Raw genomic sequence first — 72089 nt, forward strand, 5'->3', positions numbered from 1 at the left:
AGATGACATCAAAGCTGTTTTAATTCTGCCTCTAGGACTACTGACCAGTTGTTAGTTGTAAAGTAAGTCTCATTTGTTTAATATGTTTGTTCTGTTTATAATCATAGCTCGGAGTTTTGGGTGCGGGAATAGTTTCGTGTGTTTATAACTTTGTTTATTAGACCAACTTTTTGGCGAAAAAAAAAAATTTTTCAGTGCAAGTTTTTAATTCTGACTGTACTTTTCTCTGTGCTCATCGAGACAATTCTAAAAAACCCAAACACAATTAGGTTGTGTTGTTTTATCACAGAGTTCCTATGGCCATCTTACATATGTATGCAAAATTTCAGCTTCATTGAAAGTTGGGAAGAGGGTCAAATTTAACTTGTAAGATTTGATCCGTACAAACATACATAGGTACATTGCAAGTTAAATAAAAGTTTGTACAAACTATGAATTAATTAAATTAAATGGACCGTAAGCTCCAAATTTGCTTAGAAATATGAAAAATGATTCTGTTTTTACCCTTTTTAGGGTTCCGTACCCAAAAGGTAAAACGGAACCCTATTACTAAGACTCCGCTGTCCGTCCGTCCGACCGTCTGTCCATAGGTCACCTGGCTGTAATTGCATAAATCGTGATATACAGTTGAAATTTTGATGAACAGATGATGTATTTTTGTTGCCGCTATAACAACAAATACTAAAAAAACAGACTAAAATAAATATTTAAGCGGACTCCCATTCAACAGACATGATTTTTTTGGCGGTTTTATATATAATGGTACGGAACCCTTCGTGCGCGAGTTCGACTCGCACTTGACCGGTTTTGGTTTATAATTTTAAATTCCCTTATAATTAGAAATAATTATGAATATATTTTGATTAACTCATACAAAATACATTAGTACCTAGAGAACATTACCTATTTTGTACCTTTTGTCAGATATATTATTGAAATTTACTAGGCTTTTATATGAGTTTTTCGTAAAAGAAACCCATAGATTTATTTCGTATTCCGTCCGCCAGTCGTAGCCAGTCAAGTGAGATTTTTTAAACTAGATTTGCTTCGTTAACTCAAATTAAATTTAAGCATATAATTATGTGCACTCATTAAGAATATGTTATATGAAAGTTTATAATATGACTGTAATTACATCTTTGATGTCACTTTGTACCTAGTACGAGTATAATATTTCATTTTCACAGTCGTGTTTACTATACGTACCGTATTTTTTTATTTCAAATAGTTTAACGCTGGGTAATCCATTTTCACTTCGCCGGCCAACCAAATAACCACGTTTAATGAATTTGAATAGGTTTATTTCAGATTAACCGTTGAAATGGCTAGCAAAACCAAAAATGAATTATCACTGTAGGTTTTGCTTTAATTTCAGATTAATGCCGAGCTAAGAGAGCTATTAATATCGGTAATTAAATGCTTCTCATTAGTTTTATGTCGACAATCGACCATATATCATCCTAAGCTCGTAACTCTATTCGAAATTACTATGAAATCTGATCTTTATTGTGTTCGCGCTAAAATTTATTTTACAATAGCGTCGTCTATGCATGTATGAGGTTATGGAAGTAAACAGTAAGATTAATCTCCGGCAGCAAGAGCGTTGCGAACGCTTAAGGTTGTCTTCAGCCTGTTTATCTTTACTGCCACTGTCATGTTCGAGTGCTTATCATTCAATTCTGAAAGTCATTTAAATTTTTTAAATGTACCTGGTAACGTAATTAGTCAATTCTAGTTTTCACGGAAATAATTTTTTTTACAATTAGGTAATGAAAGCTAGTTTTCACCAAGCCACTTTGCGAAAATTAGTTTTAACTGCAAAATGTTAGTTAAATTTCACCGGGGGCTTACGGAAAACTAGTTTAAACTTCGGAAAACGCGTTTTCACTAAAAGCGGGTTCTCACGGTAGCATCTCTTTCCTCAACTGCGCAATTCATATATTCACAAAGTATTTATATTTTTTGGTGTCAATGGTTGCTTTTTCTTAAATTTTGCAGGAGTACCTAAACAAACAATTAAACGAAAAACAGGATACAAATGGTGGACTTAACGCCTTTAAGCATACTCTACATGTCAACCATTGGGCTAAATAGAAACAGCGAGCTTTTTATAAGCGGTGGGATGCTAACATATTAACTAATCGCTCTTTATTCATCCCTTAAAACATGATGTTTTGCATCATAAAGCCATGCCCTTAGTTATTATAAACAACCCTAGTCACCATTGCACAACATTTACGAGCGCTTCATACAGGCCGTGTAGCGAAATGAAAACAAGTCCAGTACTAGCGAAACTCTCGTAGTATTCCCTGGTAAAAACGTAAAGTGTCCACCCTGTATTCTCACGTACATGTAGTAAAATAACTCCCGAAATTAAATGCATGCGTTGAGTTTTACGACGCCGCCGGGACCGGAAAGTCATTTCGCTTATCCGGCGTTGGCAACCACTTCATTTCAACCACTTCCGTACCTACTCTAGGTGTTTTTTCGGTGCGCTGAATTTTGATACTATCTTGTTGTTGGGTTTCCTTTTTAGCCTATGCAAAGTTGTAGACGGTTATGGGTCGATAGAAACAGGCAACGCAACGGTCGATCGGCGATGCGTTTCTGTAGAACACTTGTTCACACTAATGTCCGCAGCGCGTATTCACATCTCGGTTATACCAGAAGTTTACATATGCAAGGGCCACTGTGAGTGATGTCAATGTGTGTCAAAGTGAAATTCATTTGTTATTTTTTATTTATTTAATGAAGATAATAGGGATCTTATTAATGTTAGTACATTATTAAAAATATTGTTAGTACCGAAAAGCAGAGCAGAGACGCTGCTTTTTTGCGCAAATTTGCTACAAATCCGCTAACATACATTGACATAGAATGTTGCTAGTTCAGTGGTGTCATTAACGTATTCGAGCCAATCGTGCAGTTTATCGCAACTAGTTGCGATCAATCGCGCGCGTGATGCGAACTCATCAAATAATCGCTTTGTTGCGTTAGACTGCACGATTTCGTGTGCGTGACACTACTGTACCTGGTCAAATGCTTAGTGCCCGTAAGGCCCGTCCTTAGATACGTGTCAATGTATGTTCGTGGTGGTCAAAGATGGTGGATACACTGCAGAATTTGGTCAGGCCAATCAGCATCCTAAAGACATTGGTGTACTTTTGGGCTATGTTTGAATGGGCCTCGGATAAAGCAATCATTAATGTAGTATTTCCAACGTCATACTACGAGATGAGGTAAACGTCATACTACTTAGATGACGATACACTAAGTAGTCCAATCAACCCCAAACTAAAATACACTTGGCTGACCTACATAATTATATAGTTTATCTTGAAGAATATTCTTAATCTAAGCAATCATAATACTTATATGAAAGCGAAATACTACTTCGGGAAGTAGGTACTAAGACCTAATTAACTGGACATTGGTAAATCGTAGAAAGCGTCTTAAGATAGATATAGTGCATGTCAAGGATGCACTAATACTCGTAGCCATAGGGACCCGTGTGCTTTCCTGAATAGGGAACATAAATATTGTCTCCCGCAGAGAAAAGTAACCTGCTCTGCATACAAGTAATCAAGAATTCAATATGCATCCTATATTGCCTCCACGTGCTTATTTAATCAACTGTTTGCTTATCAATGAATTGCTAAGAATATTCATACACTAACGCCAATATGGTGGCGGTCACCACTGCGGTGGTGAGCGGAGCATAGTTTTTAGGGTTCCGTACCCCAAATATAAAATGGGACCCTATTACTAAGACTCCGCTGTCCATCTGTCACAGTTGAAATGTTCACAGATGATATATTCCCTGTTGCCGCTATAACAACAAATACTAAAAAGTACGAAACCCTCGACGGGCGAGTCCGACTCGCGCTTGGCGCGGTTTTGTTTATGATATAGGAGGAAAGCCAGCTGGCCAACGCCTGATGGTAACCGATTGCCGCCGGCCATGGACACCTGCCGGCCTAGCCAAGGTGACAATCACTATCGCTTCGACGACAAATCGCGTTGTGTCTCTCTATCGTAGTGTTGGTTAAGACTCGAGTCCTTTGAGTCCTCGGCTTTAAAACTCGACTCAGTTTTTTAGACTCTTATAACTAAGACGAAACTCGAGTTCTTTTCGACTTATTAGAGTCCCGAGTCGTTTGTAGAGACTTGAGTCCTTTTCGGAGAACTTGTATTTTTTTTACAAATAACTTCGTAATGCGTTGTTTTTTAGTAAAATTCATGGATGTACATAACTTAAATCATACAATAACGCCTATTTCCTTTACTGTAGTTTAGGTAAAATCTCTAAAATTGTTGACTGAGTCTTTATACGGAAACTCGAGTCCTTTTGAGTTGCGCTTAAAAAAGACTCAATAAAGGACTCGACTCGGGACTTAAAAGACTCAGAAGTTTTTTAAGCTCTGAGTCTCGTAAAAACGAGTCGAGTTCTTCAATTTAGACTCAAAAGACTTGAGTTCCTACCAACACTACTCTATAGTGATAGACTACACTATTTTCTCGATATTGGTACTCTCAATGTTGTCAATTCGATCACTAGGAAGCGTGAGCGATTTGCACTTTGGCTAGGCGGACTGCGGCAGCAGAGAATATTATAAATAAATAAATATTATAGGACATTTTTACACAAATTGACTAGGCCCCACAGTAAGCTTAAGAAGGTTTTTGTGGTGGGTACTCAGACAACGATATAAATATACTTAAGTACAAAGAAAACACCCAAGACCCAGGAACACATATGCGTGCTCATCACACATATAAATGCACCAGGATTTGAACCCGGGACCATCGGCTTCATAAGCAGGGTCACTACACTAGGCCAGACCGGTCGTCATTGTAAGTGCGTTGAGATAGTAATATATCTGCTTGTGTTTCGCATCACATCATCAATGTGTTAACATACATGCATAAAAATGCTGATACACCTACCTACTGGTATATATTTTGTCAACTCTGTCGCATGAAATTTAGTTTACACGTTACACGTGTCCCGTAGCTAATCAAGAATCTTAGAATTTATGCTTTATTTGCAGCTAGTTTTCAAAGCTGTATTATCGTACTGCAGTTGGTAACTCATTAATATTGATTGATGTTATTGCTAATCAAAACCGTATTATTAGTCTGTCTCAAGCTCAAAGCTGATGGATAATGCACTTAGACTAGACCCCGATATCGTCTTAATATTCTGATCGTGTTATTATTGATAGATTGCATAAAGTAGATCCAGTTTACTGACGTGTCTGTGTTGTGACCAAACCCCGTATCAAGATTGCAATTCATTGAAAATCTGGATTGGCAAAAATATCTACCTATAGCCTATATATAGTGCGCAATTTCCATCAAGAAAAATCTTAAATTATATTTTTACCAAATAATGGATAGGTATCCAATGTATTCACAATAAAAAGAGCTGCGTAAAAATAGTGTATATATTAAAATATTTCTAAAATAATTTATCTTCGCTACCCAACCCAGCTTAGCGTTTTATTGTGACTTATATGTATAGAAGTAAGTAATACTTTTTACAGTACATATGGGGCTACTTTATAGCACTAGTGCGAGAAGTAGCATATTACGTTACTGTGTCGAACATTTAAAAGGCCATATGTACTGTAAAACGTTGTACGATACATGTGCGAATAGGTAATTCGCAACTCGTGTCGATTTAAAACACTCCCTTCGGTCGTGTTTTAATTTATCGCCACTCGTTTCGAATTTCCTATTTTTCGCACTTGTATCGTAATGTACTATTGTTTGTAGTTTTCATCCAACATGGTTAACGCGAAACATTACTTTGATATTAATAAATTAGAATGCACTTAGGCGGGTGATTTGCCCGCTAGGCTCATTACGTTTTCATTAACCACTATTTCATAAAACATAACACGTTCACGAACAAAGCACCATTCTCGAAATTGCCTGCTGTGGCACAGGTAGGTAAATCCCTTACAAGATGTTTTCCCGTCTATAGACGGACTGCCACGTTGCACTATCTATAACAGTTGTGCCACATATTGACAGCTTTGTTTGTAGACATCTTCATACAGTGAAGAGTTTGTAGACATCTTCATACATTTAAAACTAGAGAGCAATAACAAACGAATATCAGTGACATTTTAGAATTGATAAACATTTACCTATGAATTATGTAATAATGTTAACTATTTTCGTTACATTGTGTTATTTTTAAATAACCCTTGCACGGGAACCCTATTTCGGCCGAAATTAGGCTACAAGTCTCGTAAAGCAGTTCTACTTACGCACGCTCGTTCATGTCATACTCAGCTGGTAATACCTTATTTTCCGGTTTTAGTAGTAACGTTATATTACTACTGGTAATAATGTGAATACATATTACGAGTAGTGATCTTACAGCACCAAGATGCCTATCTTTTATAAAAACTTGCTACAGAAACAGCATATGTATCATCTAAATTATACTTACGTTACTTGCTTATGATTTGTAACATATTACGGAAATGAATCATCAAATTCATAATCCATGAATTACGTAAATGTGTTAAGCTAATTGTAGGCGCGCTGTACGTTTCCGTACATTAGGCGACGAAACGAATTATTCCACGATATAATTTTTACAGTACATATGGTGTTATTTCACCTCACTAGTGCGATAATTAGCACATTACGTAACTTTGTCGAAAATTTAAAGAGCCATATGTACTGTAAAACGTTGTACGATATATATCAAATAGGTAATTCGCAACTCATGTCAATTGAAATACACTCCCTTCGGTAGGGTTTTAATTTATCGCCACTCGTTTCGAATTTCTTATTTTACGCACTTGTATCGTCATGTACTATTTCTTCGACTTTCCACGTCTCATCCTTAGTATACTTATTTAGATACCAAGACGTATATATGTTCTTGTGGCCTCAGGAAGCATCTCCAATGCTTCAGCGAACACTTACTTTGATCACCTTCAAATTCAAATAGCGTGTGTTTGCATACACCACAAAGCGCCAAGTAACAACGTTTATTTGAATTGTGAGACAATCGCGACATAGGTTTATTGGAGGCCTTTATTAAGGTCTTTGAGCACGAGATGCTCTTTGGGGAAACGTAGACGACGAATTTTGAGGAAAAGAAAGTATATTAGGTATATCGTGCTCGTTTCACTAACAAATATCTGTTTTTAAATATTGTTTCGTGGTATTTGTGCAATCAAAATTGGGTGGCATGACCCTGTAAGAGACGTTTTTCTTTTTGTAACAAAGCTCAATTTTTGAGGTTGCTTAAATTAAAAAATAAGTAGGTATCTAAGTAGCTATAATATGTTACTATAGCTTCCGCCCGCAACTTTCTCTGCGTTGAATAATGAAAATGATTGATAAAAACTATCCTATGCCCTTCTCCAGGCCTCTATCTCCATTCCAAATTAAATTTAAACCGATTAAGCAATTAACGCGTGAAGGGGTAACATACAGACAGAGTTAAGGGTCCCACTGATTAACAGACCGCCGGACGGTAACGGCCTGTCAGTTGTTCGGAACAGTCAACTTTTTGTTCTCACTGACAGGCCGGTACCGTCCGGCGGACTGTTAATCAGTGGGCTCCTTTTTTATGTAATAGGCAGCAAACGAGCAGACGAGCCGCCAAAGCAGTTATCACCGCCCGTGGACATAAGCAACATCGGAGGAGCCACTTATGCGTTGCCAACCTTTGAGAACCCTAAATACCTGCTTCTTGAAGAACCCCATTTCATAGCGTAAGGGAAACACCTCAGAAGGAAGCTCTTTCCGCAACTTGCACGTTCTGGGCAAAAACAAGCGAGATGCCCGCTTGTTCTTGCGTTGACACGTGTCGAGAAAGTAAGGATGAACTTTGTTTCTTTGGCGGGAGGTGCGGTGATAAAAACGCGACAGTGGTAGCAATTAAAAAAAATCTTCAGATTCCCCATTGTACAGACGGTAGAACAGGCACGGAGAGCCAACGTCTCTCCGAAGACTGAGAGGTTCCAAACCGACTGTGAGATCGGGGTCACCAACAATACAAACTGCTCGACGTTGGAGGGAGTCAAGTGGAAGAAGTTGGTATTTCGGTGCTCCAGACCAGAGGTGAGAATAGTACTCCATATGTGGTCGAACCTGCTCTTTGTATAACGAAAGCCGGTGACCTGGTGTGAAGTAATGTTTCGCTCTATTGAGCACCCCGAGCTTCTTAGAGGCCAGTTTGGCGTAAGTAATAAGTAGGGATTAGTCCTTCAAAGCCGAGCTTCAAATAATTGCGTGACGGTATCGATTTAGTAAACGAGTAATAGTAATCAACATCGACTCACATCACGCAATTCATTAAAACACATCAGTGAGTGGATGAAAGCTCCGACGCCGCCTATTACCGACATTCCTGATACCGAGTTACGGATATATTCCGTGATGTGGATTCTGATTGTTATAATGGGTTATAAATTTGATCTGGATTTGTTCTGTCAGATTTCATCAACCAAAAATGTCACTTTTGGTACTGACAGATGATATCCATAACAAGTCCGGATGAAATGTATGACCCATTATTGAAAACAGATTTGTCAATGTCAAAAAGTGACATGTCGTAAAACAGGAATGACACTTTTGACACTGACAGATCATATCGATAACGAATCCAGATCAAAAAATTTAGAAATACATAAATATTGGAAGAAATCGCAAAGACGCGTTCAGTTTTCCGTGTCGTACAGCTGCGTTCGTGACCCACAAATGGTTTCGCCGGAAGATCAGCGCTGACTTTTGGGTTAGCATTTATGCTGCCATTTCTTCGTAAACTTTTTATTTATTTTATATTTAAATTTCTTTGTTATATTACACTTTTGTATGTTACAGTTTATCACAAATAAATGCAATGGTTTTTGATTTCTGATGATTTCTGGACAAAATGTGTGTTTGTGTGTGTGTTTGTGAAGTCTCGGTAGCTCAGTCGGCAGAGCGATGGGCTAGTGATCTAGAGTCACGAGTTCGAGTGAATTATTCCACTTTCCATTTATTTATGTGTTTTGTGGTATCTTTTGCAGACATTCTTGCTTAAAAATTAAATCCAGATGAAACTCATTCCCTGTTATGACAATGTTATTAGAATACGCCTCCTAGTCTCGGTTTATTGTTATGTTAGCGCATATTACCCTGTGTTCTGATACATTTATCAGCCGCATGTATGGATAATGAAAGGATAACGTAACTAATCCAAGTCTGTTAATACTCTTAGTACGGATTAGCTTATTCACTGTACATGTATGTATGCATTTCGAATTGACGAGGTCTAATAAATTATGTCAGTAGCGTTTCCAAATAAATCAATGAAGATTTTGTTTTTAATTAACTAATTTTAAAAATATTTTTAGAGTCAGACGAAGATAAGTTGGCAGCGATTTTGACAACCCAGTGCAAGTGTTATTTTAAACGTCAAACTTCTATGAAATTATGACGTTTACTTAACACTTGCACAGGCTGGGTTACAAAATCGCTGCGAAATGAGCTAGGTTAGACTCTACTCTCCTTACCTAATATATAAGAGCTTAAAATATTAGTGAAGTAAAAGTGCATATTAGTAAAATAATCCACTCTGGTACTAAAATAGCAGTAGGCAATAAAACACTGATCTCTTTTTATTTTTTGGGTATTACCTATTCAAGCTTTATTTGACGATTATAAGCGCCTTTTAATATGCCTACTTGGAAAATAACTTATCTTATTATATTATATAATTATATATATATTAATTTGTCTCAATGATTTACTTCATAACGTTAATATGGCGTGGACACTATTCTGATACATGTTCTATCCTTTTAATTTATCATAAAGTTGCAGGTGCGTTACTATTGTAACATTACTGCCCGTGTAGCCAACATGCCAATCGTTAACGCTCCGTAGCGAACGAAACGCAACTGTTAATGATAATGTCGCACTAATATGGAAGAGTGATAGAAAGAGATGATTACGCACCGCTTCGGAGCGTTAACCATGGGCATATTGGCTGGGCGGGCTGTTTAGGTCTAGACGCGGGCCCTGTTTCTTTAAAAAATGAGGGACGTTCGTAGCCGCATTACTGTCGGGATTAGAACATTCAATCCGTCACTCAATATAACAAGAAAACTTACAGATACAGTGGCAACATCAACGCCGCAGCAGTAAGTCGGAACAGTATAGGTAATGCCACTGCAGTCGACTTCAGAATGTCACCTTAAATCCAAACGACCGGATGGTTAGTGGGTAATGCCTATGAAGCCGATGGTCCCGGGTTCGAATCCCGGTAAGGACATTTATTTGTAAGTAAGTAAGTAAATATTCTTTATTGCACCAACAATTATACATTTTACATACATGTAAAACTACAAATGAATTTTAAAGGAAAATAGAACCAGGTAACAACAGGCGGTCTTATCGCTAAAAAGCGATCTCTTCCAGACAACCTTTAGATAGCAGGAAATTTAGAACTCATACAAAAGTCAACAGGTAGTGCAAGGAGCTAAATATGGAGACTATTAAATACAAACACACATACTACTGTGTGATATTTGTGTGATAAACACAAATTTGTTCCTGAGTCATGGGTGTTTTCTAAGTATGTACGTATGTATTTATCTATATACGTATGTATGTCGTCGCCTACTACTCATAGAACAAGCTTTAGTTTCCTTAGTTTGGGGCTAGGTCAATCTGTGTAAAATTGTCCCCACATATTTATTTATAATCATTTATTTAATTGATTACTTGTTTATTATGATTACTAACATAAGATACAATTTACGTACTAAAAGAGCACATTAAATTTGTAATTGATGCACAGACAATCACAGCGTGCATTATCAATTAAAACATTGAGTTGACACTCTTTCCTCAGAAAAATGGCCGAGTATAAATTAAAATAATTACAAATTATAATAATTAACAAAACACCTAGTTGATATTAACAATAAAATAATCCACACTACAGTAACTAAGCTTCAAATGCGTCTTCGCTTGACAATAAACACTGCATGGCTTCAAATAGTCCTACGCGAAGGTATCAGTTTCCCAAACTACTAATAATGGTTCTGAACGAGTCTTTGATCAACATTACGAATGTGTAACAAGCCGTCATCGTGTAAATGATCATTAGTGAGCGGATGACGTCGCTATTTACGACGTCACCGATTAATTACATTCCCGGCTGCTGTTGATGGCTCTGTGTCTCGCGTTATTGCAATGTTAGCGCAAATTACCTCATGTTGCGAAGGCGCAGAGTTTCTGCTCACTAGATGGAGCAAAGGGATTGGGGTCTCTCCTCCACATTAAGAGCGGACACACCTTTTGAACGCCAAGAACACCTAAAGTCGTCGTTACGTGTCGTACCCAGAGCGCCAAGGACAACTATAGGTGTTATGGCGGACGCTGTCAAAGTAACCTTCACACTTTCAAGTTTACATTAGCTCTCTTGCGCCCGGGAGCTTGGCGTTTGAGTGATGTTTGTATTTATGACATAAAGCATTTAAAAGTTTAAATCGAACAATTGGCAATACCTAAAAACACCTTTTTGGTACCTATGTAAAATTAGTATGGTGTTATTTACTTAGAAACATAAAATATTATTTATAATTTTTTGCGAATTATTTAAAGCCATATATTATTTATTAATACTAAAAGTAAAAAGATCCACAGTAATACCTACACCCGCAGTAATACCCCCTCTTACCCTAGTTCGGTTTCCGTTCGCTGTTTTCGTCTAGTGAAATAAAAATCGATCGGTAAAATCACATTTTGAAATGTATGTTTAAAAAAACTTACCTTATGTTATATTTCGGTGTTTGAAAATCACAATATTTAAATTTAGACCTGCGCCGCTGTGTACGCACCTCCAACTTTTTCCGCATGTTCCGAAATTGATGCAAGATTTAAGGTTTAAGTGAAAAGTAAGTACCTTTGACACGCTTCAATAGCATAGGATGCTGCTCTGCTGATCAGCGATCCATTATCACTAATTAATTCGTCGAAAATTGTTTGAATTTTAAATCGCAAATCTGCCGCTGGAGGGGTACCTGCGCTCACTAATTGGGAATTGATATTGCTGGCGCCTAGTGAAGTGACGTGTGTAGCCCTATGGGCCAAGACACTGGATATAACTTTTTAATCTCTCGAGTTCTGTTTGCCAGACGATTAAATTAAATACTTATTATGTTAAATCTGTAGAAGAAAATCTATGTCCAAAGCGTAACCTATATTAGCCATATGTATCGCCAGTGAAAGACTAATGTTAATAGCCCGGCACCCTGGCCTGTTGATACTGCTAGTATGTAACTATGTAAAATACATATTAGCTTAGTCAATTTCACTGATAATTATAATAATATTAATAATAAGGTGTAGGGATGTGACGATCCCATCGCCCGCTGGTTTTACCAGTGCAATAAGTCAACGCAGGGCAGCTTGTGGCGAGCTGTTGAGAAGTAGCGACCTCAAGTACCCAAGTGCTTCTGGGGAGTTCTGTTACCCGCAAGGTGGGTGGGTGGGACAGGATCCTCTGCCTCTGGCTTGCCTTAGCCGGGCGGCCAGACTGAAGTTGTTAGAGCTATAAACTTCAGGGGTCGAAGTGAAACATGCATAAGACGTGAGTGGCTGCTAGCAGCCACTGGGTAGAAAAAGAAAGCGGCATACACCTCTCAACACCCCTAAGCCGCCCACATCGGTGTTGCCCTTGAGCCATCCTAGATGTCGCTTTTTGTGGGGCCCATCTTGTGGCGAGTCACCGTCTGCTGGAAATAAAATTGAATACCGTTTTATTAGGCAGGCGTCCGGTTGTTTATCCCATAGCTCATTGTCAGTATTTAGTCCACCGCTTTCACCCAATAGCCCAGTTCATGTATAGATTCCATCAACTCTCAAATAGTCCATATACCCTGGCGGGTGCTGCCTCTGCGTGCGTCCCACGACACGGACAAGGGCAGCATCCCCTGGGTGTACCCCTTACATTTCATTAAAGTGTCAAAAGGGCTCTAGGTGTTGGTTTCGGCTCCGCGCACGCTTCCCAAAGGTCCGGAACCCCATTGTCTCGTGATGGGAAAGAAATACATGAATAATGAAAGTACTTTAGATGAGGTATGTGGTTTATCATAAATTAGGTAAGTTTTTGGTATTAAAAAGCATACTTATTCGATCTCACATTTTAAAACATGGACTCATGATTTAGATAGTAGCTACTTTCTCGATTTAGACCGTCTTACAAACATGATTATTAGTTTATAGTTAGTATTAACTAATTTCTACCACGTTTGGTATTTAATATTGTAACACACTAAGGCGTCCATTTCAAGTTGTAGTTTAACCCCTATTGTAAGTGCAGGGTCCGAGAGCCGGTCTCTGCCATTCACGGGCTTGTTATGATGGATCCGGTTCCCGGTTCGCCGCCATTTAATGGAGGGTCTGGCTCCTGGATCCTGCCACGTAGGTGTATACATTTTTTTTAAATGGCCGCTCCATATCTTCTACCGTTCAACCGGAGGCGCTGACACCTGAAGGGATAAAAAGATCACTCATAACTCAGGAAAATAATACAAATCATTAGCGGGTACCTAATTATTTTCATACCAACACATTTGTCTTATGAGTGTGAAATGAATATACGAAAAAAAAACATTTTTAAAAGTTGGGTTGGAGAACTTTACAGAATTTGGCAAATAAAATGAAAAGCTCCGTTTGTTTTGCGTAGTCCTTTAATAACTTTAATAAAATTAAGGTACAAACGACGATAGACGCCGTGGACATGAAAATTCTCAGAATTTTATAGAATTATGGACGGATGAACTTTGAGGCAGAAATATTCTTGATTGGCGGAACGTAGCTATTAATGCTATTATTATACCAAGAAATTTTTCTAGAAAAAACTTGTGTTTGACAAAATGAAACGTCGATAAACCTGTTACAGAGAAGCAAAACAAGCTAAAGATACATATACAATTATAATGAGTTACCGTGGACTTCCTTTGTCCATAATTTTGTTGAGAACACCCGTTTTTTTGTTTTTGCTCTTTAATGTTATTGAAAGTGTAATATTGATAGCTTATTAATTTATACACTAAACTAATGTGAAATAATGCAGATAACGAAGAATTAATCTTAAAACGCGTTTAACCATTTTGTAATCAACACCCAGCAGTCCACGTGGCTGTACAGTCCAGCTATCGCTGTACTAAGAGGTCATCGCGGAGCACTGGGTCGATCGCCTTACTATTTATTTAGCTACCTGCCCGAGTCTGTGTTTCCGCATGAGTACAATCTGGGTCTCTTCAAGGCAAGAGTAAAAAGGTATCTCGTAGGTAAGCGTGCTCCACCCTCCCTAGACCGCATCATCACTTACCATCAGGTGAGATCGTGGTCAAACGTCTGCCTACTTCATAAAATAAAACCTTTGATACTGGCACATTAGTCCCACTGGACAGAAGCCATACGTTTTATTAAAAAAAAACTGAACTGTAACTCACTGTAATATTACAAGAATATAAACAAAATGTAAATCGACATTCGATATATTATTATACATTTCCGACAAACGACTTTCGTTGCTACCGTTGATACGATTGCTTTTATCTGTAACTCTGTTCTCGTGTAAGTGACTTGCATATCTTTTACAGTACATATGGGGCTACTTTATAGCACTAGTGCGAGAAGTAGCATATTACGTTACTGTGTCGAACATTTAAAGGGCCATATGTACTGTAAAACGTTGTACGATACATGTGCGAATAGGTAATTCGCAACTCGTGTCGATTTAAAACACTCCCTTCGGTCGTGTTTTAATTTATCGCCACTCGTTTCGAATTTCCTATTTTTCGCACTTGTATCGTAATGTACTATTATGAAAATAATATATTTAAACCTAAACCAATTTCCTCTAGAATACAAAAATGAAAACTATTGTAAGTATATATATGTAGTAGTAGGTACCATGAAGTCATAAAAATGGCTAATACTCATAGTTATATAAAATAAGTTACTTACTATTTTGCGGTAGCTATCATCTTTTACAAAGTTACTATTTTACACAAGTACAGTCACGTCTGAAAATATCGATACGAAAAAGGTGCCAAAATTATGTATACACTACCTTAATATATGGACAATAATGTCGTGTATACATATTTTTGGCACTTTTTTGTATCGATATTTTCAGACGTGACCGTACCTAGTTAAGGTACCTACGTATTGATAACAGTTACCTATGTCGATATTTCATTTCGTCAATCTCCCGTATTTGCTAGAAAAGGGGCTCCCATCCCACTGATTACCAGTTCGCCGGACGATATCGGCCTGTCTCGCAAAAACTGACAATTGCGAATAACTGACATCCCGATATCGTACGGTGAACTGGCAATCAGTGGACCCCTTAAGTTATAGCTATTACATTTTTAATCGGTAGCACTGGATTTATATTGATGATGTCATATTATAACATCGTTTATGAAAACATTTTTTTATTGATCTCGCTTGAGAGGATAACTGTACCCAGCAGTGAGACGTATAGGCTGAATTATTATCATTTATTTCTATTACAAATACCCTATTTGATTGCCGTTATCCGTTTCGTCGGCGTATAAGTCAAACTCAAACTTTCAGTTGTTACGGACACGCAATACGTGTCTGCTGCAATATGAGCTAATGTAATTAAACATAAGTTTAAAGTTCAAAGTTCTTTATTTGCATACATGTTGTACAATACAGGTGTTAAATAACAGTTATATGAATCAAAAATGCGCCCTGCAAGGGCATAGCAACCAATATATGTAACTTAATCTTAACTTATACCTAATGCAATTAAAACTTATCTTCAAAAAATTCGTCAAGAGAATAATAACTTAATAACTATCTTGGTATGTATCGGTGTAGGTTAGGTGATTGCTGATAGTTACCTACTTTGGGTAGGTCTTATTAAGGGGTTAACTAGGACAAGATAAATCCTGACAGGTGTTTATACTGCACTTCCCAGGGGCGCGTCAGAGCTCATAATTGTAACAATAAGCCGGGAGTGCGCCAGTGAAATTCGAGCTTCAAACTGTGGGTTATATTGTAATTATACAGCTGCAATAGGAGGCGAGTTCAAACAAGATGTTCCGAACCGATATAACTACGTTTGCAAAGCGCCTTGAACGCACTTCAAACGGAGGAGGAAACCACTACTTTACGTGTACAGTTCTGAGCTTAATAGGGTACAGTATGTAATTGATATTTGTGCAACTCGCCCGAATTTACTTTGTACTTCACAATTCTTTTCTATCTGATGTAATCAATATTTATTTTTCGCGTACAATAATGTGTTTACTTACTTGCTTAATTTATGTATTTATTGCAAGCGAAATGTTATCAAATAACATATCAATGATTAATTAAGACGATGGGCACCTTTGCACCTGGTATAGCTCGTGGAGATCTTTTAGAATAACATATTTTATTTAGGTTTGTTGTTTATGGATTAATTAATTTACATTTAAGTTGTTTTTTTATGATTTATTATTTAATATAAAACATTTGTAACACTTACAAGTAACAAAATAAAACATTTCAAGTATGTTTTTCATTAAAATGAGATATATAAAGATCAAATAGACCTCCAGGGCAAGAAACAGCGTTGGTAATTTAATGACATAATATATACTAGTCTTCTGTGAAGCTGAACATTAAAGAACAATTGTAGGTACCTAGTTGAGCATAGTTAATACTATCACATTAAAATCGAACGAAAAACTACCATACGAGGTTATGGCTAGAATAATCTTTGTCAGAAAGTATATGTCTCGAATTAGGTAGTGCGACGAAACAGAAAATAAGTAAGACGTTCTAACATTATCAAAGTTATAAATAAGTTACTAGTAAGTACCTACTCGAAGTAATCACTTGAGTCTGAAAGGAAAAAATATATTTGGTCGGATGATTGAATTAATAGGAAAAGTTTCGTTTGGAAAAAACGGCAGGGCAGGTAAGTACTTAACAGTTGAAATTATTAGGACGTTTTATTAACCCTTTTCTTTAAAAAAATATAATTACTTGTGCCTAAGCCTCGCTTGTGAGTTGCGTCTGATAAAGGGAAAATTGGGATATAATAAATGTTGTAAGAAAAAATTTCAAAATATGGTGTAATTTATGTATCTTGTAAATATACATTTCGGAGAAACAGGTTAAAGCTTTTTCTTCTTTTGGAGTTTCTCATGATGCCTTAGATAAGGAAGTCACAAAAAATGACGCTCTTGATATCATCAGCAAAGTAGAAAAGTTGATATTTAACAGTACGATACGCAAAATAGCGTAATATTCTAGCGGAGACAATAGTCTTTTGCATACAAATACCAGAGGCCGCGGCGCGGTAGCAGTAAAATTAAATTTTCGTTTAGCATTTTTAAATCGGGCCTTTTACGGCCTGGACGGCTTAGATAGTAACGTAATCAAAGCATGGAATAAATGAACACTTTATTGTTGCTGTAAATGTGTTTTAGAATAGTACATTACGATACAAGTGCGAAAAATATGAAATTCGAAACGAGTGGCGATAAATTAAAACACGACCGAAGGGAGTGTTTTAAATCGACATGAGTTGCGAATTACCTATTCGCACATGTATCGTACAACGTTTTACAGTACATATGACTCTTTAAATTTTCAACATAGTTACATAATGTGCTAATTTACGCACTAGTGCGGAAAAGTAGCACCATATGTACTGTAAACTTATTTTTACACTCGGAGTTAAGATATCTCGGATAAGACAGTAAGTGTGCACACGAATGTGTGTAGTGGAGTACATTCCGATATTCTTATCTGTTTTGTAAGTACCTAGTTGTTTTGATATTATTATACATAAAAAAGTAAATAGGTACCTAATGTATTCGGAGCCCTTCTGGCTATTTGTTATTATCGAGATCAGCACTATGGCTCGAAAGTTCGTAACGAAATATTTCACACTTTTACTACTCTGGTTTCTGATAATCAAACGCAACCGTAGGTAGCTGCTTAAAGTTAAAAACCTCAATGAAAAACACGTATCAATCACAGAAAACAAAGACACAGCAATTGGAGCATATCGTATTGACTGTGTTGCTTCCAAATTGTCATCAATTCCCCAAAATTGCAGGCTATATACAAGTACATCTAAATGCCACTTTTTAATTGCTGCCATCATACTGCATTCAATATTGAACTTTAAATGTAGAGAGCATAGGTAGTGTCTCGCTTGATCTGTACACAATTCTCTCAGGCATTTCCCGGAGGACGGGTCTTGGATTGATTGCGGAGGCAATAATGTAACCAATCTCTCCTAAACACCTATAATCACGTTGTGCTGAGAACAAGATTTGTAAATAGATACAGCAAATTGAGTGATTTTATAATATTATCCTGTGTTTTACTTTCTAAAAATCAGTTATTTCACGAGTGAAAGTTTTCTTGTAGATGGATCAAGATTATTTTCGTTGTCTTGTTTTTTGTCCCCAAAAAATGTGACGGAATGTAGCTTTTTGTATGAGATGAAATTTAGTTTTGAATTTTTCTTTTAAATTTTGAAAATATACGTATTATGGGAGCAAAAACTGTGCAATATATACTCTGACGGTCTATTTTGTAGAAAAAAAATGTGATTCTTAAGAAATAATTATGCGTCTTGATTTGTATGCAAAAACCGCATGTCATAGGCATAATAATACATCGACTCCGCCTCTCCGTGCGAAGGTGCGAATCGCACGACGATTCGTGCTTATGGACGGAGATGCGGTGCGCGCCGCAGGATATGCCACACCAAGCTCCATATTACCGAACTGGATGTTAGTACGCAGACGCGATTCGTTGCAAATCGCAGCTTCGGACGAAGATACGGAGAAATCCGCACCATCGTACCGTCGTCGCCGCACGCGAATTTCAAAACAGAACTGTCTATGAAATAGTTATTAAAATCTGAAAAAAAAACGGAAGACTCAATGTGCATAAGTTAGCAAATTACACTTATTTTTGTGACAGCAATATGGCAATACTATGAAACAAGCAGGCACGAAGACGTCTAAGACCTTATCTCTGGATTGCAAATGCATCTACAGCCATCCGTGTTCGATTAGCGTCACATTTGCTCCCCACGTCGGCTAACAGTGCGCGAGTTTCACGGCCGAACGCGCCAGTGGGCAGACAGGCGTCTAGGCTGCGGCTCAAACCACTCGGAATGATTAATTTCGTCTTGCACATGGTCGCCTCGTCCGGTCTGTGTCTGGGCGTGTCTCAATTGAAACTCTGCAAGTGAGGACCTGTAATTGGCTCTGTAACTTAATTATAATTTATAATAATATGTCACTGTATACCTGTACTTACCTGGTATTAAAACGTTTTTTTCACCTCTTTCTAAAATAAAACTATATTTCCATAGACAATGATTGGCCGGAAAACATTTACTTTCTTTTTAAATTTAATTATTAAAAAATAGATTTTGACTTTGAAAACGTCGGCGTGGGCGAAGGACGATTTACGCTTATTTTATACAACATTTTCATTTCATACAAAGTTAACATTTTTAATAAGTAAATTTTTTAATAAGAAAGTAAATGTTTTCCGGCCAATCATTGTCTATGGAAATATAATTTTAAAAGGCATGTGTGATAGGCCACCTCTATGTTTCATTTTTGTCTATTGCAAAACTCATCTAGTGACCTATGTGTATTAAATAAATCTAATTTCTAAGATTTTTTACGGCATTATGTATATGAGCTCTTTACCCTTCATCTTTTAGAATAAAACTTAATTGATTGGAGGTAAAAATGGGAAACAATCCCGCAGGTAAAATTGGGAAATAATCCCAAACAGTAAGTAATACTTAACTAATATTATCTTCCTTCAGTTTCAACTACGTGGCGAAACATATAAATATCGCAGATATATAAGTAATTTTGAATAATATGGAGGAGGGTGAGGGCATTATTTGTTAAACTGATGCCCGCTGCCGCTGGCTAAGAATTTGGATAGAGATTTGTGATTTATTTGCAACATAGAGTAACGTTGCCGGTACAACACAAAGAAGCAAAAACGCGACGTCTTCTATTGTTCTTTATTTTATTTGCAATTTAGCTTAATACCAGGAGGCGTCTGACTAATCATTTAAGACTTTTAAATGGTCCGATTATAATGCTGTAAGTAAATTGGTTCTTATTGAATGGAAATAGTTTTAAAGACATTATATTAAACTTTTGGTCATTAACGTATTTCAGTTTGCTAGATTGTAAACTGAAAAAAAAAACAAAACTAGCGTTGCATCGCCAACCGCATTACTGCACGAAATGTCGAAAACAATAATTCAACTTACATTTTGAGATTGTGACATCATAATGTGTTGGCGCAATTGAGACAAATGGGCGACTGACATCACTTAGGTAAAATTTATGATGTCAAAATTTAAGTTGGATTTGGCCTCTTTAATTTTTAGTAACTTACATTTCCTGCAGCAATGCAATCTGCAGCAGTAAAAATGCCGCAGTCTGAATCTGAATTTAACTTTAACCCATGAAGACAATGATCGTAATATATATCCTAATAAAAGCGGGCTAGTAAGGAATAGTTAATTGAACTCGGGCAGTGAAACTAAACCATTTCTGGGAACGTCTTTAACTTAGACAATGTCTTAGGCACTTGTATATCTGGAGTAAGTACAATCTAAATGGATGACTAGGGAAAAGTAGAAATTGCAAACCGAATTAATTTGTTGCTAGAATCGATTTCCATTTTGAAAACAAGGAAAACTTTATTAAGTAGTTTTACTGCATAATAATAACATGCACGTCCAGGATCATAGTGTAATCTACGTAAGAAAATTGAGACGTGTTGTGTTTGGCATTTTCTTTCGGCATGTCTAAGATAAGTGACATAGTTGATAATAACGATGTAACTATGTTGATTATGTGAAAATAATTGGCTGAGATAGATAGGAACTTAATTAAAATTCCAATGAGATAAGATAACCATGTAGGTAGATTAATAAGTCGCAAACATTGAGAATCTTGAATTTTAACTGAGACATTGGCTGGGCTGTGCCGCCAACATGGAAGCCTGGAATCCATTCCATCATTCATACACAAAATGCCGGTGTGTTGTGGCAGTGCAGTTCGTTCTGTCTACAAGCGTTGGGTGACCCTGATCCACCACCGTGCCCAGGTGGGCACAACGTTGTAGGTAAAACGACAGCGTAAGACCTCCCCTATCCGGTTATCTCATTGCGCGCCTAGTGCATGACGTGGCGTGCAGCAGTACGCAGCGCGCGGCTATCGTGAACGCTACTCAAGCACTGCTGGTGATGAAAACTAGGTCTCCACTAGGCTCTCCGAAACATGTCGCACGAGTGAATAAAAATACGTAAGTTAAACCTTAAAAAAACAGTTTTTATTACTAAATACGTATAGACCTTTCACGAGTTTATAACTTTATTTATAGGCAATTAAGAGGAATTCCTAGTTGCGATTTTTCCATACAAACGCTCTCGACTGATTCCTCCCTGGATTTTCAACCTAGAGCAGTGATTTTTTCAAATAAGATCAATATCATCAATATCGGTGCCGCTATGTTTTGCTTTTTTGGATTATTTTATTTTAAAGAAAGATACAGCGCCTCGAAAATCGCAAAAACGGCTCAATTGAATTGGCTGTAAAAAAAGGCACAGTATACAAATATGACAAAAAATATCCAAAAAATCAAAACATAGCGGCATAGATTATTTCTTCCTCTTGCAGTTTCCAAAATTTCATAAAGATTGATTGCGTTTTGGAGGAGGAAACAGTCGAGAGCGAAACCTCGATTTTTGAGTTTTTTGCGTGTAAATTTTAGTCCGAGCTGCAGTTGTCCTTATCGCACGAATTAAAGGCGGAGACAGTTTCTAAATATACGTACACAGAAGGAATAGTGATGGGCATAACATGTTTATGGTTAAAATGAGAAAAAATACACCAACAACCAACAGTCGATCGCCGTAATATAACCAAAATACCACGTAGTTCTAAGAAAAGGGTGCCATGTGTTTTCACAATTTAGTATTTTGTTTAATATCTTGTAAACAGAAAAACTATGAAAGTTACAAGAAATCAAACAAAAAAACTAACATGTATACCGCCGAAGTAGACCTAATATTATGTAGTACGAAAGTACCTACACATACGGATGCATATGTAGATGTTAACGCACACATTATAATAGTTAGTTTCGGATACAAAATAGAGATAGCACTTCGAAATTATTTTCCTTAAAATGCTTCAAGAGGGCTCTCTTTTCCTATATATTTTATTCTATTACTTTACTCTTTGCATACGATCCTTACATTTTATCAAAAAAAAAGATTGTATATCAACTATATATATAATTGCAATATTTTACCGTCAAAATCGCAATTGTTAACACATTGTTTACTTATTAAATTGCCTTATGATATAAGTATCAAAGTTTGAGAGCCACAGTTTTACCAAATTTTTGTATCAGGGTTAAGATCGGATACAAAAATACGAAAAAAAGAACATTCGATGACAACTTTTAAATTTGTATTGTTGGCTGCAATTTATATACGTAGGAGAAGGCTAAACACCGGACCTATTCTTTGTGATACCTTATTCTCTTTCCATTTAAACCAACTTTTATTCACCATCCGATGTTATCCCTTGATGGCAAAACACTCGTTACCCTAAAAAAAGTATGTTTCATCGTTACACGTGTACAAAACTAAAACTTTAATATATTGAAGATTACCAAAATTCAGGCTGAATCTACGGTTATTATTTAACGATTTGCTCCTTACTTCAAGAATCTGACACGATCTAGAAAAAAAGAATCGCGAGTTCTCTCAATTGGTCCCAAAATTGTCCGGCATTATCCCAACATACCTTACCCAGATTGTCATTGCGATACGTTCTTCAATAAGACGGCACAAGTTTAGCCCCATCGTACTACTACTACTATTTAGATTGTAGGTTAACCATACTTACTTACAAAATTTCACAACACACCATGATCACACCCAACTTATTGTCACGGATAGGTACGACGACCGAAGCAAGGACATCATTCTTTTTTGTAGTCTTTATCTGAATTAATTAATAGATACAGTATAATATAATAAATAAATAATCACTATAAATAAATATTATAGGACATTATTACTCAAATTGACAAGTACCACAGTAAGCTCAATAAGGCTTGTGTTGAGGGTACTTAGACAACGATATACATAATATATAAATACTTAAATACACACAAAACACCCATGACTCGGGAACAAATATCCATGCTCATCACACGAATATATGCCCTTACCAGGATTTGAACCCGGGACCACCAGCTTCGTAGGCAGGGTCACTACACACTAGGCCAAACTGGTCGTCAAAATAATAATTAAAAACAATATTATGTGATAACATCAAAAACAACTTATGTCGAGCAGCGCAGGATGAATTCCGGCCGGCGAGCCGGCAATGTCAACGGAACGGGGCGCGCAATGAGCGGGTGCTCGCGTCTCGCATCTGTGTGCGCGCACTCACACTTAGATAGCTCCCGCTCCCGCCCACCGCAGCGCGACAGAAACATAGCTTCAAAAATTCGAGATTTGAAAAGTTGCTCAGCTAGGAATTGCTCTTAAGAGGTAGTCTTGGTTGTAGTCGATTCCATAGTCGTTTAGTACGGATATCTTCGCCTGGTGTTGACGCGGTACCTCCCAGATCTGAAAAAAAAATTTAGAGCTTTAGTTTGTTAAGTTCAATAATAAAATACTTGAAATAAAATACATTGAAGGTATGAATTGTACAAAACAAACATCATGTAAAAAGTATCTTCACAAAGAGCCGAGTCTATTAATTACGTAACTTTTTACTAAGTAGTAGTATTTATACTAACCCAGACTTTGTCAAATCTGCGTTGCCCATATTAAGAGATTGTCCCCGGCATGTATTCAAGTTGAGCTGCACAATGTTCGAACACTCCCGACCGGTCAGGTGATCGTAGGAAACACTGGCAGCAAAGTACCGCCAGGCACGGTTGTGGTTGCAGATGTTGGTGAGGCACAATGGCTGAGAAGAACCGCCGTTAGGGAAGAAGTCAGTGTCGGCAATTGCCGACCCGATACCAAGCCCGCCGACGGTGGTGCCTCCGTCGGTATGGATCACCTCGACGTATACTCCATCGTTGGGACCGAGACGGTTGCTGCTGGTATACCACAGAGGTCCAGCGGGGTCTAGACCTAATAACAAAGAATTACTAGATGTTTGGATGTAAATTAATCATAAATGACGAGACAAAATAATCTGCCCGATGAGGCAATAATAATAAAACAGATTGCTTCAACAAAATTAGACAAGGCAGTGTATCAGCCAAGTTTTTAAACCAAAAAAGGCACACCGGCCGTTGGTTATACTTATATTACACGTGATCCATTTCCGACCACTTGAAAAATTAAATTGGAGAACGTTTTGTCTAAGGGGCTTTGAAAGAACTTAATTTCCAGTTAGATCTTAGTTCTTTTCCCTCATAGGAAGGTTGGGTTTGATAATTACAAATTCTTAGCTCAGGAGGCCAATTAGAATTAATCAATTGATGTCGGTTTGATCTCATCGTGGCACTGTGCGTGACATCATAACAACAATACAAATAACAGATATTTAAACATTGATCGCCGCTGAACCTCACGTACCAGTGACTCGAGCGACGGCTCCTCCCAGCTCCCTGCCAGCATTGCCGACCAAATGAGCACCCAAGCTGAATCCGACCAAGTGCATAGAGCTGTACGAAGCTCCAGTAGTCTCATGGAGGAACCGTAGGAACTGTCCCAGCCCGCGACCCACGGCGGGGACTCCTCTAGCGGCGGTGACGTAGTTGCGGATGGCGAGACGGCTCCAGTCAAGGACTATGATATTGTAGTCACCTTTTTCGAGGTAAGCTGCAAATTGAAAGGTATTGTCAAATATTTATGTGAATTATTTTACATTCAGACGTTCTGTATAAAATATTTCCTTATTTCGTACGCAGCAACGGAATAGGGGATATTACGCAAAGCTCTGCATAGAGGGCGCCACTAGCATAATCAGAGTGCCTAGCGCGAAACACGAAAATCGAAATTTAATTATCTGGCTCTCTATCGCATCTCGAATACGCAGTAGTGGTATAAAAATTCAAATTTTCGCTTTTCGTGTAAGGCCCTCTGTAAACAAACCGCCTTGATGCACCAATGACTAGTGAAAACTTGAAGTTAATACATGGTTTACAATTTGTGCTAGCGCTGCACTCTGGCGGCTGAACATTGCAGTAATAACCCCTATTGACTTCGAAAAACCCGACCATATGAATGACACTTATCTGAGACATGTCACTGAAAGTTATCTCCATAAACATAAGCGACTGTTGACATGTCTCTGATACCTATAGACCCTATAGTTGAGTTGCTCGAGGTACAATGAGGGCTAACGCGTTTGATTTCGCCACTAAGACGCTAGCGCCCCAGTGTAGGCAGAGATCTTTCAATATGTCAAATGCATAGTATTTTTGGGGTTTACAAGTTTTTTTTATCGCGAATTTTCACTCCTTATTCATAATTGTGCTAAATATTTTTTTCTATTTGGATTATTCATGGTAAATATTAGATACATTTCAATAAATATTAGTGGTTTAAAAAAAGTGCTAACTAAAATATATGCAAAATTAAACAGGTTTAAGAAACGGCAAATTGGTGAAACTGGTGAGCACAAAAACGGTAGCCCTGATTCTCGTGGCTTTATTTTTGAGCTTTAGTCAGATTTCTCGAGGTACCGTGCGCGCTGGAGGATCTGCCATCTTGTGGCCTGAATCGGAAACATAAACGTACATTGACACTTCACGCCTAAGCGAGTGTTGCCATCTACCGTTCTCACACGTTTTCTTGCGCATTTCATCTTGTGGGCTACATTGGAAGTATAAACTTCACACTTACATTACACCTCGCGCCAAAAATCTGACGTCTCCTGTGCTGCCCCTACAGTTTATGCATGCTCCCTATAGTTATTTCTAATTATAGTTCTTTAATCGAACTATGATCAAGTCAGCTCTCGCGCAAGGCCCAATTATGCGTGTCTACTGAAAATACCTGGTAGTAGCATTAAACCTCCAGGAATTCATGCACTTGTTTGTTTAGCTTTAACCATGTTCTGCAAAAGAAATCGAGTAATCAACTTAAAACCTACCGTCTCTGATAACAGAGTTCAGATTGGTTTCCTGGTTGCTCAGCCATCCGTGAGCGATGACCACAGTGGGGTCTGCCGGGTTGAAGTTGGAGTTGTGAATCGAGTGTGCGTCATTGATGACCAGCGTTTGCGAAGAGTCTGGGTTACGTCTGTAAGAAAAAAATAAATTTAGTTTATTAGATGGTAATTGCAATGCAATTGATAAAGTGAGTGACATACGTACTATTATCTACTACTGACCTACAATATGACCTACATATTTAGTTAGGTAATTTACTTAATAATATTACACCAGAATTTCATAAATAGCTTAATTGAAATTCAATTATTTAAAAAGTTAATTTACAAAACATAATCAGGCGGGTATTTTAAATATTTTTTACTTACGAAAATCGATAAAAAGTCGATATTTTCTTATCTGGTTGTCTGGATATCAACAATTAGAGATTATGATAATTTGTTTGCCAGGGGTTTTGGTATAATTATCAAACAGGTTACGTATTTGATTATAAGATAGTAGTAATTGATATAGTTTACCCGTGTACCTAAAAGGTCAGGTAAGGTCAGAGGAAAACAGTTTACACTGGGAAAGAGAAATACAGGATGAAAAGCTCATATTTACAAGCGAGTTACTAACTAGATTATTTGTATTATTTGTGATGCGTGCGTGTATTTAAGAGCAAGTTCGATATGGCCAGCCACATTAGGGTTCACGCTAGATAACGTCCATTATGTTTATTTAGGGTCGCCGTTAGTGAAAAAGATGAGGAGGTCTATTGTCCTTAATAAGAAAATCAAATCAAATAAATCATCAAATTTTAACTTTTAACTGTCGTGAGTCATCACTAACATTAGGCTAATTTTTCGCGGCGCGCGGCTATCATAAACGCTACATATGCACTAGGGAGTACTCCAGGTAATGCTTTTCTATGTAAATACTGTACGGGAACAAGAAATTCCTGATTAACGCCATACAAACTCAGTACCAGCATTTCCTATCATGCACTAATTGGATAATGATGGCAAATAAAGCGATCTGTTTATTGAATTAAAATTGTTAGGAGATTTGTGAGTCATACTTATATTATGCTTACCTACCTAAATTGCTCTTACATTATTTATACCTTTTTAGTGTAAGTTTTTCCTTTATTATGTTTTTAATTGTGTTCCCTTATTTTACAGATATCAAGAATTAAACGGCTAACATTTGTTTTGTGAAAAATAATGGTTTTAAATGCAGCATACATACTACCATAATGCCGAATTTATATGTAGTGATATGCTTCCAAGTCTAAAATTGTTTCCACCAAGGACAAATTACCTGGTGAAGAGCTGATACTGGTTATTGGCCGGATCCCGTTCGATTTCCGCAAGGATTTGGTAGTCGGGTTCCTCCTCCAGGTCTACAGTATGAGGAACTTCGTTGCCATCGGGGAACTGGATGAACCTTGTGTACCCGGGGACCTGGTCTTCAATCACAGGCCCTGCCGCAGCATAAGCTGGAATTGAAATTTTCACGCTTTATTTCGCCCTCTATACATGTTTTCTACACATGATCGTCTTAAAGTCTTACCAAACTAAATTATAATTATAACCCTGCAACAATCTCCACTTTAAGGTCATCGTAATGCCTGCAACATATCCTTAAAAGACAAAATGACATCGTGACCTATTTGAGCCAAGAACTTCTGTTGTTGTTGCCTAGAGCGGACATCACAGCATTCCCAAACATATTCGTAAGATGTATTTTTTATACTACGTCGATGACAAACAAGCATACCCGCCCGCCTAATCGTGCATTCTCCGTATGTACGACTGCAACTCCAGAGGAGTTACATGTGCGTTGCCAACCCGAACACTCCGCACCCTCGTTGAGCTCTGTCAACGTTACTCACCGGCAGGAACACAACACTATGGCTCTGTTCTAGATCTGGAATGACATCCACTACGCTGTGCCCTACCACACAAAGCGAGATGATATTCACAACGCCCATACCTCTCTTTTGGACGTAGTTTAAGAACATACCCGGGTCCAATTTAACGAGAAACTATCATATAATACCTGCTAAAGCTACGATGAGCACTATCGCTGCCCGCATTTTAATACTAACCAGCTGAAAACGACTGACACCGCCAACTGCTGCTGGTCATTTATACTTACCGATAATCTGATTGATTTTCTGATCTTTATCACTATTGTTACTATTATTATGGGTTTGTTGCTAATTGTACTCGTATTAATTAATTATTAGGGTTCTGTAAATACGCTTTTATACTAGAGCCTTATGAAATCTCACACGTCACGTCAATGTGTCATAGTTATTCCAATCATTGGTCATATATTATGTTGCTTCTTACCCTGGTTGTTATTACAACCGCCACGGATAACATATTCACATGAATAGTGGTACTTATCTGTTTGAATTTTACGGGTGTATAAATCCCGGTATTTTGATAGGCTTGCGTGGCGTGGGGATATAGATCCAGCACGTATAGGTCGCTTGGAGAGTTTTAATGTCATGCTGGAGTCCGTTCACAGGTGTAACAATAGACACATGAACCAGTCGCAGCAGGCATTGGGACTATTATAGAAAAAGTGAACAGTATTGAAGTTTGGGTGGACAATGAGACTGGGTTATTGCAAAGACGTTCGAGCCTGCCAAAACAATGTTTTCACTAGTTATCTAGGCAGGCTATCTACTTATTATTCGTCACATTTGGATGGAATTTGCAGCTGAATCGCTGGTGCGGTATTTAGTATTGCTATGGTTTTGATTCCAGCGCTGTAAATGTCGATTTTCTTAATAAAATGAGTGACGCACGTAGCCGCATTAACGCCGGTATTAGAGTTCTCAACCAGTCACTCATTTTATCAAAGATTTGAGTGATAACACCAGTGATGCAGCTGCATATCTTGGTATAGATAAGAAATTATAACTCTGGCTGCAGTACCATACGTCACTACACTTGTATAACAAAGTCCCCCACCGTGTTTGTCTATCTGTATGTATGTTCGCGATAAACTCAAAAACTACTAACTTACTTACAGACGTTTTGGGAAACGTAAATATAGACATTTCCTCAAACGCATACTAGGTCGATTAGATTCTTGAACACCAAAATTTAAAATTTCTGTAATATTGCTCGTATGTTATCAATTTTGCAATCGCATCTATTTTCGTGACTCTACCATACCTAAATATTATAGTTACTTCGCTTATCTGAAAATATTGCTTATGCAATACTCATACTCATACTAGAGATTAGTCTAGACTTAAAGACTGGGTCGACCGTCCAGTGGCGCCCTCATTAGGGGAATTGTGTTTTCTAATAAACCAATTAATTTCTGTATAAATCAGTATAATGTTGTCCTACTTCCTCCTCCTCAATTATGTAGATTTGGTCCAGGCATTATGATATGATAAGTAAAAGGTTTGTACTTTAAATTCGTTCGTTTAACTGAAACCGTAAAATTTTCCAGCAGCTTGCCTCCACAGAGCACCTACGTGGCGCGAAAACTTCATTTTCCCCAGAAATCCTCAAAAGATCCGACGAGTTATATGTCTTCGTAAGGGTTTTAAATCGGATGTCCAATTCAAGCTAAGCTGGCAGTTCTAGACCTGCGCAAGTTTTCTGGAAATTATGTACGAGACCTAAGATAAGCTGCCCGTGAAAAACGCCGCTAGCGAGCGCGCGCTTCGTTACAGTATACTTTGGAAGAAACAGTAGCAATCCTCAATGTAAATAAAACTGGCTTTTACTTTCCTAAGTAAAACAACTCAACTGGTGGAGTAATTAACTGATGTTATCAAGCTAATTATTAGATGCCTCGTGGCGTCAACTATCTGATAGATAATGAGTTAAAAATACCTATAATCTATAGCCTAAAGTTATAATCGGCTATTAAGTTATAAATTATAGGTATTTTTAACTAGTTTGTCTTAGTAGTTGTTACTAACGTGTGTCCGCGAATTTATCTGAGTAGAATTGGTATTTTCATACTAAATTCCACCTCCATTTTCAACGCCTTAGGGATGATTTCCGAGATAAACTAACCTATGTCCTTCCTGGGACTCAAACTATCTCTATATGAAATTTCATAGAAATCGGTTTAGCGGTTTAAGCATGATGAGGTAACGGTAGCGGTTTAAGGTGAATTTATTTGATTGTGCGTACTTACAAATTCTAATTAAATCCATTTCGGAGATAATCAAGAATTCAGTTTTATCTTATAAGGCCCATACGAGCGTATACACTTGCCTTAGGGCCTGTTTACATATTGATTAGTGTTTAGTACGAGTGTGTACATTTGCTACTAAACGTAAGTACTATATCGGACGATCGATGTTCGAAATGACATTGATATGTCACAGTTTTCAATTGTTTGGTTGATTTAAATGTAATGCCCGTGTTACAACAACGGTATATGCAACATTTAATTACTATATATAAATATTTTTTTTTTGTAAATTAACTATGCCATTTAGTTTCCATAAACGTACTTACCCCGGAGTTAACGGAATTTAATAAAAACACAGTGTATAATACAGTATTATCCTTTAAATTAAAACTTTCAAATAAAACATACGTAGTTATATTTCATATTTAAATTAAATATTCCCCTCGATTGTTTTACTGTCGACTAAGTATACATCTGTGATGAAAATTTGTTAGAAATTTACGATAAAAGGAGCGTCGTCGCCAGGCGTATCATGATCATACGGTACCCTGAAACTGTACGCAACGAAAGTCATGCTAGACGGTCTGGTGAAACCAAGTGATAGAGTCGTTACGTCCCAATATATTTTTTAATGCTCACTATTACTATTACAGGAACATGATTTAAGCAAATAATGACGTATTATGTGCAAAACACGCTCAAATTTGATTGATTCACTGCGAATCCCTCCCCTTTATTACCACCTGCTGTAAAAACATAGATAAGAAGCGATGATATTTTAAGTACATGACTTGATAAAAACAATCAATAATTACCTACTAAAGTAAATTAAATAAAATAATCATTTATTTCAGGTTTAACATAACCTATATACACCTTGGGAAAATGATGAGTTTTGGGCAGATGCTAGGCATTTTGGCCAAATTCGACAAAAAATTTGGCCATTTTTACTAAGACATTTTAGTCTCTAAATGCGGTCGAGAATACACTTTTAAAATCTGTCGGGTCTAATGGCCCACGGTATATGTTATTAACATCCATACCTAATAAAAATAATGCTAAAGCGTACAATTACATGACAAACTAACATACAAATGTTATGAAATATCTAATTTAAGAAACAAGGTAAATAAAGGAAATAATAATTAAGATAAATATCTCGTCATAAAAATAGGACGAGGCCAGGTACATAGGCACATAGTAAAATGCGAAAGCTTCTACTTTTTAACAGACACTTTTTGTAAATATAAATGTCGTTTAAATAAATCGATTTAGCCTTCCACTTAGACATTTAAGCTCGTCTAATAATACTAAAATATCTTGTTATACGAACAACCTTTCAATCTTCAGATCATTATGAACCGAAAAAAACAATAGCACACCCGTAATGAGACCAAATACTAAATGTGTTTGGTTATTGGAACAAATGAAGTCATAAACCAAATTTCACAGAACCCTGCACACGCACTCAGAAAGCCAATAATGTAATTTATTGAAGACAGAGATAAGAAAGACGAAGACGCAGATGATTTCATTTCCAAATTCTTCGGTTTGTTAATCTGGAGCAGCGAATTGGTGTGATATTCGTCTTGTTTTTTGGTACTATACGTTGATACAGGACGTTGGACGTTGATACAGGAGACCGATTGAATATGTACCTACTTAGGCAAACTCACGGCTACCGGTATGTTGGTAGAAGTTAGCCATAGGCAGACAGACATATCGGTTTAAAGATTCTTTATTCTCATAAGAATTTGTACAATTCACTTAAAATGAGAACTTAAATATATTTATTTTATTTACATATTCCATGTCACAAAAGGAGCGACAGACATTGATTACAATTAGAATAAGCATTTGTTATTATTTTGCCGGTAAGTATGTTTAAGTATTTGTATTAGGGGGGCTCATTCGGGGAGCATTGGGGTCTGCTCCGACACTAGTTTTTGAGAGTTACGTGCGTAATGGGTAAATCGGGACTCTATTACTAAGACTCCGCTTTCTGTTCGTCTGTCACCAGGCTGTATCTCATGAACCGTGTTATTGACCGAGTTGAAATTTTCACAGATGAGGCATTTTTGTTGCCGCTATAACAACAAATACTAAAAAATACGGAACCCACGGTGGGCATGTCCGACTCGCACTTGCCCGGTTTTTTTTTTACGAAAGCTAATGCCATGTTACGACATCCTAGAGGGCAAACTAGGCCTTATTACGGCTAGTCCTTCACCAATAAGCAAATGATTATTATCAAATGCTATTTTTTACATATGTCCCGAGAAATTCAATGGTAGGTAAATATCAAATAAGGTTATATGTGACGTTATCAATGAAAAGGGACCTTATTGTCGATGGCGCTTCCGCCGTTATAAACGATGCTCCGGTACAAATACAACGCTGCGCGACGCAGTGCGGCGTAAGCGCCATTGACAATAAGGTCACTTTTCATAGATAATGCCACATATTACCATCATATAATAGTCCTCCTCATCGTTTTCGATGACGGCGACCCCAAATAAACACATTATGGACGTTGTCTAGCATGAGTCCTAATGTGGCTGGCCAGGCCGAACTTGCTCTTAAATACTCTATTGCACGCGTGACAATAAAGTTGGCCAGCTGCGTTGAACGTGTACACGTAGGAGGGCTTAGGTCTCTCTTTCCGTAACTGGCGTTTTATGTCTAGGCTAGTGAGGCGGTTATCTTCGAATGTTTTGACACCGTTATGGATGGTAGAACGCCAAGAAGACCTCCTTCCTGCAAGCTCCTCCCAACGCTCAGGACCAAAAGTAAATCGAAATTTCTTTATCTAACCTATCCTTACCGATAGGCCCCTTGCAAATCGCCATGATCTTTCAATTTCATATTTTATTATCTCTGAAAACTTGACAAAAAACAAGGCACAGTATGTATAAGTTACTCTGTGGTTTACTAAGGTGCTAATGCTGCGCTCTGCGGCAGAACATTGCAGTATACCCTATTAATTAGGAATATAATAGTATTGTCCACTCGTTTTAAATTCTATTACTATAATTTAATTGCCTTGTAGTGGATCTCCATGACTATTCTATATTAAAGGGAGACCACTAAATCGAGCGATCGAAATACAAATATCGGCCCCCTGTATTTTTTTCGTAAATAAGTTCCTCTTTCAAAGTCGTTTAATTAGAAGCCTATATCACCCACGTGACCTACGCCCCATAGAAACGACGCGATTGACGCACAGGTTCAAGCATATTTTTGCGCTGCATCTAAAATAAGTGAATTCATTAATAGTTACTATGATTATCACAGCTCACCTTTTTATATTTAGTAAAAAAAAAACAGTTTCAAGTCTAATTGCGATGTGGGTGTCGCAAAGTTGACGCAGACGATGTTATTTGTATTTACATTGCCTTGATATCGTTGCCATATTATTGTTGTTGTTGTATTTATTACAAGATTGCATTTGACATCGCCCTCGCAAGGCTGCAGTGTCACCATCCGGATTCTTTTACACGCACATGTTTTTTTTAATACTTTACACTCGTCATGTGGTTTGATAACTCACACACACGTCATAATTAATAAATCATATTTAATCCCATCACAATACTAATCAGGGTTAATTACATTTATTTTGCTTGCGATATGACCTAAGATAACCATCAGACAGGTCCTTTTCAGACAAACAATATTATAATAACCTGTTTTAATCACAATCACGGCAAAATGGATAAGATATTATTAGTGTCATATTAGTTAGGTATAGATCGTTCTAGAAAATGTTTTTTACCCCAACGGTAGCAAACAAGCATGCCAGGGGGGTCTAGTTGACAATCGTTTATCGAGCATTGAAAACTAAAAGGGTCATTCTTACTCAACTCAACTTAGCTCAACTCCGTCAATCTTATCATATGTTTAGTATGGTTTGACGGAGTTTAAACGCAGGCACAAATCTGGAGAGACCCAAAAATGTATCGGAATGACGATGATGCGACCAATAGTTATGGCAACATTTCCATCAATCATTTAAGTTTCGATTGATATGTTCTATATTTGGCTAGGCCCATTGATGGTAAACGGATACTACAGACTAATTGCAACTCCTAAGATGTCAATAAAGATATGTGTCTAAAGATTCAACGAATGCTGTCTTTTATATTAAACGATTATTTAATTTAATTTTAATTTAATTTTAATTTTTTATACGCTAGGGCCAACACACTTACCCACCACGATACGATACGACGTCGTACCCACGATACGAGACGTCGCATCGTAGATATTATGTGTCTTGGCCCTCATACCACACGCCGTCAAGTTAAAGCACGGTGCACTGCTAAACGTGGTGTTGCGGAATCCTGACCGTATTACACAATACTACAGTTACTACAAGAACTATTGTGTAACAGAAAAGTAATGAACAGTGAATATTTTTCACCTTACGCTCATATGACGATAGCGAAACGGTCAACCCACATATTTTCACTAAGGTGTAGAGTTTCTGTTCTGAAGCTTGTAGAGTTAGGGCGTGTAAAATTAGAAGCTAAGCTCTACATTAAATCTGATAACTTTTTGACAGTGCGAGCCATATAGTCTCGTCTTGGCAATATTTTACATGAGGATGATTTTAGTGGGATTTCACTTCTTTGTGTAACTTGCTTATGACAAAAATGCTTTTTTTTCGTCTAATTTAAGCGGTGAATAAGCTTTGAGTTGCAAACTATTACCAGATAATGAGAATGACTTACTTTTTTTCTCTAAAAGTAAAAGAGCCCCCTGGAACTCTTTTACTTTTTTTCTCTAAAGGCATGAAACGGACAAACATAAAGTTTTGCATAAATATTACCGTAATAAACTGTTTAAAAATTGTTTGAATATTATCAGCTCTCTAAATACTTTTTTCTGGAATAAAAATAAATAACAAAACTTTCTGTATTTACAATTTAGGCTGGTAGTACTAACTCCATTTTTTTTTAATATGAACTAACAACTTATCTACATAACATGCAAGTTTATCATTTAACTGATCACCAGATATATTAAAATGTTACGTAAAAAAATCATTTTTACTACCAAAAACAGTAAATGATGACTAAAATTAAAACTCCATTTTAATGTGAAATGATAAACATTTTTTATTTTTTATTTTTCTATCCTATTAAAGCAAATACCACCAAACAAGTCATTGTTAACCCAAAAATAGTTAATGATCGCCAAAATTAAAATTCCATTTTAATGTGAAATTATTACCAAAATGTGTAAGTCTTAGCATCCTATTGAACCAAATAACTCCAAACTAATCATTTTAACCCAAAAACAGTCAATGACTATCTAAATTTTAACCCCATTTTAATTAAAAAGTCATGTAAATATTTAACATCTCGATAGTATTCAATGAATTAATACCCTTTGTCATTTTTTCTACTAGCATTACATTTCTGTAAGGGTCGCAGTTCTAACCTAAACTAACCCACTTTTCTGGTAGCAGTTCGGTTCTGTGAGGATCGCAATTCAAACCTAGGGTAACCCACTTTTCTAGTAGCATTTCGTTTCTGTAAGGGTCGCAGGTCTAACCTAATCTAACCCAATTTTCTAGTAGCATTATGTTTCTGTAAGGGTCGCAGTTCTAACCTAACCTAACCCAATTTTCTGATAGCAGTTCGTTTCTGTGAGGATCGCAGTTAAAAACCTAACCTCACCCACTTAACGGCGTGTGCGGTGCGGTATACGGGGGGTTGAGTGGGAGGGGCTAGTAAGTTTGGCATCATTATACTTTATATGGTAATGTGCATAAATTTAAAGTTTCGGTGGGTTGGGATAATGTTGAATCTTTTTTCTCAGCTTATGGATAGAGTACGGACGTGATAAAAATGTATAATTAATAATCATTAATTTTTCTATATATTTTAATTTTCTCATCTTTCTAAACTGAGTGAGCGTGTAATGAGTGTTTAAATGTAGGAAATAAAATAAATTGACAGCATAATTTTATTACCTGACGGTGTAAGAACGGACGAGCCTATAAGTTCGGCCCTATCGCCGGTACCATAGAGTTGATTATTGCAAAATAACTGATTTTAACCCCTGATTAATATACAGAAGAATTTGCCTAGCAGGAATACGGGCTATCATATCCGACACGATTTTTTATTTTTTATTTTTTTCTGTTTGATCTTACACCATGCATTCAATTTTCAAGAAATTATGATTGTCAAACTTTTAGGTGTGGGTTCAGACACCATAAGCACGGTAGGTTGAAACGTGATAAAAGAGGACAAAGCATAAAATAATATGAAAGTGGAGGAATTAGTACGACCATTTATAATCAGTCCGCGTTTTTATTATTAATAAAGATATAATAAAAAAAATTAAGTAAAAGTGAACGATTAAGTATGTTGCAGCGTTACTTGGTTCGCAAACACAAAATGGCGCATTGCACCATCTTGCCAGCATTAAAAAATTAACCCGCAATAGGCGGATATTTCATTCATACGATCTTATCCGGTGTCCGATCTAAGTCGAACTCAACTTACCACAGTATTTTTTGGTGGTTATTATAATTGTAACCTTAGATATTACTGGTATTTACTAATACAAGCGCCCGCCGCGCCGGCTGGGATGCAACCTGTGTTCGATTTTTCAATTTGCGGTGCGGCGGTGTTAAAATAAATATTTATTAAAAGCATTAGTATTTATTCGAGTGAGTGTTTTTGCTAATTTTTAGCTCACATAATATAACTTCCAATTTGTACTCAATGTACTCATGTATAGTAACATATATCCTCTAATCTAATCTTAATAGCTGTTTTCATTAATTACCGTCACTAACTAGATAACCATCAATTATATTTCGTAGAATTACTGCCGATTTTATAATTCTTGATACTTAGACACTAGCTGGAATAAAATCTAACGCTTTTAATTCGTATTTATTGAACACCGCCGCCTTTGCATATTGAAAAATCGAACACGGGTGGCATTCCGGCCGGCGGCGCGCGGCTGGTGTTAGTTTTTACTGATACATACCTACTTAGGAGTATATATGTATGTATGTATTGTATGAATTTTATGAGATCATTTTTTCGGCTCGGGCCCTAATCTGTTCAATAAAAGCATTTGTTCCTTTATACAGAGCGGACAGCTCCGGTCTTTAAGGCACGTGCTAAGACCGGCTACACGTTGAGGGTGTTCCAGCTTCGATCGCGTCACTACGTGCACTTCAACTCTTTTGTGGTACGCGTGCCGCCTTCAGGGGACCATCGAGTGCGCCGACTTCTGGCCGAAGGGTATCGTGTTTCGGAGGTTTCGGGGAAAACTGCCGAATCCGACACAAGATCAGCCGATTCAACAGAGCGACGCCATTTTGTCGCCTAAATAGTGTTTAGTTGTAATTTTATAAAATGTATATTTATGTTAGTCTGTGAGGTATTTGTAAAATGGCCCTTGTTGCCTGAATCGAATTTTAAATAAAATGAATAAATAAATAAGGCAACAATGTCCTTAAAAAGCATCTATCGTAATAATTTCAGTACTACCAGGCTAAATTGTTATACAGGACAGGATGGTTTATCTTTTTTTGTGTGAAGTTTTTTTTTATTCTAAGGGTATCATCTTGTAATAGTTTCGAACTGAAAGCTTTAGGGGCAATTTTTAAAGGCTATCTTGTGACACCCTTTGCGGAAGTTTCATACAAACTTCCATCTCCTACTTATAGTTTAATTGGGTTAGGGGTAAATGTTCCAAGTATTAGATTTTTTTTTGTAGTTTGTGTTCTAGAACTTGCTTGCATAGCAAATTCCAGCTTTCTAGGACTTCATGAAGTGCCCTAAGAATTTTGATGATCATCAGTGAGTGAGTCGGTGACGAATACGGGGTTTTCAGATATCAATAAAATCTAAAGTATAAGAGCTATGCAATTGAAAATTTATATGTTTAATAAATTCACTATGGACATCATATTCCATGAATTTGGTTTATCTAGTATAATCCAAACCCCAGTTATGAGGGCTCAAGAAAACGACGAAGCGCTTCTAGAAAAGATTGGTAGTGCCCTTGTGCTTCACTTGGATCGTCTTGGAGGGAGCACGGTAGCATAGTATATATATATAAATTTATTATAGTCTTTGCTTGCAAAGAATAAAATTTACAAGGGTGTCACAATACTGCGCAGTCTGGCATTCAATCATGAATAATAGAACTGATTAGGTACCAAAGAAAAAATGAGCTACTTATGAGTTTAGTTCCATCTGTATAATGCTGTGCAGTTTGTATGATGCGTCGGAAAAAGATTTAAACAATATTATTTAAATCACCTAATGTGGTAAAATAATAGGTACATAAGAACTATCACAATCTTAAATTAAAACATTGATGAGGTATGCGACGCTGTGGATATTATGGAAGTGAACATTATTATACTTTTCTCTACTTGAGCCGTTTTCGGTATGTCAATGTAAAATATGACTCAAAATATACTTTTTGATATCTCTAAAATAAAACTTTTTTTTTCATTTCTCGAGGTCTGAAATGGCTCATTGTTTACTCATGAAGAGGGTTGAAAGTGACACATTTTGATCATAGAAAAAAATCCATCCTGTCTTTCCATTATAGGTATATTTTGTAACCGTAAAAACCAGTTTTCAGTAAAATGCGTTTTACCTACATAAAACTAGTTTTCCGTATTGCCGCGGTGAAAACGCGTTTTCATTAGTTAAAACTAGTTTTTGCAAAGTGCTTTAGTCAAAACTGGTTTTAAGTTGGACATTTCAGTCAAAACTAGCTATCGCACAGTGATGAAAACTTGGTGACATTAATTTCAGTTAACTAGTTTTGACCAGGGTTAACGCGTTTTTACTTGAAACAGGTTTTACGCAAGCCCTCGGGTTTCGGTGGCTCGGGTTTCGGGTTGGGACCGTCGGGTTTTTACGGTAACAAATATACTAAAATAGGTCAGACGACGTGCGAAGTGAGAAGAAGCGTGTTAGGTTAACCGTCTTTATACATTTTATAATGCTAAATAAGAACATTACGTAACGCACTCAGCGAAAACTTGTTTGACTAAAAAATCCATGTTAAAACTAGTTTTCATCTAGGTCTTGCGGAAAACTAGTTTTGACTAAAACACGCGTTTTCAATGCTGCGATATGGAAAACTAGTGTTAACTAGGGAAAACGCGTTTTCACTCAAAACTAGACAATAAAGAACAAAATGAATTTATAGTAAAATTTCCTTATCTGATGTTTAACTCCTGTTTCCACAAATATATATCTTTTTATCTAAATTGTTCAGTAAAAGTTACAAAAAATACTTCAAGTTTATACTTTTGTTTTATTTTCTCACCTGTTTTCTTATTATCCAGCCAAATTTAATCGAATTATCTGTTTTGTACATGTGATTAAAAGAAAAAATAATACGTACAGGATAAGATAAGGAATCAGAAAATGATCTTGATTACCTACCCGTAAGTATAAAAGATTAGTAGCTGTAGGTGGTAGATTCAGTCGTTCAACTGGTTAGAACTGAAAATGCGTACCGCCATAGTGCTTCTTGCTTTTGCGGGTACGTCGCCATATCAATTTTTCTTATACTTAAGTTAATCTTTTATAAATCGTGCAAAATAAAATTTTTATTACGTTATTCTTTAATGTAAGATTACATAAAGGAATTGTGTACATTTGACAGGCAGATTGTACCGTACGATTTCACATTTCTTGCATCGATTGTACAGTTTATTTTACCCTCACAGTTTCACAATGCACATAATACGAGAACTCCTTTAACTTCACCAGTGCCTTTGTACAAATGTTAAGAGGGGCCTAACGCAACATTTTATACAGCGTGTATTTATAATAAGACCACATACTTCATCAAATGGTAGTTAGTTTAGGCTGTAAGGAACACACTTTCATAGGTTTTATAAAAATTGTCGATTTTTATTTTTCCATATAAAATAATTCAGCAAGCAATGTATCAGTACATTATTTTAACTCAAAACGTCGCACTTGTCTTAATGATGCGACGTCACAACTGTCACTAGTGACCATGATATACGAAATACATTGCCGCTCGAATATTTTTCAAAAAATAATTATTCTCTGGTGGTTAAGACAACATAAAAAAATCATTTTGAATTGTTTTATAGCACTAAAACCTATGTCTAGTTTAAGTTTGTGGTTATATCCAAAAAACACAGTGTATAAGCATTTTAAAACGTTTTAATATTAATGAAGAGTGAATGCCATGAAAAAAAAACACATGAAAACTAGACTTTATTCGCAAGGGCAGATTCTAATCTAACCAAAACCTTAAAAGGTCAAAGTTGGCTGGACAGAAAAAATCAGGAAAACATTTTTAAGTTTCATTTAGTTTTAGTTGTAGGTACATCGTTACCCTGTTAGTGATATACGGATATGTCAGTTTCAAAAATGACGTTTTCATCATCACATTTGACACTGACAACCTTTGTCAGTGCCACCTGAGTCCGATCCCGGACTTTCGGTTTGAGCGCCATATTGATAGTCACGCTTCATGGTAAATTTTTGTTTTTTTGCTCATTAAAATTGTTTAAAGTGTAATATCGATAGCTTATTGTACAGTAAACTAAATGGTAGTGTGTATTGAATGGAGAATCAATCTTGAATCGCGTTTAACCACCATTTTCGGTAACGGCCAGTAGTCCACGTGCTACTTGTAAAATCCAGGTATCGCTTTACAAGAGCTGATAAAATCACCGTACACTGTTTTGTGCTAACCGTACAATTTTAGTCGTATTTAAAGCTCCTAAGACCTTGATACTGGCGAAATAGTCAAACTGGACTGAAGCCATAATTTATAAAAAAAGAAGAAGAAGAAGAAGAGTCTGATCCATATCGTATCTTTAGCAAATTTTTGACTTACCTTAAAATTCAAATCGAGCCGATAGCAGAGGTATCTGACGAGCATAATTTTAAACAGAATTATAATGTATTATCATAGTAATAGAAATCACCCGTGCGACGGCCATATCATCCGTTCACGCGGCGCGCCTTGTCTTTTGTTTCCTTCTGATTTCCTGGCTTTATTCTTAAGTTTTATTATGTTGGTTATTTTGTATTATAAAGTGTTATACTAATAATAATAATAAAATACATGTTCAGCTTTCGCTTCGGCGGTGCCGGTGCCTGAAGAGCAGGCTGACTTCGAGTACCCGAGGTTCATCCAGTTTCCCGATGGCGACGGCGTTCCTCACACGGTGGACCTTCAGGAGGAGGTCGACCACAACCTCCTCGAAGACGTGCTGAGGAATCCGAATAATAATCTATACCTGCTTTATACCAGGTAACTTTTCCTACATATAAAGAGACAGACAGCATACATTCTCAACCGGCCTCCCTGAATTTGGGCCTTCAGGCTATATGGGCGATTGAACAACATGATGCATACAAACATGATGCACGCGTTCGTTATATACAGACTATGGTTATATACAGACTATGTAATTGTGCACTTTTCAGACAAACAATATACTTATATTGTTTGTTTGAAAAGCATACTCTTTGATGCTAATCTCAGGTCTTATCGCAAATCTCTAATATCTTTTCTTTAATATCTTTTGTGGTGAGCGTTCCGACTGACCGTCTAGTAACCTTCACCAAGAAGAAGTTTTGACCGAAGGGTGTCAAGTTCCTACGTTTCCGCAGCCGGCCCCCTTGCACAGTAGGGTTGTGAAATTTGAGTTTGTTGTTGTTGGTTTTTAGTTTTTAACATATAACTCATAGGTACTCGTACTACGTTATGCCAGTTTTGAGGTATTTATCTACGGGCCAACAGGTTCCTAAAAATAAAAAACTTTTCATTTCAAAAAACGTGACCCATATCTACTGGTTTAATGTAAACACTCTTATTTCTGTACCACAGACGGAACCCACTTACCTCGCAGACGTTGGTCATCAACGACAGGAACTCGGTCCTGAACTCCAACTTCAACCCCAGCCACCCCACTGTTGTCATCGCGCACGGATGGCTCAGCAACCAGAACACCGACCTCAACCCCGTTATCAGAAACGGTAGGTTTTAGATTACCTTATAAAATTTTGTTTTTTAAACACAAATATTCATAATAAAATATCTCATAGAAAAACCACTTCAGTAGGTACAATTTGTCTCACCTTGTAAATGTCATATGTAAATAATTTGTACTAATATTGTGTAACATTTTATTTCTCAACTTGGAAATTAAGCAAATGATTAGCAGTGAAAGCTGAAGACGCCGCATACGGTCTCCACAGAAGTGTCCATTTGAGGGCTTCCTCACTTTTTCATTTGAATTCTTGATGTTTATTGCAGTTTATAAATTCTATTTACCTCCTAAAATAAATCATTATTATCACTTGTGAGCATAATAGGGATCTGCCCTATTCGCACGCTACTAATAATTTACTCCAAAATAAATATTAGGGGAGTTAACTCTGGGTGATTCTGGCAGGAAGATGAAAAAACAGAGGCATCAATGTTAACGAAATGTGATTGGTGTCTGCCTAGAAATACACACATTAATTAATGATTATTGATTTCTAGCTTTCCTCAACAAAGACGACGCTAACGTCATCGTCCTGGACTGGCGCCGCCTAGCCATCGGCGGTTACGTGACGGCTGTGAACGGAGTCCCCGCGGTCGGTCGCGGCCTCGGCCAGTTCCTGCGATTCGTACATGAAACCACTGGCGCACCCTACAGCTCCATGCACCTCGTTGGATTCAGCTTGGGCGCTCATCTGGTCGGCAACGCAGGAAGAGAATTGGGAGGAGCTGTTGCCCGTGTTACTGGTAAGTAAAATTAGATCGTCATGTATCAGATCATCGTAAGTCACCGTGGGTGATGAGTATATTAATTTGCACAGATCATTATCTAGGCATTGGTTCAGAATTGAAATGGGTGGGTGGGGGGGGGGGGGAAGTTGGGGCGAATCCAGTGGCTGTAGCACGGTCGCATTTTTATCACTTGTCACTACGCCTGTCACTTTTACACATACTTGTTAGAACGTGACAGGCATAGTGACAAGAGATAAAAATGCGACCGTGCTCTCATCCGCAAGATGACAAAGGTTTATCGACAAATACTATTGAATACGGAGTATGTGTCATGTATATTGGCTCTGACGAGTTTCCGATGTTTCGGTACAGTCGCATTTGTCACCTTTAAACCTCAAACGCCAATTGAAAGCATCAGGAAGACAGACGCGATGAAAAGAAACATCATTGATTTCATACATTATTTCGATTCTAAATATCACTTGGAGAAACCCCAAAAATTATAACTACCTACATAATTATATTGAACAATTTTTTTCCTGTTGGAAAATTTCATTGAATTATCAGTATAAAACTGAACACTTGGTACCAACTATAGATTATGCTTAATAAATTGGCTTTAAATTTTACACTAACAGAAATCACTAAAGCCCAACGCAAGTCTATTAAAGCTTGTTCGTTAGGGACTTAATTTTATTACCCTAACTCTGAGACGCTTTTGTCCATCAGGTCTAGACCCTGCCGGTCCCCTATGGAATTTGAACAGGGACCGTCTGAGTCCCAACGACGGCGTGTACGTTGAGGCGATTCATACAGATGGCGGCTATACCATTGGCGGTCTTGGCATCGGGACGGCGATTGCCAATGCCGACTTTTTCCCCAACGGCGGTATCTCACAGCCTGCGTGCCTCACCAACATCTGCAACCACAACAGAGCTTGGGAGCTGTTTGCTGCAACTGTATCGTACAACCACCTTATCGGAAGAGAGTGCTCATCCAATTTGCAGATCACTTTAAACACCTGCAGAGGACAGTCTCTTCATATGGGCAACGATGATTTGAGAAAGTGGGGGTAAGATAAATTATTTTTTATTTCGATGAATGGTTAATAATATTACCTTTTATTAATCTCTTGCCTTATTATAGTAGTATATCTGAGTTAAAGAGAAGTAAAATGATTTTTATTGAAAAAAATTAACACACACAAGCGGTGGTGGCCTAGTGGATATAACGTCCGACTTTCAATACGGAGGTCGCGGGTTTAAACCCTGGCTTGCACCAAAGAGTTTTTCGGAGCTTACATATGTACGGAACATAATTTGATATTCGGTAAAGGAAAACATCATGAGGAAACCTGCGTACATCCCCGAATAAATTCAACGGTGTATGTGAAGTCCCCAACCCGCATTAGGCCAGTGTGGGGACTATGGCCCAAGCCCTCTCTAACATGAACGAAGGCCTGTGCCCAGCAGTGTAGGTATTCGTGATTTTGCCATCAGATACACCAAAGTGGACAAAAAACTTCTAAATACTCGTATCTGAGCACGATGAAATACCTATATAAGATTACGCACATATTTTAAACACACTGTGTAATGCAAATATTTTAATGGCATATACACACTCATTTTTACACTGATAGGTATTGGTAATGTTTATAGTGGTTATTCTATTTAAGCATTTGTTTTTTTTTTGTCTCCAGGTCTGGCAAATACCGATTGGACACAGCACGAAGATACCCCTTCTAAAACTATTTGTACGGATTTGACAATAAACGAGATCTGATATGTAATACTTGCTAAAATAAAAAATAAAATGAAAAACAAAATTAAGCGTTTGTATTGATATTTTCGCGTTCATCATTCAACGTATAAATTACTTTAAAATAACCCTTTAATACTAATTATTAATTTTAATATTAATCACAGTATGCGAAGAGAGCGCTGGTGGCCTAGCGGTAAGAGCGTGCGACTTGCAATCCAGAGGTCGCGGGTTCAAACCCGGCTCGTACCAATGAGTTTTCGGAACTTACGTACGAAATATCATTTGATATTTACCAGTCGCTTTTCGGTGAAGGAAAACATCGTGAGGAAACCGGACTAATTCCAACCAGGCCTAGTTTACCCTCTAGGTTGGAAGGTCAGATCGCAGTCGCTTTGGTAAAAACTAGTGCCTACGCCAAATCTTGGGATTAGTTGTCAAGCGGACCCCAGGCTCCCATGAGCCGTGGCAAATGCCGGGACAACGCGAGGAAGAAGAAGAAGGAGAATCACAGTAGGTGAAGAGGCATGAAGTAAATAAATAAAAGGAATCACAGTATTCCTTTCTGCCCGTCACATATAAGAATCTCATTACTAAATATTGTATGTATGACAAATAAACTAGACTAGACCTATGCATAACTAAGATTACATTACCGTACGGTATTTTCCATTACAAGTTGTGATAGAACTTCACAAGTTTGTGCCGAGACGGCGCGGCACTGGCATAACATGCACCGAACCATAGAGAAAAAAGTACCTGTGTAAAGTAAAAAAGAAAAATCCGCTACTTGATGCTATTTGTCGACTGCGAAAATAATAAGCGTTTTAGTAAGAAAATCGATAACGTCTGGAGTGAGCTCTCTATGCTTATTTATTTTTCTATGCACCGAACACAGGCTCTGGAATTAACTTTGGAAATATTACTTACTTTATTTACCGTATATTTATTTAGTTGCTTTTAGTTATTAATATGATAAATAATATGAATAAAATAGCAACACATTTTTGTTACAAGACATATTTTAATTATCTTCTTTTCATTTTAAGAGTCCGCAGCAACTGCAGCAAGCTTGGTTGAATTTCACCTTCCCATGCAAACGGACTTTCGTTCTCATTTTTAAACTACCGTGTTGTATTGATTGTAATAAAACTTTGCACAAATGAGGAATGTATATCTATGCCTGTAATTAGTTTATATTATTATACGAGTAGCTCTAGATTTTAAAAAAATCGCTATATTTTTATAACTATGGTATCTGAAGCTACATAACTTAATTACATGCATAGGTATACCTAATCCTATAGTAAGTACAAGGTTTCAGAGCAATCTAGCGAGTCGTTTTAAAATGAGAGCGTAACTACTTTTGTATGGAGAACCGAGCTTGCTGTGAAGTCTCAACTTTTCTATATTTGAAAACTAGAACTGTCATTTTATAAACCACACTAAACGACAAAAACATGTTAATTTGAATAAAAGTAGCATGAGTTAACCTGTAACCTAACCTGTAACCTTACGCTTTCAATGAAATATATTGAATTGCGGAAAAGATCAATAATGGCACCAGTTCTCAACATACGTTTCGAAGAAAGGTCTTGAACCCAGGCTACTCTACCTACCCGGCACGGTGGCCTGGGTATCCGCAAAATTTCTAGTGTCTCGCTGCCAGCCTTCTTGTCCTCGGTGCATAATGCTCAAAACCTAATTGAGAGCATTTTAACCCCTTTTCTCGGGGCCATAGAGGCAGCACATTGCACCGAGGCCAGGAATGTTTGGTCACTAACCTGTGGCAACACAGATCCACCTTCCAATCCCTGCTCGCAGAGGCAGTGGGACGAGCCGCTCTACCGTCTAGTACGGAATAGTCTTGTTGATACGTCAACTGGTACGGCAGATTGAGCTCGTCTTCTTGCCACTGCGGAGTGGGAGTCGGGACTGTGGTTGCAAGCTCTACCTTCACCATCCATAGGCACCCTAATCGACAACTCCACGTTTCGACTGGCAGCTTATTTGCGTTTGCATCGCTGCCGTTGTGGTGCTATGGTGGATAGCTGCTATGGTCACCATGGACTCTCTTGTGGCAGAAGCGCCGGCCGCATACCACGACACGCCAGCATCAACGATTTCATCCAAAGGGCCTTTGTCAGTGTCAAAGTTCTGGCCATACTGGAGCTCGTCGATTTAGCAAGGGACGATGGCAAGAGGCCCGACGGTATAACTCTAGTGCTTTGGAATTTGGGACGGCCTCTAGTTTGGGATGCCACATGCGTCGATACCCTTGCGCCGTCCCACCTTCCGGGTACCAGCAGTGATGCTGGGCGTGCCACGTCCGCGGCCGAAGACCTCAAATGCCGAAAATACGCTACCCTCGGCAGTAGCTACATTTTCGAGGCGTTTGGGGTCGAAACGCTGGGGCCGTGAGGGCCAAGCGCGCGTCGGCTCTACAAGGACCTAGCGTCGCGCATTATAAATGCCACAGGTGATCAGATGCAGGCCAGTATTTTGCTCAAAGGATAAGCATTGCCATCCAACGTGGCAATGCGGCAGCGACTTGGGAGACGTTTTTTATTAACTTTAAGTTTATTTGTAGTCTTTATTATTTGTTTGTCTTTCCCATCACGGAACAATGGTGTCCCGGACCTTTGGGAGGAGTGCGCGGAGCCGAAGCCAACACGTAGAGGCCCTTTTGACACTTTAATGAAATGTTAAGGATACACCTAGCGGATGTTGCCCTTGCCCGCCTCATGGGACGCACGCAGAGGCAGCACCCGCCAGGGTGTAATTACTATTTGAGAGTTGATGGAATCTAAAATGAACTGGGCTATTGGGTGAAAGCGATAGACTAAATACTATGGGCTATGGGATAAAAAACCGGACGCCTGCCTAATAAAACGGTATTCACTTTTATTTCCGGTAGACGGTGACTCGTCCCCACAAGATGGGCCTCCACAAAAAGCGACATCTAGGATGGCTCAGAGCAACGCCGGTGTCAGCGGCTCAGGGGTGTCGAGAGGTGTACGCCGCTTTCTACCCAGTGGCTGCGAGCAGCCACTGTGCCAACTCGCGTCTTATGCAATTTTTCACTTCTACCCCTGGAGCTTATAGCTCTAACGCCTCCACTCTGGCCGGCCGGCTAAGGCAAGCCAGAGGCAGAGAATCCTGTCCCACCCACTCTCCTTGCGGGTAACAGAACTCCCCAGGAGCACTCGGGTACGTGAGGTCGCTACTCCCCAACAGCTCGCCACAAGTTGCCCTGCGTTGACTGATTGCACTGGTAAAACCAGCGGGCGATGGGGTCGTCATATCCCTACGTCTGTCTTTATTATTATTATTAAGATTATTTATAGTTTATGGTTAAAATTCTGTAAATATATCAATTTAGTTTAATAAAAAGTCTTTTTATTATGTTTTTCTAATTTCCGTTTCAATCATCCCCAATATTATGACTATTTTGCGTATTAAAATGCGTATTGATTAATATATTAGTATGAACTTTTAAACGCGACAGTACCAAGTGGGCTGAGAAACGATGATCTTCTTTAATTACCATTCTATTTTAGCTTAGGAAAAGTGTCGTGGACGAAAAAGTATTCAGTTATTTACGTCCCCTCACCTGTCTCGAATCCCGCGGGCGTATTCTAATTTTAATAACAAGATATGAATTAGATCTGGATTAACTATGCATCTAATTCAATTACTGTTATTAAAATTAGAATTCGCCTGCCGGTATATCTCATGTATCCGTCGTTTACCGAACGCTGTTATGTTTTTGTGTGACACAAACCTGCATATTTAGACCTCGAAGTTCGTTTCAATAAAAAGAAATCTACGGGCGTATAATCACCTTGCGTGAGATTAACTTACCTATGACCGAGAACCGATCTGAATGCCTCTGCTTGGTGCGGACCAAATTCCATTTTATATCCCTCGTAACTTAGGCTACTCCGATAACCAATAACGTACCTCAGCCGTCAACATCTTCGTGACATAGGTGTTAACATTAATATTAAATCAAATCGTAACTTGGAACGTTTGGGTATGATATTTGGCGAAGTTTTTAACGCAAAAGAACGTTGCAACTTATTAAAATGTTTTTTTTTTCGAACAAACTTCCTTGCCAAGCAACTAAATAAGTATATGTAATTCTTATAGCTAGATATTACTGAGTGAGCAAAATTCGAAAACGGCCTTAATGATTTCGAGTTCCCGTTTTTCATGCACTCGCAGAGACAGAAATTATAAAATTAATAATAATTTTCACAGGTTAGAGCAACTTTGACCGAGCAAGACCGACTCGAGATCCTCGGTTAGTCAGATTTGGCACGTTCCTAATGAGTAGGGTACAGGGAGCGGAGATCACCTATTCGACAGTGTTAAAAATTTATCTTGAACGTGTTAAATTTTTTTTTTGAGGCGGATAGTTTTTATGACAAGCTATCGAAAAATATTACCGAGCTTGCAGACTCTAAATAAAAATAAAATGTTACTAAGCAAAAACTTATTTCGCGAGCTCGACAACTACAAAATAAGCGATTATATTTATCATATCATAAGGATGTTTGGCAATGATAACATATAGTGCATCATCTATAAAGAAAAGTACGTAATTTATGTTATATTATGAATTCTGTAGTAATTTAAATTGTATTTTGTAATTTAATGTATGTTCATAATAAGATGTAATGTCTTGAAAAATGTATCCCGCCGAGTATCTTCCCAGTCCCATATTGGGATACCTTTCTACGATTTAGAAATGCATTTTAAATCTTCACGCGCGTATGTTAATTCCCGTGTAGCTTTATTTGATGTTCATAAGCGCATTGTATATATAAGTACTTGAAACATACACTATCTTTATCTTTAGAAGTTACGAGGGAACATGCATACACACACACATACACATACATACCGGTCAAAAATAGTCGGGTAAAAATCAATTTCAGTTAAAACTAGTTTTGACTAGGGCAAACGCATTTTCACTAGCTAAAACTAGTTTTCACAGTATTTTGAAAGAGTCTAAAAATAGGTGCGATAACGAGTAAAGTGAGAAGGAGCGTGTTAGTTCATTTCGTGACATGTTCGTGACTGAACAGCGCGCGAAACCGAGCGAGCAAAGCGAACATGCCGTGGTAGCGACCGCGGTGTAATATGTTTAATAAAAAGAAATAAGTAGTAGATTGTTAACCAAGGGATGAAAGGGACCCATTTCTGTGTTAATTTTGTTCTCGAAATGTAGTGAGAGCGCCAATGGTCCGAGACTGAAATGGTGGCATTCATGTCATACATTCTAGTTAAACACTCTACTTTTAATTTCAAATACGAGGAAAGAAAAAAACATCTGCATTTTAAAAAAAAACGGCTATTTATAATAAAACTTAGTAGTACTAGGGTACTTTCTATTAAAACATTTGGTAAAAATATCGTTATTTGTAGAACGGGGAGTTAATTGTCAGAATGATAATTGTACAGTCAGCATCAATAGTAGCGGGTGAAACAACGTGCCAAAAGTATCTGATATTCCGGATAACTTTTCCAAATATAGATAAATCTCTAAAATTTACATTCAAAGGTATATCTTTTACCTTCTTAATTGTTTTACATATAGAACCACCACATTTTGTTAAGCTGTTACAGAATGGTAGATACTTTGGAAACCTTGTTTGATCCGCTACTTTTGATGCTGACTGTACAACTACTCTATTTAAAACCATAATTTTAATTACTTGTCGAAAAAAAACGAAATAAAAACATACTGGAAAAGTACAGTGCTATAGAGCAGAAACGTATCATTTTCTGCATACTTTTTAGAGCAACGGACCATGAAAGTGTTCAGAGCATGAAAAAAAATGTGTTATGTGTATCGTATAGTCAAAACTAGTTATCACTGAAATAAATATTTAACACAATTAGTCAAAACTAGTTTACACCAAGGCACTTTACAAACAGTAGTTTTAAATAAAAATTCCAGTTTTATAAATCTAGTTTTCACCGAGGCCGAGACCTTACGGTACCCCTAGTGTAAATTTATTCGATAGCGAAACGTGACGTACGCGTTTGCGTTAAGTCTCATTTCGTATGGGATTTTGAGTTTCCAAAACGTGCCGCTTGGCGCGCTGTTTCTAAATCCCATACTAAATGAGACTTAACGCAAACGCGTACGTCACGTTACAAAATCGAATAAATTTACATTAGGAGTTCAGTACCCCTAGTGTAAATATTTTCGACAGCGAAACGTGACGTACGCGTTTGCGTTAAGTGTCATTTTGTATGAGATTTTAGACTTTCCAAAACGTCCCGCTTGGCGCGCTGTTCAAAAACCCATACAAAATGAGACTTAACGCAAACGCGTACGTCACGTTTCGCTATCGACTAAATTTACACTAGGGGTACAGAACACTAGTTTTAATTAGTGAAAAAGACGTTACATTGAGGCAATAGAAAAAAATAGTTTTAACTATGCAATGTTAAACGCGTTTTCTCTAAAAACAGGTTTTTACGGTAACATATTTTTTTTTTTTTTACGATTAGCCAAGAAAGTTTTGTACAAAATGAATTTGTCATTCATTCTGGTATTATACAGATGAATCTTTTTACCGACCGAGCAGAAGGTCTCTGTTTTAGCTTGGGCAAAAATGCTTTCGTATGTCTGGATGTTATCCTTTGTAGATCACATTTCTCAACCAATTATCGTGAATTTTTGTGAGTAGGTTTTCTCTCGCTTTGTTTTGGAAGTTCTAAATGGCGAAAATTGGCATATACCTATGGCGCTTAAGACAATTATGGTTGTGAAGAAAGTATTTCTTATTTTTAAATTTATACGCTCATCATGAGGTCTACAGCTCACGTACATAGCTACTAGTCTTTTTTAGTGAAAGCGCAAAATATACTACAAGTTTATAATTATGTACATGACTAAGTTTAGAAAAAAAATGTTTTTCGTTTTGTGACCAGTACCCCTAGTGTAAATTTGATCGACATCATAACGTGACGAACGCGTTTGCGTTAAGTCTCATTTTGTATAGGATTTTGAGTTTCCAAAACGTCCCGCTTGGCGCTCTCTTTCTAAATCCAATACAAAATGAGACTAAACGCAAACGCGTACGTCACGTTTCGAAATCGAATTTATTTACACTAGGGGTACCGTTTTCCTATTTTCCAGTCAACTGTAATCTGATTATCTGTTTTGTACATGTATTAATACAAAAATTAATACACACAGGATAAGATAAGGAATCAGAAAATGAGTTTGATTACCTCCTTGTATTTAAGTATAAAAGATTGGCTGCGGGTGGTAGCTTCAGTCGTTCAACTGGAAGAACTGAAAATGCATACAGCCATAGTGCTCCTAGCTTTTGTGGGTACGTTATTTTTAATTAATCGTATAAAATATAATTTTCATCAGATGTTATAGGATTTAACTTTTCTTAGGCGCTTATTATTATTAACTTGGCCGGGCATTTTGTCGACAGATTAGTAAAGTTTGCATCAAAATCCGTTCAGCCGTTTTCACGTGATGCGAGGTTAAATAAACACACAAACAGATAAACAGACAAACAGACAAACAGACAAAAATTCTAAAAACTGTTGGAACGTGTTCTGTTAACGATTCTTAGTATCCCCAGCCTACTTTATTTCGAATATCTTCCATGTACAAACTTTCGACCCCCTTCAGCTTTATTATATGTATAGATAAAGTTAGTATTATTACGACACGTGTAACCTTAGCAATGTCATTAGTTGAAGTTCGAAGCCCCCACTTATAATGAATTTATAATGACTATGATTGGGTACATGTACTCTATGCCAATTTACAAAGTCCCTTTTTAATCGAGTTTGAGACCGTGCATGGCAACAGTTCCGCCTAGCGTTACCAATTATTTGTAATAGTTATGTTAGATATCTATTTAATAATTTCTTACTTTTAAATACTGAGGCAGACGATATGAAAGTTCAATCTAGTTTAATTTTAAAAGTACTGGTTTTTAACCAAAAATAGTACATTAATTCAGAGGCCGAGAAAGTAGGTATAGATAGGCAACCCCATTTCATACCGATATTTGTATAGTGCTTGCTTTTCTTGCAATGAACATTTTTTTTAATACCACGACGGTGGCAAACAAGCATACGGCCCGCCTGATGGTAAGCAGTCACCGCAGCCTATGGACGCCTGAAAATTGTAGTCAATTTGTTTTATTCGTAGGTTTACAAAACTAAAAACAAATTACGAATCGACTACTATTTTGTTGTGTCACAATTTGACCTTTAAAAACAAACCATTAAGATTCTTACATGTACTTGTAGTGTGAGACAATATTACTTGCCAAATTTTATAGTTCTACGTCGACGAGAAGTATATACATTTTGGTTCCCTTAATAGTGTCGAAATATACGATTTTTTTTGCAACATAAATGGCTTCACCCTTTTTTTTCGCTAATTTAGACGTTTAATTTAGCTTTAAGGGACTGTAGACTTGAGTATATGGTTTTAATTTCAACTCGATACCATCATGCGTTCCCGAGATAAAGGGTCTTGACAGACGGACGGGCGGACAACAAAGTGATCCTGAAAGGATTCCGTTTTTTCCTTTTGAGGCACGGAACCCTAAAAAACAGGAAAACATTTCTAATTTTCATTTATTTTCTCTTGTACAGTCAGCATCAAAAGTAGCGGATCAAACAAGGTTTCAAAAGTATCTACTATTCTGTAACAGCTTACCAAAATGTGGTGGTTATATATGTAGAACACTTAAGACGGTAAAAGATATACTTTTGAATGTAAATTTAAGAGATTTATTTGGAAAAGTTATCCGGAATATCAGATACTTTTGGCGCGTTGTTTCATCCGCTACTATTGATGCTGACTGTACTTATAAAATTCGCTATATATTATATTAATTTTTTGTACACTGTACAAAAAAATATTATACTATTAACTACGAGTAGCTAATAAAATTTACTTGTTCAGCGTTCGCTTCGGCGGTGCCCGTGCCTGAAGAGCAGGCTGACTTCGAGTACCCGAGGTTCATCCAGTTTCCCGATGGGGATGGCGTTCCTCACACAGTGGACCTTCAGGAGGAGATCGACCACAACCTCCTCGAAGAGGTGCAGAGAAACCCAAACAATAATCTGTACCTTCTCTATACCAGGTAACTTAACGTTTCCTACATATAAAGAGATGGAGAGGATAGTTCTTCACCGGCCTTCCTGGACCGGGTAAGGAGTGGTTCAGAAAAGAGTACATTATGTGGATATTTCATTGTATTTTTAAGCAGTGCCATTTTTATAGTAATATGTAGATACTATTCTATAAAATTAAATAAAATGGTATTTAAAATTTTTGAACGGCGTCTTCTGAGAGAATTTCTGAGGTGTTTCTCACCAACATAGGTTTTTTCTTTAAGTTTGATGAGCTTCTTAATACCTTATTAAATTGTCTTTTATTCAATTTTTAACTATTTTGATTTGACTCTACTTTGAGGAAGTTACATGGAATTTCCTCATTTGTGTATTTGCCATTTTTACAGAAAGTCTCTTTTTTATACTACGTCGGTAGAAAACAAGCATACGACCCGCCTGATGGTAAGCAGTCTCAGAAAAACCTGTGTCAGAGGTTACATTGGTGAGAGTTCCTGTCTATCCAAGTCAAATGTAGTTAATTGGTATAACCTATTGATAAGATGTTATTCCTTAAAGCATAAAACAAGTTGTGAAATTGGAAATTAAATTGTGGCATTGTGGAAAACGGCAAGTAAAGATTGTCAAATTGTGTTGTACAAAAGATTCAAAGTACATTGCAATAAAAATGAGAAAACTCAAACAATCTCATATTTCACAATATGATTTTATTTTTATTGTATAGTAATAGATCTACAGATTATTTAAAACAAATAAACTTCTTCGTAATAAGCAAAAAAAAAAGATAGTTCAGTGCTACTTTTTTACTGAATCACTCCTCATTATACTTAAGTACTGCTTTATACACATCTAGTCTTATAAACATCTTAAGAATTGCACGCATTATATAGATTGTTTGTCTGAAAATGACACTCAACTCTGATGGTAGCCCCAGAACTTATCGCAAATGGCGGGACCCATATACTCTGGCTTAAGCTTAACACCCTTATTTATTTTTGTACCACAGATGGAACCCACGTACCTCGCAGACACTGGTAATCAACGACAGGAACTCGGTTCTGAACTCCAACTTCAACCCCAGCCACCCCACCGTGGTTATCGCGCACGGATGGCTCAGTAATCAGAACACCGACCTCAACCCCGTTATCAGAGACGGTAGGTTTTAAACTATCTGATTGTTTTATTTTCCAAAAACAAACATTAATAAACTATGTCTGATGTAATAAAAAGCACTCAAGTACAATTTGCCTCAACTCACAGGTTCAAAAATATTAAGAGATAACTCAAAATGGGTGTGATTCTGGCTGGAAGACAGAGGACACAAACAAAATGTATGTCTGCATAGAAATACACATTAATTAATGCTCATTCATTTCTAGCTTACCTCAACAAAGGCGACGCTAACGTCATCGTCCTGGACTGGCGCCGCCTAGCCATCGGCGGTTACGTGACGGCTGTAAACGGAGTTCCCGCGGTCGGTCGCGGCCTCGGCCAGTTCCTGCGATTCGTCCATGAAACTACTGGCGCACCCTACAGCTCCATGCACCTCGTCGGATTCAGCTTAGGCGCTCATCTAGTTGGCAACGCAGGAAGAGAGCTGGGAGGAGCTGTTGCCCGTGTAACTGGTAAGTAAATCATAATCATATTATAAGTTTAAAACAGATCATAGTAAGTCACCGTGGGTGATGACTGTGATGAGTATATTAATTTACACAGATCATTATTTACCTAAGCATTGGTTCGAAATCACTTTTGTGAACACATTTGTAAAGCGTTGTCCCTAACTTCGGGGGTTTATTAAGACATAAAACGGAAAACTTAGTACCAACTAGAGATTATCCCTAATAAATTGGCTTAAAAATTTACACTAATAAAAATCACTAAAGCCTAACGCGAGTCAATTACCTATACAGCTTATACCTTAGGGCCTTAACGTTATTACCTTAACTCTAAGACATTTTGTCCATTAGGTCTAGACCCTGCTGGTCCCCTATGGAACTATAACAGAGACCGTCTGGGTCCCAACGACGGCGTGTACGTTGAGGCGATTCATACTGATGGCGGCTATACCATGGGCGGTCTTGGCATCGGGACGGCGATTACTAATGTCGACTTCTTCCCCAACGGCGGCATCTCTCAGCCTGCGTGCCTCACCAACATCTGCAACCACAATCGCGCTTGGGAACTGTTTGCTGCTACTGTATCGTACAACCACCTCGTCGGAAGAGAGTGCTCATCCAATTTGCAGATCAGTTTAAACACCTGCAGAGGACAGTTTCTTCATATGGGCAACGATGATTTGAGAAAGTGGGGGTAAGTTATTTTTATTTAACTGGTCAAAAATAATCTTTTTATGCGATTTCTTGACTCAAATAGATAAATTTTTTATTGACGACGGGCAAAATAGTAGAGTCAGACCAAGATAAGTTGGCAGCAATGTTGACAGCCCAGACAGTGCAAGTATTATTTTAAGCGTCAAACTTCTATCTAATTATGACGTTTACTTAAAACTTGCACCGGTTGTGCTATCAAAATCACTGATAACTTAGCTTGGTCTTACGCGATTTATAATTATTTAAGTAAAGTAATTTAACCCACATTTATGTTAGGTACAGTCAGTTGCAGCGAAAAGTTACCACCCGTGCATACAAACTTGTATCCAGGGGTGGTTCCTTTCTGCATTTGTTTTCAGATAGTGTTCACAAAAATCTGATAAAAATGAGTGTGTGTTCAAAAATTTAATTATTTGCATAATATGTAAAATATTATTTTAAGCACTCTGTATATAATAGTGCAAATATATTGAAAGCATGTACACACTCATTTTTATCAGATAGGTTGGCTTGGCTGTGGGTTGGCTACGCAAAATTCATGTTTATAATGTATTCTAGAGGTATTTATTTGTTTTTTTCTTGTCTCCAGATCTGGCAAATACCGGTTGGACACTGCACGAAGATATCCCTTCTAAAATTGTTCAATGGATTTGACGATAAACGAGATCTGCCATGGAAAACTTACTGAAATCAAAAATAAAACAGTATTTAAAACCTGAATCAAGTTTTTTATAATTAGTTATTTCGAGGTGTTCATTAAGAAGTCATATCTATATTTACATATAATAATAATAACATAATAATTATTATAGGACATTATTACACCAATTGACTAAGTCCCACGGTAAGCTCAACAAGCCTTGTTTTATATGTTAATTACGAGCATATTTACTAACTACATAAGTTGCAAATAGTTTTTTTACTGTAAATTATTCTATTTATGCACTAAGGTATACAATATCAAAACCCATTACTAAAATATTAATTTAAAAATATTATTTACAGTAGGTAAATAAATAGGCACGAAGTAAATAAATGAAATCACTGTATTTTTTCTGCCCGTCACTTACAAAACAAAGTGAACACAAGGCGTGAGTAAAATGTGCCCTATCATTATCATACCATTTGACAGATGTCAACTGTCAGATGACTATTATGTTCCATAGACACCAGGGTGGCGCCACTAGCATGCCATAATAGAGCCATGAATCTAGTATTTGAACTGGATCATGCATGAGCGCTGGGGGGAAATGACCGAATGGGATAATTTTATGTATCTTTCAGTAGGAGTAGCAGAGAAAGCCAAAGAGTAGTATAATATATGAGAAAGCGCTATTATTGTTTGTCTTTGCACATTTTTTTTATTATTATTTGCCACCGTAAATATTAGTATGGTTGATGGTGGGCATCAAATAACCCGATCAAATTGCGTAGGTCCTTTTGGGTATGTTGTCATGAATGTTACAACGTGTTTTTATTTTTGTCGCATTGCGTATGTTCTGTCCCTCACGGTCGGACGCAGTATAGTACATCTATACGATCCTAACTACTTGAGATTCATCTTTCTCGCGTTGTCCCGGCATTTGCCACGGCTCATAGGAGCCTGGGGTCCGCTTGACAACTAATCCCAAGATTTGGCGTACGCACTAGTTTTTACGAAAGCGACTGCCATCTGACCTTCCAACCCAGAGGGTAAACAAGGCCTACCTTGTTGGGATTAGTCCGGTTTCCTCACGATGTTTACCTTCACCGAAAAGCGACTGGTAAATATCAAATGATATTTCGTACATCATAAGTTCCGGAAAACTCATTGGTTCGAGCCGGGGTTTGAACCCGCGACCTCGGATTGAAAGTCGCACGCTCTTACGCTAGGCCACCAGAGCGCTTCCTAACTAACAGAGATTACCTAACCCAAAGTCATACACTATGGCAAACTAACGGTGGTGGATTGTTAACGAAGCGCTCTTGCGTTAATACGTGCAACAAAATATGTAAGCGCCACTTGCGCCAGCCAAGGGTAAGCCACTCACCCGGAGTTAACCGATTAAACCTCGAGTTACCATGATTATCAGTACAATTTGGCACTGGTTTAACGGTTAGCCCCGGGTTAGTAACTAACCCTGAGAGGAACAACAGCCCTAAGAGAAGAAAGGAAATTAAAAATTCAGTTAACATTCTATTTTTACGGAGGAAAAATCTCATAGACGAAACAGTATCTAGTATCCACTCACCGGTCTCAAAACCCAGTATCTATCATTTGTCCTTCGTTTACTGACTGCTGTTGAGTTTTTGAGTGTCACATACTCAGTATATTTTAACCTCAAAATCCATTACAATCAATATCAAGAAATCCATGGGCATGATTATTACTGCATTGCTTGAGTTTAACTTGCCTGTGCCCGAGATACGACCGGAATATGTCTGGTTGGTGCGGACCAAATTCCATTTTATATCCTTCCTAACTTAGGATATTCCAATAACCAATAACGCACCTGAGCCGCCGGTATCTTCGTGACATAGATTCTAACGTAGTACATGTTTTTTGTCCCTGAAGTGCCTATGGGTTTGAATCCCGGTAAGGGCATTGATTTGTGTGATGAACACAGATATTTGTTCCTGAGTCATGGGTGTTTTCTATGTATATAAGTAAGTATTTATCTGTATACGCATGTATATCGTCGCCTAGTACCCATAGTACAAGCTTGGCTTGGTTTGGGGCTGGATCGATCTGTGTAAAGTTGTTCCCAAATATTTATTTATTTATAAATTTGTTTTTTTTTACATTGGCTGACTCAGGCTCGATGGTTGGGAGCGCTCCGCTGACAAAAAATGAACAGCTTTAAGTCTGCAGTGAGCTCAGTTCCCACATTGATTTTTATTTTACCACAGTCTGGACTAATATGACCAATTTGTCGCTTTACAGAATTCGGGAATTTAAAAGCTTCTAGAAGTTTCATTTCAACAAAGTTCGAATTTAAACTGTCGTGATACATACTAACATTACATTAAATTAGGATACTTAGTAAGGATATATATCCTGAAAAAAAAAATTATACGTACCTATTGTTAATTTGAAATAATATAAAAGCAAGCCTGAAAAATACAGTATTTCTTAAGCATCTCAATATATATGGAAAAAAAAAATTCCATCATTGTAAAACAGTTATTCCAAAATGGCTTCAAAGACAAAAATATCATGAGACTGAGCGACTACTTCAACTGTAATAAATACCTATAAAAAAAAAGAAATATTCTGTTTTGTAATGTAAATTACCTATAAGTAATTACGGTTGTGGAAGAGCGGGACGGACGTCTCAACACAGGCCCTGTACGCCTAATGAGAGGCCCAGCAAATGTTTATTATAATGTATGTAAATAGATAATAAAGATATTTTTCATTTTTCATTTTTTTTTTCAATGACTAAAGCCATTCAACACTAAAAGTACCAAGTTCAAGTATCTTTCTTCTATCAGATGTTCTCAGACTCATATTCCTGCTCCTCCTTCACCTACTTCAAAATTTAATAATAGCTCTTTTACCTTCTGGGCTGTTCGGTTGTGGAATGCTTTGCCAGTGGAATTAAGATTGGCTAAATCTCTCCCCATTTTCAAAAATCAGCCGAAACTGTACTTTCTATCTCTGTCTTAAGTTGCCATGTTATATATTGTATATATGTAAGAATAAATATATATTATATTATATATTTATTAGTGTATTAGGTATTGTTTTAATACTTATATAAGTAGTATGTAGTATGTATGTTTGTGTTTAAGTCTCAATTTTTAGCTCCTTGCACTACCTGTTGACTTTTGTATGAGTTCTACATTTCCTGCTACCTAAAAGTTATCTGGAAGAGATCGCTTTTTAACGATAAGACCGCCTGTTGTTACCTGGTTCTATTTTCCTTTAAAATTTATTTGTAGTTTTACATGTATGTAAAATGTATAATTGTTGGTGCAATAAAGAATATTTACTTACTTACTTAATTAAGGATGGCACCATTTTAAGCTCAAAACTCGTACGCTATTATAAAACTTACTAACCTAACCTACCTACGTACAGATATAATGGCTTTTTGCTTTAACACGACAGAATCTTCCCCGACAAAAATGTACCAAAATTCGAATGATCCTAATGGGAAATAGAATATTACCTACCTACATCATTCGAGCCAAATGGCCTACTTATATAAATCAAATTGGAATGTAATAGAGCAGGCAATTGCGCGTGTAATTCTCGGAGTGCTACTATCACCGACATTCGTATCTCTGAGATATTGCAATCTGATTTTGAGAATCAAATTTCCTTACGGCGCAATAATGTAGTAACAGGCACAAGTAAATAATAAAGACTACCTATATTTTGGCAAAAGACCCAGATTGCGGCCCTCAATGCGATGGACCGACCAAGTGAAAGCTCTCACCGGGTCACCTCTGAATCTGTGCGCGCGGCAGGCAATAAATAGAGAAGCATGGCGGGAAACAGCGAAAAAAGCCCTACAACGACCGCAATGACCACGACTACTCTGACAAGAGTATACGACTAAGAAGAAGATATTTTGAACTCCACTTATATCACTTAACATTATCGCAAGGGCATTTTTCTTTATATTATACTGCTGCTTATCCACAAATTGGAGACGATGTGAAGTGGAGATCAAACCAAATTATTAAATATACGTGTATGACAAAAATCTCTCTAATGCCACAAAATTGAAATTACAACAATGGGGAAGGAAACTTTCTTCATTGCTGAAAAACAACAGACTATAATATGGTGATATTTCTACCAATGGGTGCGGTCATAAAGCGTATGGACTGTGCGTAATGCTTATTCAACTTCTACTTACCTGCTTCTTCAAGTGAAATGTACACGGACATAGAAAGAGTCCTTAAAATTTACTTGTCTCTTAAAGCGGTGATACCGCTCACTGGAAGAGTTTCTATTTCAGTAGTAGTTTCGAATGCACCCTTGAAACGGTTGCTGAGATACAGGTATCGTCAGGCGCGTTTGCATTGTAGGTATTCTCTAGCAGATTAACAAAAAGATATACATATGTCCATAAAGAACAATTAGACTGTTATAGAATACTTTTGAACGCAAACTGTGTACAATTCTATTTTATTTTTTAGATTTATATCTATTTGGAAAAGTATTCTAGGGTAACATTTAGATCGTTGGTTCACCCGCTACAATGAATGCTGACTATATTTAATGTTTGAATCATGATCTTCTTCACAATCTTTTTTTCTTGAATCATGATAATATAATAAAATGTGTTGTTGTAGGTATGCCTAAATAAATCAATATCCATTAATTTACTTAAATTATGTAAAGTATTTTTGTAGTCTTTAGAAGAACTAACGTTAATGGCTTATGCAAATGAAGTGTTTTTTTTTGAAAAGATTTTCTCACCCACTATTATTAGTGGTGGTGGTATTATAGATATAATAACTTCCAAAATATATTTGCTTGAAAAATAGGAACGTCTTAAATTCTTAACAATATCGCCCATATTGTTCCAATGAGAATAAAGCTATGAATCATTTTAAGAGGAATTCCTAGTGGTGATTTTTCCATACAAACGCTCTCGACTATTTCCTCCCTGGATTTTGAACCTAGAGCCATGATTTTTTCAAATAAGATCAATATCATCAATATCTGTGCCGCTATGTTTTGCTTTTTTGGATTATTTTATTTTGAAGAAACTTACAGCGCCTCAAAAATCGCAAAAAACGGCTCAATTGAATTGGCTGTAAAAAAAGGCACAGTATACAAATATGACAATAAATATCCAAAAAATTAAAACATAGCGGCATAGATTATTTCTTCCTCTTGCAATTTCCAAAATTTCATAATGATTGGTTGCGTTTTGGAGGAGGAAACAGTCGAGAGCGAAACCTCGATTTTTGGGTTTTTTGCGAGTGAATTTTAGTCCGAGCTGCAGTTGTCCTTATCGCACGAATTGGAGGCGGAGACAGTTTATAAATATACGTACACAGAAGGATTAGTGATGGGCATAACATCCTTATTAGGGATTGCAGAACCGGTACTGTTTTAAAGAACCGGGATTTTCGGTACTGGTGGAAATAGGAACAAGGATTTCCCGGTACTTTCGGAACTGGTCTAATTATTTCATTATTTTAAATAAAACGACAGCATTTTGCGAATTTAATAATCAATTAATCACAATAAACAAGGCAATTTTTTTTTAGAAATACTTATAGTATTTTACATTGCTCACACTTGTGCGTCACAAGTAAAAGATAACTACTTTGATGTTTGCCACTAGATAGCAAAAATGAAATTACATTAACGAGGGGATTTATATATAAGTATCGCAGTCGTATTGTATAATCCACCGTATTACAATACGGCTAGCCGATATCAAAAAGGGGCCATTTGGAAATGCGGCGGTTCAACGATTAAGGTAGGTATGTTGGGTAAATACCGGATGCGGGTGAAGAACGTAGGACATTCATGTCTCCCTAATTTGGCTTTATTTTTTTAATGTTGGCAACATTGTGTAAGATGCCATTGCATTGCGCCTCGACTGCCAGTGTCCCCGCGTCGCTCAGGGCGTCAGGCTTGTGCTATGCGCAATCACAGGGAGCAAGATATTTTCGCAATTTTTTTCTTCTATCCGATCTTCGCCCTGTAATTTATTTTGCGTATTGTGACGAAACTGTTTTTGTTTTAATGTATAATTTCTTTTTCGATATTTTTTATATAACTATCCAATCAAAACAGACCTAGGACTGCTGCAGACCGATATCCGATCTTGACCCTTCCAGGTAAAGATCCGAGAGAAACAACCCGATCTTTACCTATTTAAAAAAATTTGTTAACACTTAATGCCAATAAAACAAAATATATATGTTTTTCCATCACAAATTCCACACAGCCAAATTTTGACATGAACCTTAAGATCCACTCTTGCAATCTGAATGATTCCACAACCTGCAGCTGCCCAATCATAGAAAAAGTTGCCCAAATAAAATATCTGGGAATAATTCTTGACGAGCATCTAAATTGGTACTCTCACCTCGAGCAAGTTATCGGTAGAGTCAGGAAATTGGTTTGGATTTTCAGGGCGCTAAGACATATTGTACCAGGTAGAGATAACTTGATCCCTTCTAAACCACGAAACATTCTAAATGAAATTTACATATCCCTGGTACAGTCTGTATTGGCGTACTGCATATCTGTCTGGGGTGGTTCCGCTAAGAGTCGATTTATTGATCTTGAACGTGCACAGAGGGCGCTAGTGAAGGTCATGTATTTCAAAAAATTAAGATACTCGACGGAGAAACTATACCAGATTAGCGACCTCTTATCAGTCAGAAAACTCTATATTGTGCAGACTATACTAAAGAAACACAAGACCCTTACCTACAATCCTAACTACAACACAAAACGAACTATAACGAATGTAGCGAAATCTTCTCATAACAGAACCACCTTTGCGAATTCACAACTCAATGCAAAATCCGCTCACATATATAATAAAATCAATAAAATCCTAAACATTTACCCTAAACAGTCCCAGGAATGTAAGTCCACCGTAATCAAATGGCTCACAAATAAAACATATGAGGAAACAGAGTGCCTATTACGATGAGTACCATTACACACACACACACACACACACACACACACACACACACACACACACACACACACACACACACACACACACACACACACACACACACACACACACACACACACACGCAGTCAAGCTTACTGGAAATTAAATGAAATTAAATTAAATTTATTTATTTTAATATAGTTCATGTCGTTCTTTTATCGTTCATAATTAATGTATAGCTTGTTAGTAGTATATTTTGTTTGTAAATTGTAAATAGTATTTATAGGTAGTAAATTTTGTAAATAGTACAGATCTTAGTATTAGTTATTAATTAATCACTGAAGAGCGGTGTCTCCCAACACAGGCAATATTGCTTACCGGGAGACACCATCCCCTAAATTATATAAACTGTATTTTATGAAATAAAGAATTTTGTATTTTTTGTATTTTATTTTGTAAAAAACAGCAGTGATTTTTAGTCAAACTTTAAATTTTCTTCAATTAACCTACTGACCTTAATTATCACATTTATTGTTTTCTTGATCACACTTTCGTACCATTATTTTTATCCAGTACCACTACCAACGCGACGGTAAATCAAAAGGAAGAGATTTTGGGAGTCTATTTTGTATGTATGTATATTGTATGTGTATGTACACCTACTTACGGACAATGTCATTTTTTTAATTTCCGCAACTCAAAGGTAGCCTGGAAGAGATCGCTTTTTAGCGATAAGACCGCATGTTGTTTACCTGTGCTTATGTTTCTGTTTTCTTTTGTATTGTTTTCCTTTATTGAGGTGTGCAATAAAGAGTATTTATATTGTATAGAGATGATGATACATGTTGAATTTTATAACAAAATCGAGTAAAATAGATAGCAAATGAGCAATTTTTTGCAATAAAGTACCTACACATACAGATGCATATGTAGATGTGCACGCATACATACATAGCTAGTTTCGGATACAAAATAGAGATAGGGCTTCGAAACTAGTTTCCTTAAAATGCTTCAAGAGGGCTCCCTTTTCCTTTATATTTACTTTACTCTTTACATACGATCCTTACATTTTATAAAAAAAAAGATTGTATATCAACTATATATATAATTTCAAAATTATACCAATAAAATCGCAATTTTACTTATTTTCCATACTTCAAGATGGGCTCTCAGTGACTTTGACCTTTTTAAAGAACTACTTAGTCTTTTTGATTTCTAAGTTTGATTCTTATTTTTTTGGCGACCTTCATTAAAAATGACTGGGCACGATTATTTTTTATTTCGATTTTTGTCCCTCCTACTTAAGCACGTAATATCTTCCAGTACATTGCTTTCAATAAACAATACATTTACACTTTCACTAAACCTGTACAGTTCACGAGATCTTAAATTGTCAAAACTTCGAAACCTATCTATTATTTTAGTCGTTTTTCTTATTTTATTACTTCGGGTAAACCTTACAATAAGAGGTTTCTTAGCACATTGCTTACATATCAAATGCCTTATATTAGGTATCGAAGTTTGAGAGCCACAATTTCCTTCTGACATAGGTATCAAAGTTTGAGAGCCACAATTTTACCAATTTTTGTATCAGGATTAAGATCGGATTCAAAAATACGAATTAAAAACTTTCGATGACAACTTTTAAGTTTGTAATTATTGGTGGCTGCAATTTATATACATTCAAAAAGGGTAGAAACCGGACCTATTTTTTTGTGATATCTTATTCTCTTTCCATTAGAAGCAACTTTTTTTCACCATCCTATATTCTCCCTTGATGGCAAAACACTCGTTACCCTAAAAAAAGTATGTCTCATCTTTACACAGGTACAAAACTGAAACCGTTCTATATTGAAGATTACCAAAATTCAGGCCGAATCTACGGTTATTATTTAACGATTTGCTCCGTACTTCAAGAATCTATCATGTGCTGAGATCTTGAAAAAACGTTTTTTCACGAGTTCTCTCAATTGGTCCCAAAATTGTCCGGCATTACCCCAACATACTTTACTCAGATTGTCATTGCGATACGTTCTTCAATAAGGCGACCCAAGTTTAGCCCCATCGTACTACAAGTAAAATAGACTGTAGTTTAACCATATATTTATACCTACTTACAAAATTTCACAACACACCATGATCACACCCAACTTACTGTCACGGATAGGTACAGTCAAGTGTAAAAATATGGGTGTACACATCTTACTCAAAAATATGTCTCATAGCATCTTATACCAGTGTAATAAGAGCGTAGTACCATATTTATGAGAAGATTCTTTCGATACATATTTTTGCACTTGACTGTACGACGACGACCGAAGCAGGGACATCATTCTTTTTTGCAGTGTGTTTTAATATAAAAATGAAAAACAATATTATGTGATCAAAATATGAGATCTGTGATATGAGACCAAAAACAACTTGCTTCGGGCAGCGCAGGATGAATTCCGTCCGGCTCGCGGGCGACGTCGACATGTCAACGCAACGGCGCGCAATGAGTGAGCGCTCACGTCTCGCGTCTGTGTGTGCGCACTCACACTTAGATAGCTCCCGCTCCCGCCCACCGCAGCGCGACAGAAACATAGCTTCAAAAATTCGAGATTTGAAAAGTTGCTCAGCTAGGAATTGCTCTTAATTTGAATGTAGGTTTCATTAATTCTAAAATTAGCTTTGTAGCTCTTAAAAACACATTTTCATATAATCTCATAGTATTAGAATATTTCCCATAGATTCCATATAGTACCTAAGTGTGCCTTTAAGTTATATTTCACATGCAACTCCAAACTCCAATGTATACCTACGCGAACATCGTAACTATACTCATATTTACTGTATTCATGCTAGTACATTGTGGGTCTTCATATCCACCGCATTCGCATATTAATGAGATTCATTGCAGCGTTACCTCAATCGCGTCGCAAGATACCTCAATAGGCTTAATTCTCCAGCGGTGTAGCGGTTATAGTTATTAATTTATGATGTCCCCGTCTCATCGTCTGCCGAAGACGGCTTAGAGCGCGATAATCTCGACGCGCGGCAATATCAGCAGTGCCTGGCTTGTAGGTATTATGTAAATTTTGCCCGATAAGGCTAACGGTGGCTGGCGAAGCAAAGAGAATGGAAGCTTGTTCACTGTTACAACACTTATTCGGTAAACTTTGCCTTTGTTGATGGGCAATGCGATCGGGGTTAGTTATCCGGATCCCGAAGTTAGAATAGCGAACTGTTATAATAATCGACTTACTCAAAATATAATAAGAAGATGGTATTTGAACACTGAATTGATTCATTTGATTAGATAGAATTACGCATTTTGGCATAGTATTTTCTATATTGATAAATAAATAAAGTTTTGTTTTGGTTCAGTTTAACTTACCGGAACAACGAAATAAAAAACAAAATACCAACAGATTTTACACACGCTTCGATTTTTTTGTAATTTTATTTTACTCGATTTGTTTTGGTCAGTAAAAAAAGCTTTTTTGTTTTAACAACAACTTTTTTGTCTCTTTTGAATGGATTTTGGTATTTTAGTTGTATTTTAAAAACAATAGATCAATGAACATCAGTATCATCTGAACTTGATGAAAGAAATGATTTCGTAGGTACTTTAAACTTACACACTAAGCTTAAACGCTACCGTTTCCATTATTATGTACTTAATCGAAACTGGGTAGTCAAATTAGCATTTAATTGTCTGCATGAACCGTAAATAGTTTAAATGTGATAAAGTCTAATTACGATATACACATGTGTTTTTGGCAAAAGATTTTCTTAGGTATCAACTGTACAAATAGTGCCTATCGGCCCGATTCGAACTTTAAGATACGTCAAGCATTTGCTAAGGATACGATATGGATTAGGCAGTGTCTTACGTGAGCGAATAACTCGCGAGCGCGAAGCGAAGCGGCGCGGCGCGGCGCGGGTGAATTCAATCCTTTCATACCTATGGAAGTGTCCTACGTGGGCGATCTCCGAATGCCGTTGGGCCTCCGCGCCGCGCCGCACCGCATCGCGTCGCGCCGCACCGCACCGCGTCGCGTCGCATTTGCGAGTCATCGTGACGTAAGCCGCTGCGTTAGATGTGACGATTCTTTAAACAAAATTGTCACTTTTGACACTGGCATATCCAATCTATATCGTATCTTTAGGAAAGTTCGTATCAGGCCTTATAATGACAAAGTTAGATGCAATTGTGTAATGGCATACCGGCGGTTATTTCTCAGTTATACCATCATCAATCGTCGTTCTTTTATGTAAAGATTTATTACATGTACGTGGTGCAATTGTTTACGTGATACAAGATTTGTATACGCTACATATAAATATCAGTACCCCTAGTGTAACTTTGATCGACATCATAACGTGACGAACGCGTTTGCGTTAAGTCTCATTTTGTATAGGATTTTGAGTTTCCAAAACGTCCCGCTTGGCGCGCTCTTTCGAAATTCAATACAAAATGAGACTAAACGCAAACGTGTACGTCACGTTTGGAAATCGAATTTATTTACACTAGGGGTACAGTACCAGTAGGGATAAATTGGATTTCGAAAGAGCGCGCCAAGCGGGACGTTTTGGAACCTCAAAATCCTATACAAAATGAGACTTAACGCAAACGCGTTCGTCACGTTATGATGTCGATCAAAGTTACACTAGGGGTACAGAACCGGCAAATAAATAACAATAAACTATACGCAATCAACTTACAGGCTAATTTTAATTTTAGTAGTAAACACTTTATTGCACAAAACAAGTACATAACACAGAGAGAATACAGTAAATGTGTACAAAGGCGAACTTATCCCCTTAAGGGATCTCTTCCAGATAAGCTTCACGCCTTTTGTTATTAGATTTCATTCCAATATGACACTGATCCCTTTTAGTATGTACGTAGTTATATTTACTACTTTAAAAGCAATATGAACCAGTTTATTTTAATTTTTTTCCGAACACGGTGTATATTTTGGGGACAAGCTTACCCACACAGTGCAGTTACGCAGTAACTAACTCACGTAGCCCTAAAATTCAATCTCAGTGCTAACTAAACCACAATAAATGAGGTTCTGTTACTGCAGCTTACACTCTTACAGTCACCTCTGAAAACATCGACACGATCGAAGTGCCCAAAAATATGTATCCCGACTTTATGGCCCATATACATATTAGGGTAGTGTATACATAATTTTGGTACTTTGTCCGTATCGATATTTTCAGACGTGACCGTACATAGTTAAAATTTGTCTAAAAGGGTACGCGTGGAGTAGTCGGATTTTTTACTGCGCTTTAAGTAATATTTTTTCATTTTAGTTCAGAAAATGAGGTATACGTTTTTAAGCTTATTGCATTGCGTGGTTCGAAAACATTGCTTGCCTGTCAAAAAATCTAAGCTTTAATTGCATCGCCGAAAATAAGTCACTTTTATACTGTTTTTTTTCGTTTATCTTGTTCTTCATATTTGTGTTATTTAGCATTATTGGAATTGTTATTTAGCATTATTATATGTGGAAGCTTGTAATTTACATTTAGTAGATAAGTTTATTAACCTATGTATATATTTAAGGCAGTAAGCATCCCGAATATAATATAATAAAATAAATAAAAAATAAATCTTGAATTCGATTGTTTGCAGTTACTGCAGTTTCTGGATTGCACGGCAGACGAACAAACTAGGCTAAGCGGCCGTTAAAACTACCTTAGCTAATAATAAATACTATAAACAGGCCTCGCTGTTGTAACTGCTACCGGGTAAGTTGTGCTACCTAGGTACCGATACTGCCATTATACAGGTATACTAAAAACATGCAACAATATTATAGATGGACTCACCCAGCGTCTTCATCACGCTGTTATCTATGGTAATACTTTTAGGAGAGAGCGCTTCGGTAATAGTAATCCTTGACGGTGGAAGATAATATTCTTTACAGTACATATGGTACTACTTTACCGCACTAGTGCGAAAATTAGCATATTACGTTACTGTATCGAACATTTAAATGGCCATATGTACTGTAAAACGTTGTACGATACATGTGCGAATAGGTAATTCGCAACTCGTGTCGATTTAAAACACTCCCTTCGGTCGTGTTTTAATTTATCGCCACTCGTTTCGAATTTCCTATTTTTCGCACTTGTATCGTAATGTAGTATTAGATATCAGAAAATTTTAAGAGCGTGCAAAATTTCAGGGTATTTTTTATTTCACACGTTTATCAAATTGCATACGCATAAACTAAATGAGATCTAAATGAAACATCGTATTTCATTTTATTCGTAAATATTCACTAAATATGTAAGTCCTTTATGCTATTTACTAAGTCTAACTTTAATTAATATAATAATTTATAGATTTTAGTATTGTGTTCCTGCCGGTGAGTAAGGTTGCTAGAGCTCAACGAGAGTGCGGAGTGTTAGGGTCGGCAACGCGCATGTAACTCCTCTAGAGTTGCAGGCTTAAATAGGCTACGGATAATGCTTGCCATCAGGCGGGCCGTATGCCTGTTTGCCGCCGACGTGGTATATAAAAAAAAGTTAAAGAGATCGAGGTGGAGAATTTGAAGCTCTCAACTGGAGAAGTATCATCACTTTACAAAACAAATAAACTACACAAGAGCAGACGAATGAATAAATATATAGGTACATACAATGTAACATACAGTTATATCCCGTGTCCCTGATGGCGAGTAAGATTGCCAGAGCCCCAGGATAACCTGGTTGGTTGGTTGGTCGGTTGGTTGCCAGAATAACTACAGTGGATAATGCATTGTAGTTATTTACGGATTTACGGGGAGGGATTTGTCTCTGAAAAATGAACTGTCTTTATGTTATACTGCATGTAGAAATAGTATGTTATGTCCTGTGTTTACTAACCTTAGTTGTAGGGAGACTAATTAATTATTTATTTCATATTGCTACTAACACATATAATGTTAAATGTTAAATATATATGAATGTTATGATTTGAATGTATAATTATGGACCTGGTCTGAAATAAATAATATGATTGATTATTTGATTGATTGATTAAAGCTACTATATTATATATAATAATGTTTCTTATATGAGAAACGGAAAAAATGTATAGATATCTCATTTTCGAATGCTCGTTTATATTGGCGTATATATAATTTCTCGTTTGTATAATTTTAGTATTGGCGCATTTAGAAACTAGGTGCTCAATGTCTATTCTGGCACATTTATTGATTTAAATAGTCATCTTCGGTTTTCTTAGGTTTACCTTAGAAAACTATTTAACTAAATCTTTATGAAAATAATCTATGCAGTATGATAAAAACTTTACTGATAGGTACAATATATTGAACGCGGCTACATAACTAACGGGATATTTTCCTCCGTTTGCCGACGATTATATCCGCGCCATTATCCCACTTCGGCCGTATGCTGCAGTTTTCTGCTTTACCAGCGCGATTTACGATCATAGTAATAAAGATTTTCTGTAGCACGAATATGAATTTTGAAGAGTTAGCGTTATTTTAAGCTGTAGAAGGTAGAATGTGTATACATTTGTAAGTGTTAAAGGGTGGTACATATTTAATAGGTACAAATATGTTTTGTCAGTGGGTGGCAAATACCATCAGCGGTAAATGTGAATGGCGACTTTATCAATGAATTCATTCATAATTTCTCCATGCAATTTCGTAGCTCACTCTACCAATGTGCGGAGCTCTAATTAGACAATCATGTTTTCGTATTTTTTTTCTATCGAGTCAACTTTTATTTTTTTACGGTTTGTGTTTGTTAAAATTTCTAAGGTTTTGGCTGGAGCCCTTGGAAATATAGTCTAGTTTCTGTGTGACTTTATCACCTTTGATTGCCTGTATTTGCCTGTGATTAAAACGGGTAAAAAATAAATTTAAATTAGCCCCATCCTATGAAGGTGACATATCGTGGGGATAGTGCAATACCGCGTAACTAACAAATGCAGTAAGGTCCAATTACCTTGTACATTGTTTGAATTTCGAACTCTTACGACTTTGTTAGTTGCGCGGTATTGCACTATCCCCGACGATATAAGCACTACTAATATCGGCAACAGTCTCTCAAATATACGATTTTTTTATTTACAATATATTTTAATCTAAAATAGACTCTTGAC

At 37.1% G+C, this 72089-nt stretch overlaps 3 protein-coding genes and 1 long non-coding RNA gene across 4 annotated transcripts; 3 read left to right on the plus strand and 1 right to left on the minus strand.

Moving 5' to 3' along the window:
* Nucleotides 1–23631: 23631 nt before the first annotated feature.
* LOC133527067 (pancreatic triacylglycerol lipase-like) lies at nucleotides 23632–28612 on the minus strand. Its single transcript, XM_061863956.1, has 6 exons — nucleotides 28267–28612; nucleotides 27526–27703; nucleotides 26205–26353; nucleotides 24683–24928; nucleotides 23890–24232; nucleotides 23632–23716 (listed from the first exon to the last, which is right to left on the minus strand). Exons 1-6 carry the CDS (start codon nucleotides 28301–28303, stop codon nucleotides 23671–23673), a joined length of 999 nt encoding a protein of 332 aa, XP_061719940.1. The 5' UTR covers nucleotides 28304–28612; the 3' UTR covers nucleotides 23632–23670.
* An 11230-nt stretch (nucleotides 28613–39842) lies between these two features.
* Nucleotides 39843–44983, plus strand: LOC133526989 (pancreatic triacylglycerol lipase-like). Its single transcript, XM_061863877.1, has 6 exons — nucleotides 39843–39927; nucleotides 41505–41685; nucleotides 42265–42413; nucleotides 42925–43170; nucleotides 43885–44227; nucleotides 44858–44983. Exons 1-6 carry the CDS (start codon nucleotides 39894–39896, stop codon nucleotides 44901–44903), a joined length of 999 nt encoding a protein of 332 aa, XP_061719861.1. The 5' UTR covers nucleotides 39843–39893; the 3' UTR covers nucleotides 44904–44983.
* A 7158-nt stretch (nucleotides 44984–52141) lies between these two features.
* On the plus strand, nucleotides 52142–57104 carry LOC133527082 (pancreatic triacylglycerol lipase-like). Its single transcript, XM_061863975.1, has 6 exons — nucleotides 52142–52274; nucleotides 53882–54062; nucleotides 55058–55206; nucleotides 55431–55676; nucleotides 56022–56364; nucleotides 56974–57104. Exons 1-6 carry the CDS (start codon nucleotides 52157–52159, stop codon nucleotides 57017–57019), a joined length of 1083 nt encoding a protein of 360 aa, XP_061719959.1. The 5' UTR covers nucleotides 52142–52156; the 3' UTR covers nucleotides 57020–57104.
* Nucleotides 57105–63230: 6126 nt separating this feature from the next.
* On the plus strand, nucleotides 63231–64428 carry LOC133527239 (uncharacterized). The gene is made up of 2 exons (XR_009800844.1): nucleotides 63231–63602; nucleotides 63646–64428. It is a non-coding gene; the product is annotated as an uncharacterized LOC133527239 (long non-coding RNA).
* The last annotated feature ends 7661 nt before the right edge of the window (nucleotides 64429–72089 follow it).

Source organism: Cydia pomonella, chromosome 17, assembly GCF_033807575.1.
Source record: "Cydia pomonella isolate Wapato2018A chromosome 17, ilCydPomo1, whole genome shotgun sequence".
Lineage (NCBI taxonomy): Eukaryota > Metazoa > Arthropoda > Insecta > Lepidoptera > Tortricidae > Cydia > Cydia pomonella.

Coding starts and splice junctions, on each gene's coding strand:
- LOC133526989 (XM_061863877.1), top strand. CDS start 39,894: ATGCGTACCGCCATAGTGCTTCTTGCTTTTGCGG. Junction 39,928..41,504: donor AGTGCTTCTTGCTTTTGCGG/GTACGTCGCCAT, acceptor ATACATGTTCAG/CTTTCGCTTCGGCGGTGCCG. Junction 41,686..42,264: donor CTATACCTGCTTTATACCAG/GTAACTTTTCCT, acceptor TCTGTACCACAG/ACGGAACCCACTTACCTCGC.
- LOC133527067 (XM_061863956.1), bottom strand. CDS start 28,303: ATGCGGGCAGCGATAGTGCTCATCGTAGCTTTAGCAG. Junction 24,233..24,682: donor AGCCGTCGCTCGAGTCACTG/GTACGTGAGGTT, acceptor CTTTGTTATTAG/GTCTAGACCCCGCTGGACCT. Junction 23,717..23,889: donor GCAGATTTGACAAAGTCTGG/GTTAGTATAAAT, acceptor TTTTTTTTTCAG/ATCTGGGAGGTACCGCGTCA.
- LOC133527082 (XM_061863975.1), top strand. CDS start 52,157: ATGAGTTTGATTACCTCCTTGTATTTAAGTATAAAAGATTGGCTGCGG. Junction 55,207..55,430: donor CAACCCCGTTATCAGAGACG/GTAGGTTTTAAA, acceptor ATTCATTTCTAG/CTTACCTCAACAAAGGCGAC. Junction 55,677..56,021: donor AGCTGTTGCCCGTGTAACTG/GTAAGTAAATCA, acceptor TTTGTCCATTAG/GTCTAGACCCTGCTGGTCCC.